Raw genomic sequence first — 72,089 nt, 5'->3', positions numbered from 1 at the left:
TAAACAGTCCCTGTCAACCTTTCTTTCATGGATAAGCTTCCTACCAGTGTACTTAGTTAAAACTGGATTCACTCGAACTGGAGGAGGTGCCAGAGCTTCAGATTGGGACTTACTATGCAATCCCTGTCTAGTGTGTTGACATGTAGGGGTCCTGCGTTTAGGAGCCCTTGCTCTTTCTTTTAAGGCAAGAACTTTTTGACGAGAGGCTCTAGAAGACTCTCCTGGACTAGACACCTTTCCTTTATCCTTCCCTATTTGAACAGATGGAGATTTGAAAGATTTGAGGAAAATCGGACAAAATTTCTTCTTGAAAACTTGAAAATACCCAAACCAAAAACAAGATGGAATCTTGAAAAGATGAATGATAGGGGTAATACCGGTTTTGAGGAATGTCGATGACTCCTTAATGGAGTTTCATGTGAACCAACGAAAGGAGACGAGCAAGAAGAAAAGAAAATGACTTTTTGATAAAAAGTGTGATTTTTCCCGCTCGATCACCTTATATTGGGTGGAAATCTTCGATATCATCGACCCATGTTTTGATTATATCGAGATACCCCACCCGATGTTATCAAAACTGTCTTCGATATCATTCTCAATCATATGACTCTTCCTATTCCAAAGAGGCGTCGATGATATCGACCTTTGATCGATTAATCGAGAATCCACATGACTTATCGACAGACATATCGAAGGTGAATGATTTTCAGTTTTCCACACTTCCACAAACTTCCATGTATAGCATAGAATATCTTTGAATCAACCGTATACACAGCAAAATTTTGTACAAGTATTATACAACAAAAAATTATAAACATCAAGATGTTTATATACCAAAGACAAGGTGAAAGACCTCAGATACAACATTAAGAGTTCAGTAAAATTACATCATTTTAGCAAATATCCAGATCTTGATGCATGATCTAGACTTATTTTTCTATGTTAAATATTTCTAGGCATAGGAATCATCCTTTCCTTTTCCTTTGATGACATAGCAGTGGTTATTTGTGTAAGAACCCTTCATCACTAATTTTCCTGAGAGGTCTAGGATTTCGCATTTTTCCTCATTGAATGTAACCACATGCTCATTGTCACATACTTGAGAAATGCTTAGAAGATTGTGTATTAATCCTTTTATGCAAAAGGCATTCTCATTTTTTAGTAAATTTATTATTTTAATAATTCCTTATCCAATTACTCTAGTGGTGCTACCATTCCATAAGTGACCATCCCTTTACTAAGATCTGAATAATTTGAAAGGAGGAATTTGTCACCTGTGACATGTCGTGGGCATCCTCTATCCAAGTACCACTTAGTTTCATTGCCTGGTATATGGTTTGAATGAGTAACCAGACAATTCTTTTTTTCTTTTGGAACCCATTTTGTGATAGGATTTTTTATTGTGGAAGATTCAGCCACTTGATTCAGCACTTCCTTCACTTGGTCATTCATTCTATATGATGATGGATGTGTATTTCTCATAAACTTATAATGACCCGAATCACCACATGAATGACAAACTGGAGTAGTTCTTGTGTTACTTCCTAAAGCGGCAGATTTTTTAGTCATTCGTGTTGCTTTTTTAGGTTTTGTTTTAGGTTTTTCATATCCTAAGCCGCTCTTATCCTTTCCAGGTCTTCACATACCTAAGAGTTTTTCTAACTTCTCACCACTCTGGGAAAACTTATAGTTTAGCTTAGCGATTTTTCTAGATTCTTCTAAATCAAAGAGGAGTATGATTTTCATTTTAAAGGAGCATGTTTTTTATCTTTTAATAGCTCAACCTGTTTGTTTAGTTTTTCAAACTAGGATTTAAGGAAGGTGTTGATTCTTTCAAGTTTATCATTATCTGAATGATATTGCTGTAAATCATTAATTAGATGCGTATTAATTTTCAGAGTTTTATCAAAATCTTTTTGTAGCAATTCCTTTTTGTTTTCAGATATTCCAAGCCTTCTAACAATGTTGATGATATGGATGTAAAGTTGATTGTAAGCATCTTATAGTATATTCTATTCTTCTTCTTCTTCCTTTTTAGTTTCCTCATTATCTGATGGAAATGATTCAGTGGCTTGCGGTTCTTCCTCATTCTCAGTTTTACTGGGAATGATTGGAGTAGTGGAGACCATTAGAATTTTCAAAGATTTCTGGTCTCCATCGCTTTCTGAGTCGCTAGATTCTGAGTTTGACTCTTCCATATCATCCCATGTGGCAGCCATTGCCTTACCCTTAGTTTTTCTATTTGGACATTCAGTACACAAGTGTCCAAACTTCTGACAGGCATAATATTGTGGTTCTTTGGTCTTTTACCAAATTTACCTACAGACTGTTTGTTGTCCACCCTTTTTTCCTTTAAATGGATGGCCACGATTTTTTTGAAAGAATTTTCTGAATCGTTGAGCCAACAAAGCCACTTCCTCATCTTCGTCTTCTCTTTCATTTTCAATGTCCTCATTTGTTGTTTTCTTTGAAGTTTTGAGGATAGTAGTTTTGGATTTTGGGGTTTGTTTGAAGTGTAGTTCAAATGTTTGTAAGGAACCTACTAGTTCTTCTACTTTCATTTCATCTATGTTTCTACATTCTTCAATGGTTGTTACTTTAGGATTGAGCTGTTCCGGTAGTAACCTTAGTATTTTCCTACAAATTTTGGGACTAGAACTTTCTCACCTAATCCACCCATGGAGTTGCAAATGATATTCAGTTTTGTGAAAAACTCCATGAAGGTCTCATGCTCTTCCATTCTGAGACTTTCAAACTGTGATGTTAGGAGTTGTAGTTTGGATCTATTCATAGTGCTTATTCCTTCATGGGTTGTTTCCAACAGATCCCATCACTACCAAAAAATTGGGCAAAGGCTACAGATAAAAGCCGTAGCCATAGACCTATGGCTACGGTTTTATTCTGTAGCACGACCGTAGTCATAGGTGCCGTAACAATAGGTTTTGAACCTATGGCTATGAATTTAATCCATAGCTATAGATTCCAATGCCTATAGATATAATCCGTAGCAATTATATCTGTAGCGAAAACCACAAACAGCTATGAATATTATTTGTAGCTAAAAGTCCGTAGCAATATGCCAAATTTAATAATTCCTACAGCTGTCAGATAACCGACTACGGTCAATATCCGTAGCTATTTTGTACATTAGAAAAAAAAAAATATATATATATATATATGTATATATATATATATATAATCATTTGTTTATTCAATTACCCCCTGCATAATCATTCATTCACTCAATTACAATCCTTCATTTAATCAATTATAATTACAATCAATTACAATCCTTCATTCAATCAATTACAATTACAATCATTCATTTAATCAATTACAATTACAATTACAATAATGCTGAAAATACAAATCTTTGGCTTCATTAGAGAAATTTGCTCTACTTCACCCTGAAATTTCAATGATAAAGAATTGAAAGAGAAGATATATTTTGACAGTATGATATTTTTTTTCACAAGTAAATAGGCCTTTTTCAGCCATCACCCACCTGAAGAATCAAAAACCGATTGTTTTCGAAGTCCACTCCTTTTCCTTTCAATTTCTTAGTGACCTCTGTAAAATTATTTCCACAGTCATTTATGTAGTACTTTGAAGAGTTGTCTCGAAATGCAACTCTAGTAATGACAAAGTCAATTCCTACAACAACTTCATATATTCCATCATCCTACAAATAGTCATAGCATTCATAAATCAGAATGACCATTGGGGGAAAGAAAAATAAAGTGAAAGAAGTGCATCATGTATAACCATTTTCTTTCTTAATGAATTAATAAAAAATCAAAGAGGAATGAAATTGACATAAAAAGAATGGTCGCACCATATGGTTTGTAGGGCCAAAATAAATATCTGGACGATTTCTGCAAGGATGACCATCGGTAGCCACAAGTACCCACTTCCCAATGAATGGTCTCACCATATGGTTTAGGTTATAAGTTTATGTTAATGTCATAGGTTATAGGTTTAGGTTTAGGTTTAGGTTTAGGGATTTGAGAATACATTTACGTTTTAAGTTTAGGTTTAGGTTTTACATTTAGGTTAAGGTTATAGGTTTAGGTTTAGGTTATAAGTATAGGTTATAGGTTTAGGTTTAGGTTAGGTTATATGTTAAGGTTTAGGGAATTGAGTTTAGGTTATAGGTTACAGGTTATAGGTTATAGGTTAAGGTTTAAGTTATAGGTTAAGGTTTAGGTTTAGGTTATAGGTTTAGGTTTAGGTTATAGGTTTGGGATTTGAGAATAGGTTTTGGTTATAAGTATAGGTTTAGGTTAATGTTATAGGTTATAGGTTTAGGTTATAAGTTTATGTTAATGTTGTAGGTTATACGTTTAGGTTATAGGTTTAAGTTTAGGTTTATGGATTTGAGAATACATTTAGGTTTTAGGTTTAGGTTTAGGTTTAGGTTTAGGTTTTAGGTTTAGGCTAAGGTCATATGTTTAGGTTATAGGTTTAGGTTTACGTTATAGGTTATAGCTTTAAGGAATTGAGAATAGGTTAAGGTTTAGGTTTAGGAAATCAGGTTCGGGTTTGGGATCGGGTTTAGGTTTAGGTTTTCAAGTTTAGGTTTAGGTTTGGGTTAGGGAGTTAAGATTAGTATTAGGTGTAGGTTTAGGTTTAGGGATTTGAGAATACATTTAGGTTTTAGGTTTAGGTTATAGGTTTAGGTTTAAGTTAAGGTTTGGTTATAGGTTATAAGTTTAGGTTATAGGTTATAGGTTATATGTTAAGGTTTAGGTTATAGGTTTTGGTTTAGGTTAAGGTTATAGGTTTAGGTTTAGGTTTAGGTTATAGGTTTAGGTTAGGTTTAGGTTTAGGTTATAGGTTATATGTTATAGGTTATAGTTTTTTAGGAATTGAGAATTGGTTAAGGTTTAGATTTAGGAAATCCGTTTCGGGTTCGGAATCGGGTTTAGATTTGGGTTTTCAAGTTTAGGTTTAGGATTAGGTTAGGGAGTTGGGATTAGGATTAGGTGTAGGTTTAGGTTTAGGGATTTGAGAATACATTTAGGTTTTAGGTTTAGGTTATAGATTTAGGTTATAGGTTTAGGTTTAGGTTAAGGTTTGGTTATAGGTTATAAGTTTAGGTTATAGGTTATAGGATATATGTTAAGGTTTAGGTTATTGGTTTTGGTTTATATTAAGGTTATATGTTTAGGTTTAGGTTATAGTTATAGGTTTAGGTTATGGTTATAGGTTTAGGTTAGGTTTAGGTTTAGGTTATAGGTTATAGTTTTTGGGAATTGAGAATTGGTTAAGGTTTAGGTTTAGGAAATCGGATTCAAGTTTGGGATCGGGTTTAAGTTTGGGTTTTCAAGTTTAGGTTTAGGTTTAGGTTAGGGAGTTGAGATTAGGATTAGGTGTAGCTTTAGGTTTAGGGATTTGAGAATACATTTAGGTTTTATGTTTAGGTTATAGGTTTAGGTTTAGGTTAAGGTTTGGTTATAGGTTATAAGTTTAGGTTATAGGTTACAGGTTATATGTTAAGGTTTAGGTTATAGGTTTAGGTTTAGGTTTAGGTTATAGGTTTAGGTTAGGTTTAGGTTTAGGTTATAGGTTATAGTTTTTGGGAATTGAGAATTGGTTAAGGTTTAGGTTTAGGAAATCGGGTTCGGGATCGGGTTTAGGTTTGGGTTTTCAAGTTTAGGTTTAGGTTTAGGTTAGGGAGTTGAGATTAGAATTAGGTGTAGGTTTAGGTTTAGGGATTTGAGAATACATTTAGGTTTTAGGTTTAGGTTTTGGGATTTAAGAATAGTTTTAGGTTATAAGTATAGGTTTAGGTTGGGTTATAGGTTAAGGTTTAGGGATTTGAGTTTAGGTTATATGTTTAGGTTATAGGTTATGGGTTATAGGGTTTAGGTTAGGGTTTAGTTTATAGGTTTAGGTTATAGGTTATAGGTTTAGGTTTAAGTTATAGGTTTAGGTTTAGGTTTAGGTTTTAGGTTTAGGTATAGGCATAGGTTATAGGTTATAGGTTATATGTTTAGGTTAAGGTTTAGGAATTCAGGTTTGGGTTCGGGTTTAGGTTATAGGTTTTAGTTTAGGTTATAGGTTATAGGTTTAGGTTAAGGTTTAGGTTTAGGTTATGGGTTTTGGGATTTAAGAATAGGTTTAGGTTATGAGTATAGGTTTAGGTTGGGTTATAGGTTAAGGTTTTGGTTTAGGTTTAGGTTATAGGTTATAAGTATAGATTTATGTTTAGGTTAAGGTCTAGGTTTAGGTTATAGGTATAGGTTTTAGGATTTGAGAATAAGTTTAGGTTAAGGTTATAAGTATAAGTTATAGGTTAAGGTTTAGGTTTGGGAAATCAAGTTCGGGTTCGGGATCGGGTTTAGGTTTGGGTTTAGGTTTTAGGTTATAGGTTATAGGTTTAGTTTATAGGTTAAGGTTTTGGTTATAGGTTAAGGTTTAGGTTATAGGTTATATGTTATAAGTTTAGGTTTAGGTCTAGGTTATAGATATAGGTTTTGGGATTTGAGAATAGGTTTAGGTTAAGGTTAGAAGTATAGGTTATAGGTTAAGGTTTAAGTTTAGGAAATCGGGTTCAGGTTCGGGATAGGGTTTAGGTTTGGATTTTCAAGTTTAGGTTTAGGTTTAGGTTAGGGAGTTGAGATTAGGATTAGGTGTAGGTTTAGGTTTAGGGATTTGAGAATACATTTAGGTTTTAGGTTTAGATTATAGGTTTAGGTTATAGGTTTAGGTTAAGGTTTGGTTATAGGTTAAGGTTTAGGTTATAGGTTATAAGTATAGGTTTATGTTTAGGTTAAGGTCTAGGTTTAGGTTATAGGTATAGGTTTTGGGATTTGAGAATAAGTTTAGGTTAAGGTTATAAGTATAGGTTATAAGTTAGGGTTTAGGTTTAGGAAATCGGATTTGGGTTCGGGATCGGGTTTAGGTTTGGGTTTAGGTTTTAGGTTATAGGTTATAGGTTTAGTTTATAGGTTAAGGTTTGGGTTTTAGGTTAAGGTTTAAGTTATAGGTTATAGGTTATAAGTATAGGTTTAGGTTTAGGTTAAGGTCTAGGTTTATGTTATAAGTATAGGTTTTGGGATCTGAGAATAGATTTAGGTTAAGGTTATAAGTTTAGGTTATAGGTTACGGTTTAGGTTTAGGAAATCGGGTTCGTGTTCAGGATCGGGTTAAGGTTTGGGTTTGCAAGTATAGTTTAGGTTTAGGGTAGGGAGCTGAGATTAGGATTAGGTGTAGGTTTAAGTTTAGGGATTCGAGAATACATTTAGGTTTTAGGTTTAAGTTTTGGGATTTGAGAATTGTTTTAGGTTATAAGTATAGGTTTAGGTTGGGTTATAGGTTAAGGTTTAGGGATTTGAGTTTAGGTTATAGGTTTAAGTTATAGGTTATGGGTTATATGGCTTAGGTTAGGGTTTAGGTTATAGGTTTAGGTTTAGGTTTCGGTTTAGCTTTAGTTTATAGGTTTAGGTTAGGTAAGGTTTAGGTTATGGGTTATATGTTTTGGGGAGTTGAGAATTGGTTAAGGTTTATGTTAAGGAAATCGGGTTCGGGTTCAGGATCGGGTTAAGGTTTGGGTTTGCAAGTATAGTTTAGGTTTAGGGTAGGGAGCTGAGATTAGGATTAGGTGTAGGTTTAAGTTTAGGGATTTGAGAATACATTTAGGTTTTAGGTTTAAGTTTTGGGATTTGAGAATTGTTTTAGGTTATAAGTATAAGTTTAGGTTGGGTTATAGGTTAAGGTTTAAAGATTTGAGTTTAGTTTATAGGTTTAGGTTATGGGTTATAGGGTTTAGGTTAGGGTTTAGGTTATAGGTTTAGGTTATAGGTTATAGGTTTAGGTTTAAGTTATAGGTTTAGGTTTAGGTTTAGGTTTTAGGTTTAGGTATAGGCTTAGGTTATAGGTTATAGGTTATATGTTTAGGTTAAGGTTTAGGGATTCGGGTTCGGGTTCGGGTTTAGGTTATAGGTTTTGGTTTAGGTTATAGGTTATAGGTTTAGGTTAAGGTTTAGGTTTAGGTTATGGGTTTTGGGATTTGAGAATAGGTTTAGGTTATAAGTATAGGTTTAGGTTGGGTTATAGGTTAAGGTTTAGGTTTAGGTTTAGGTTATAGGTTATAAGTATAGATTTATGTTTAGGTTAAGGTCTAGGTTTAGGTTATAGGTATAGGTTTTAGGATTTGAGAATAAGTTTAGGTTAAGGTTATAAGTATAAGTTATAGGTTAAGGTTTAGGTTTGGGAAATCAAGTTCGGGTTCGGGATCGGGTTTAGGTTTGGGTTTAGGTTTTAGGTTATAGGTTATAGGTTTAGTTTATAGGTTAAGGTTTTGGTTATAGGTTAAGGTTTAGGTTATAGGTTATATGTTATAAGTTTAGGTTTAGGTCTAGGTTATAGATATAGGTTTTGGGATTTGAGAATAGGTTTAGGTTAAGGTTAGAAGTATAGGTTATAGGTTAAGGTTTAAGTTTAGGAAATCGGGTTCGGGTTCGAGATCAAGTTTAGGTTTGGGTTTTCAAGTTTAGGTTTAGGTTTAGGTTAAGGAGTTGAGATTAGGATTAGGTGTAGGTTTAGGTTTAGGGATTTGAGAATACATTTAGGTTTTAGGTTTAAGTTTTGGTATTTGAGAATAGGTTTAGGTTATAAGTATAGGTTTAAGTTGGGTTATAGGTTAAGGTTTAGGTTTAGGTTTAGGTTATAGGTTATAAGTATAGGTTTATGTTTAGGTTAAGGTCTAGCTTTAGGTTATATGTATAGGTTTTAGGATTTGAGAATAGGTTTAGGTTAAGGTTATAAGTATAGGTTATAGGTTAAGGTTTAAGTTTAGGAAATCGGGTTTGGGTTCGGGATCGGGTTTAGGTTTGGGTTTAGGTTTTAGGTTATAGGTTATAGGTTTAGTTTATAGGTTAAGGTTTGGGTTATAGGTTAAGGTTTGGGTTATAGGTTATAGGTTATAAGTATAGGTTTATGTTTAGGTTAAGGTCTAGGTTTAGGTTATAGGTATAGGTTTTGGGATTTGAGAATGGGTTTAGGTTAAGGTTATAAGTATAGGTTATAGGTTACGGTTTAGGTTTAGGAAATTGGGTTCAGGTTCGGGATCGGGTTTAGGTTTGCATTTTTAAGTTTAAGTTTAGGTTTAGGTTAGGGAGTTGAGATTAGGATTAGGTGTAGGTTTAGGTTTAGAGATTTGAGAATACATTTAGGTTTTAGGTTTAGGTTTTGTGATTTGAGAATAGTTTTAGGTTATAAGTGTAGGTTTAGGTTGGGTTATAGGTTAAGGTTTAGGGATTTGAGTTTAGGTTATAGGTTTAGGTTATCGGTTATGGGTTATAGGGTTTAGGCTAGGGTTTAGGTTATAGGTTTAGGTTATAGGTTTAGGTTTAAGTTATAGGTTTTGGTTTAGGTTTAGGTTTTAGGTTTAGGTATAGGCTTAGGTTATAGGTTATAGGTTATATGTTTAGGTTAAGGTTTACGGATTCGGGTTCGGGTTCAGGTTTGGGTACGGGTTTAGGTTATAGGTTTTAGTTTAGGTCATAGGTTATAGGTTTAGGTTAAGGTTTAGGTTTAGGTTATGGGTTTTGGGATTTGAGAATAGGTTTAGGTTATAAGTATATGTTTAGGTTGGGTTATAGGTTATGGTTTAGGTTTAGGTTTAAGTTTAGGTTATAGGTTATAAGTATAGGTTTATGTTTAGGTTAAGGTCTAGGTTTAGGTTATAGGTATAGGTTTTGTTATTTGAGAATAGGTTTAGGTTAAGGTTATAAGTATAGGTTATAGGTTAAGGTTTAGGTTTAGGAAATCAGGTTCGGGTTCGGGGATCGGGTTTAGGTTTGGGTTTAGGTTATAGGTTATAGGTTATAGGTTTAGTTTATATGTTAAGGTTTAGGTTATAGGTTAAGGTTTAGGTTTTGGTTAAGGTCTAGGTTTAGGTTATAAGTATAGGTTTTGGGATCTGTGAATAGATTTAGGTTGAGGTTATAAGTTTAGGTTAAGGTTATAAGTATAGGTTATAGGTTAAGGTTATAGTTTAGGTTAAGGTTATAAGTATAGGTTTTGGGATCTGAGAAAAGATTTAGGTTAAGGTTATAAGTATAGGTTATAGGTTAAGGTTATAAGTATAGGTTTTGGGATATGAGAATAGATTTAGGTTAAGGTTATAAGTTTAGGTTAAGATTATAAGTATAGGTTATAGGTTAAGGTTATAGGTTTAGGTTAAGGGTGTGGTACCTGCAAATACAGATATAAACATGGTATATCCAAATGGCCAGGCCCCTCCAATATTGTCCATAGGAAATGGACAACTTCATCATGGTCATAACAGCAGTTCCCACCTTCCAGGGACCCCCGCTCATCCGGATAGCTCCGACGCACATTCGAGTCTGCTCTATTAATTTCGAGCAAATACATAAACACTGCCTGTCCAAATGGCTAGGCCACTCTAATGTTTTCCATAGAAAATTAACAGTTTCAACATGGTCACAACAACGGTTCTCACCTTCCAGGGACCCCCGCTCAACATCCAGATAGCTCCGACGCACATCCAGGTCTGCACCATCAATTTTTACGGAATTATCATGTCCTACTCATAAGCATGCCTAATATTGCCAATGCATGGGATTCAGTACAAATACCTTTTCATGATTCAAAGAAGGGAACTCGAGGATTTTCCTTACCTTCTATTGTATACTTTCAAGGTGCAGATGGCCCCTAAAACACACATACATCATGGGAATCGCTTCTCAAAACTACAGACTATTTTGTTTTGAAACTCGTTCATCTCACCTGAAAACCTGTCACATAATGAATACCTATAACCACAATGATAACTATTGTGAATGCACTATAATGAACAAATTATTATTATTATAGATAATTGTAATTACGACATAAATATCATGCACACGATATCACATAATGTATTGTTTGATGAACTACACATGTGCATTCTTGACAAGAGACGTACCAAATGCTTAAATCTGAAATATGCAGCTTCAATCCTCCCACATGCAACATCCACCTGAAAGAATGTGCATAATCGTCATGCTTGAGTAATTAATACAAGAATGTATAAGTAAAACTATAAAACCTGAGATACTCATTGCATTTTCAGGATCTCTTCCATAGTTAACGATCTCATTCTAAAGCCCTTCTACTCCTCCTTTACCCGGGCTTGGGACCGGCAATGCAAGGAGTTTCATTGGCAGAGTTAAAAAAGGGTTTAGGCTCCATTTGGTTTTCAAAAAAATTATTTTCATAAATACTAATGTGATGACCAAATGGAGCCTAAGACTATAAATACGTTCAAATATACAGTACAAAATTCATTCAATAATTTTAAAAAAAAAAAAAAACAAGTGCCAAATTAGTTCAAAATTAGTTCAAAATGCACACTAGACATTCAAAATTAGTTCAAAATGTAAACTACACATGTTCAATTATAAAGTACCAAATTTGTTCAAATTATTGAATTCTCAAAGCCTCTTTCCCCCATTACACAAATGATCCTAGACCGACCTCTTCAAGTATAGATGCGAACCCATCTTCTTTCCACAAAGGAGCGTAAGGTTGTATAACCTCAGTCAGGACAACAACAAAAGCTCCATCCTCCAATGGTTCGCAATGGACAGTTGCATTTGGATTAACTTCGTGTACTTTACTATGAGCAACTACACCACATTTTCCAAAACCAAGCAAGTCGTATCTCTTACCGATATATATAATATTCGGCTACATTTACACATAAAATGGCATTGGTATTATTAGCGTTTATAATATAATTGTAAGCTCGATACAGTAAAAAATTTATACTTGCATACCGACGATGCCTGAGTAGATTTAGCGACTGTTGGTGATGAAAGATTTTGAGTATACTGTCTCTCTTTCTGCATATCCACCAATATTTTCTTTATCTCAACTATATCTTAAGTCATACCATCTAATTTTTTCTTCACCTAAAATAACTCTTGAGTTACGCTCTCTTTTTCTTTTATCACATTCTCTACCTTTGAACGAGCAAGGGCTAACTTCTTTAGTCCTAGCTTTCTTATTAAGCAACTTAGACCCCGCATTCGCCCTCTATTATCAGAACCAACCAACTGTTAAACATTGTAAATCAAGTTATTAGGATATTCATAATTACCATAAAACTTAAGTAATTTTAAAATTTTATTAGTACCTCTGTAAGGGCATCATCCATGCCGGTCATCTTAGAAGCAGGATTGCTACTATAGAGCTCATCTAGTTTTTCCTATGAAAAAATACAAATGAATGCAATATAATTCAAAGTTATACATAGGCTTTTCATAAGGGTACTAGTTAGTGGTATGAGGGATGCACTTACAGTATAGTCAGGATACTGGACAACTTTGTCCTTTCTTATATGGGCTCTTAAGAAGACTTCACATCTACCTATCTCGGCATCAGAGGTAAGATTCTTCTCCATCGCCCTTGGCACATTACATATCATTTAAATACACATTATTAATAGATTTAGATGAATGATAATTCAAATTTAAATTCAATTTTAAACTAAAATATCTATTTTTAAATACATACCATCTTATGGCGAGTAACAACCATGTTGTGCCTCCCAAGACACATAGGTCCTTTTAGCTTGGCCCGATTGATTGTATTCCTTACGCTTGCCCTCTTGAATTCCTCAGTGGTATGTTGATCCACGAAGACCCTCCAATCCTCCATAGGGTACCTAGGGGGGGCAGGACCATCTCTCACAGCAATAGGATCCTTGTTTTTAATATATTTTACAGTCAATCTTCTCTTGTAATTCCTTCACGCTTCATTGGTGCCTTTTGTAACGTAATCAAGACTTGTATCCCAACTTTGACCCTCAAACTCATAAAACTGTGACAATCTTTCTGTGACCATATGAATTTGTTCATGAGGCACCTAGCGAAAGTCTAAGTATATGATTGGGATATGAGAATGGGTGAGGACACCGACATGCGATGTAAAGTCTCTATGATCGGAACAGTCCTCATTCAGTTGCCCGAATTCATTCGTCTTTAGGACTTTTTTCGTATCAGGTTACACAAGTGAAGAGACCTCCCTAGTAATGCCTCTCTTTCTAGATGAAGAAGAAGCTGACACAATTACATAAAAAGAATAACAGTTATATATAAACATCATTGATTACTACCAACATATAAGAAAAAATAAATTTACATATATAATTAAGGAGAAGTATCTTATTACCTTTGGTGTTGCTTGAATCTGTACTCCCAAGCACCTGCACACCCAATACCTTTGGTTGTGAATCCATGTGCGTAGTTCTTCCCTAATATGAAAAGAAAATTTTTTAAAAAAAGCTAATGGTTAAGAAATAATTTAGATCACAGATAAAGTACAAAAAATTCACTATATTATCCAAACCCTGATTAGATTTCCTCTAATAAATATCATTTTGTTATAAGCTTAGAAAATATAAACAAATCAGTAGATTTTGTTTGATCATTTTCTTTTATTTGTTTTCTCGACCACAACACTGATGTCTTCAGATTCATTGAATATCAACTCATCAACCATTGCTAATGAGGTGAGATCTGGTCATGCATTGGTATTACTTACAACCTTTAATCGTTCTAATAGAATGCACGTCTCTTCTTCCACAATTTTTTTTTTTGGAACCTCCAGGACCGCAAGCCAGTCAGGATTTTTGGATCTCTGGAGTAGAAAACTTGCGTGACATGCTCTGCAAGAATGAAGGGCTCGTCAACGACTTTGTCTGAACTGTAAAGACTAGACAAATTTACTAATTCCAAATTTGCTTCGACATCAAAAGAAACACCATGATGTGTCACTTTCACCCAATCACACTTAAATAAGATGGGCTTGTACCCTATTCGGTACTCCAATTGGATAATTCTACGAAGGACTCCATAGTAAGGTTGATTTTCATCCACTGTATTGATATCCTTAGCACTTGATCAGAAGGTTGTCATACCCTATTTCCTAACCCCACTGTTTTAGTTCGTTTTATTCTCCTCATAGTCCTTAGTGACAAAGAGGAAACCATTAATACAATACTTATTGTATTTTATAGAAAAAACTAGAGGTCCTCTCACTACATCTTTAAATTCATTATCGTCAGATTTAATGAACTCTGGTTGCCTCTTCAACCAAGATATGAATTCGTCCTCGCAAGGCACCCTGTTGGTCCTCTTATAGCATTGCTGTAAGAAATCTTTGTGCTTCCCGCGCGATATTCGATAACATTGTTATATTAAAATAGCATAAAGTAAGGAAGATATATATGTATGTGTGTCTATGAGCTTATTGTACATACCCTTCCCACTCATCGTATCTGGGATGACTCTTCAGTACCCATGTACGAGCTTGTTCATATTCGAAACCTGTTAGGATAACACTTTAACCCGAACCTGTTGGACCAATGTCGTCATTATTAGGGTCATCATCAACAATATCTTCCAACTTACGTAGTCCTGAAATGACTCTGTTAAACCGTTTTTTCCAGCTTTTCCAGTAGGCTTGTTTTCTGTTTTCATTTATATTGGTTACAGAATATAATTTTCTCCTCTTCGATGTACTGCTCTGCAATACAACCCTCAGGTCATGTCTTGTTATGGACAGAGGCCTTGAATGTCTTCATGTACCTAACAAAGTTAATGATACATTATATATACAGGCAAATGTAGATGTTAAGCCAATTTATTCTTATTAAGCCCACAACATACCTTTCGAATGGATACATCCATCAATAGTATACAGGACCACATATGTGAGCCTCATAAGTGTAACACCCTGAAATTCGGGAGTCGAGCATAACTCAGCTCCCGAGTTCCAAAACATCACTTATGCAACATATTTAATGATGGATGTATGTTAATTGTATTAGTGCATAAAACCATGGAATAGATTAAGCCAAAACACAGATATGATTCAGGGATAAGTGAATAAAGCAAGTGGAAGACTTATAGAAAAATATGTGTACAAGTGTAAATCCCCGAAGTACATATACAAGCCAGGTCGTATGAAAGTGTTATTTAACAAAATTATAAGTATCAAGTTACATCATTTAAATTTCCAAAAATAATCCCATAATCCCGCACATCAGACCAAGGCTCGCTAGAACCCGTCTGAAAACTGCATAGAAGAGAAGGCAGCCTCATCATCATCCATCTCCCGCTCTGCCTCAGAAGTCGTATCCACATCTGCAACATCAGAACCTAAGACAGAGTCTGGTGGGTGTTTAACACCGCCCCAAAAACGTGGGAGTGAGTGATCAACTCAGTGGAACAATAAGGCACTGGTTAACATGTTATCAGTTCAATCAAACAGTAATGATAAAGCAGAACAATTAAATAAATCCTAAGTACACTTATTAATGCAAGGATGTATGCAAAATGATGCGTGCCCTCACGCGTACACCCTCAGCGTCTTCATCTTACGTTACGCATGACATCGCCTCAAAGTGCGCCACATCTACAAAGCACATGCAAATGCGGTGCATGGATATGATTACCAAGTTGTTATTAGTCCATTTCACACAGCAGGATTGGGAAGCTAAGATACCTTCCTCATATCACCACCCAAACAGTGATCCATACTAGGGTCGTCAATCCTAGACATCTCATACGATCATATGTTTGAGGTCATAGCAAAGGGCTCGTCACCAATCAATGTACGCCTTTCATGCCCTTACTATCACAGTTCGGCTCGTCACCTCCTTACGGTATCCAGGTATGCTCGAGGTCACTACAAAGGGCTCGTCACCAATCAATGTAGGCCGACAGCACGAATATAGTGTCCCATACCACCATAATCGGCTCACGAGTTTAGTTGCTCACTGGTCACTACGGGGAGGCTCGTCACCCCAGCGTAGGCCGACAGCTCGACCACGGTGTCCCATACCACCATGTCCGGCTCATGAGTCTTAGCGGATCAAGGTACCATGGTTAATAGGATTTCACTGGTAAGTTCGGTACCCTAGATTCAAGCAGTAGCGTCCATACATGGTGAACATACATCGGACAATCGGGTTACTTGACGAACTCGACTAGCACGAGCGCACGTTGAATTGAACGACATAGAGTGCGCAAACACTCCGCGTGGCCAAACCACTGCCGACAACTCTAATACGACTCGGGTTCGTCTAATACGTCCTACGTGGTGAAAGCAACCTCAACCACGAACATAGGGTCGATTATCGATTTCCTGGACTAATGCATGGTCCCAAACACATTACACTACTACAGATGTTCATATTGAATGTAAAACAGTAATAGAACAACAACTTAAATCATGGTACATACGCATCTGAAGAATATCAACTTAACATAAATGTAAGCATATGAAATGCTTGAATTTAAATAACATGGAATCTAACTTGTATAAAGGAAATCATGCGCATCAATAGGAGTATTGAGAATCACTTCTCAACGCCCGCAATTAGTGTAATAAGTTACACTTTAGATCATTCATGCATTTCTACAAACACTTAGCATACATGGAACAACATACATGATGTATGTTGAAATACATGCACTTTGACAATTCCTTTTACCAAGGAGTTGTCATACATGCATCTAGCATACATACATGACAAATAATCATGGCAAATACAAGTGCATATTTTATACGTATACGGTACTTTATAAATACATATAGAATACACAAATCTCAATATAACGCATGCATAACAGGAAAGCAACGTAAACACAATATTTGGCATGTGAAATCTCATCCATAACAAGAATAAATCACTAACTGGCATTGAAAGCCTTGAAAACCATAACCTATACACTTAAAGTCCACACCTTAAGCAAAGAAAGAAACACCGAACTGATTTAGACGAGTTGTCTTCGTCAACGGCGATAGAATACCCTAAAACAAGGATAGAAATGAGGTACAACAACACCAAGACTAATCTAAGCTCTAACACAGGTTAGGGTTAGGTTAACTTACCCCAAGATGAACTCAGAACCGTCAGAAGAACGATTCAAAGTGAAGGTTCAAAGATGAAGAAGAACAAGGAAGAATCTAAGATGATTCACCAACTTATCTCTCTCACTTTCTCTCTCTTTTCCACTCTCTTTCCAAGCAAGGGTTAGAGAAAATTCGTATGGAAAAGAGAGCTAGGGTTTAAGGACTATAAATAGGCCTCAGAATGATGGAAATAACCCTAGGGACAAGGTATACTTAGGTTCTAACCAAAGCATGCCTTTCTCGATCCAACGAAGCACTTCTGGTGGGCCAAATACCACGAAAGGTCGGACTTAAGCTCACTGACCATGGATCTAGGTCAAGCTGAGTTTTCATACCGACCGGCTCTTCAGATCAGCCGTGGCGGACCACACTCAAATCAATGGTCACGGAATCTCGATCAGGTCCACAAGCACTAGGATATGCCTGGGTCACCTTCCCTGATTAGAGGGTGAAATTGGGTCAGAATCCAATGGTTAGATAGCTTAAAATCGTCGCGCAAGCGACACGACTCAGATTTCATAAAAACTTATTAAATTCCAACCGTTCTCACACTCTTCACACCAAGCTCAAACAAATCGACCCAGAACATCACATGGACTTGATTTTTGAGGTGATGGTCAAGCCTAACTTAGTGACCGCAACAGCCTAAGATCATCGCCATCGGACTTTCCAGCGCGGTCCAGGTCTGATCCAGATCTTCCAAAAATTCTCCAGAACAACTGGATTTAGCGATGGATCCCAGGTTTTAGAGTAACGTAGCGTTAACTAATCTACAAGTTTAGAGCCATGCAGATACAATTTAAAGTGATTGATGCGAATTTCACAAGCAATCGAGTATAGCGCTAATTACCCCAAAAACAACTACTTAAGGAAAGATTAGCACAAAATTTCCAAGGTCGTTACAATCTACCCCCCTTAAAGAAAATTTCATCCTCGAAATTCAAACCTTTAGAAATTCCTCAACGATCAGAGGGTAGGTCTTCCTGACCTCGGCTTCAGATTCCCAAGTAGCCTCTTCCACACCATGATGCGTCTATAGCACCTTCACAAGAGGGATAACCTTGCTATGCAATACCTGCTCCTTCCTGTCGAGAATACGTGTCAGTCGCAGTACATAAGTGGCATCCTCACTCAACTGCACTTGCTCCCAACTGATAATATGCGAAGAATCAGGAACGTACTTCTTCAGCATAGAAACATGAAATACGTTATGCACGCCCGCAAGAGGTGTGGGCAAAGCAAGGCGTTATGCTACCGCTCCCACTCAATCCAGAACTTGAAATGGACCAATAAATCTTAGCGTCAGCTTTCCCTTCTTACCGAACCGTAACTCCCTTCATAGGAGAGACCTTGAAAAACATGGTCTCCCACCTCAAACTCAAGCGGTCGACGCCTCGTATCGGCATAACTCTTCTCTGGGCTGTCCGAAGTCGACGTCGAATGATGTCAACCTTCTCTGAAGTCACCCGCACCAACTCGGGCCAAGCAAACTACGCTCACCAATTTCGCCAACAATGTGGTGCTCTGCACGGCGACCATACAACGCCTCATAGGGAGCCATGCCGATACTCGCCTGGAAACTATTATTATACGCGAACTCTGCATACCGAAGACAATCATCCCAACTGTCCTTGAAATCCAAAACACAAGCTCGCAACATATCTTCCAGAACCTGATTCACACGTTCCGTCTGCTCGTCTGTCTGCGGATGAAACGCGGTGCTGAACTTCAATTTCACACCCATCGCTTCCTGGATACGAGTCCGGAAGATAGATGTAAAACACGTGTCTCTATCAGACACAATCTCCAGGGGAACTCCATGCAGACGTACTATCTCCTTGATATACAACCTAGCCAACTCGTCTGCAGAGTTAGTGACTCTGATCGGTAAGAAATGCGCCGACTTCGTTAATCGGTCGATGATCACCCAGATAGAATCATATCCCTTCCTCGTCCTCAGCAACCCAGAAATAAAATCCATAGAGATGAAATCCCACTTCCATTCAGCTATGGGCATGGACTGCAGCAATCCAGGGGGTCGGCGATGCTCTGCCTTGACTGCTAGCACGTGAGACAACGAGAAACAAATTCAGCATATGGACCTTCATATTGTCCCACCAATAAGACCTCTTCATATCTGATACATCTTCGTGCTACTGGATGCATCGCAAGTTTAGAACTATGGGCTAACTCGAGAACCTCCCGTCTCAAGTCGGGATGTCGGGAACACATAACCGGCCACGAAAACGTAGGCCCCCATCGGAACTAACACTCCAGTTGGAGTTCTCATCTGTACCAACCCGCCTCATCTTCACCAAAAGCTCATCATCCGCTGAGCCGCAACGATCCTCTCGTCGATAAGGGTGTACACGAATGTGTGCGATAACCTCATACGGCTCAACCACCGTAAGCTTCGCTCAAAATCATGCACGAACTCCAACATATCCCACTCTGCTATCATCGGCGGAGCCGTAAACTCAATAGCCTTCTTACGACTCAACGCATACGCCACAAGGTTCGCCTTGCCGGGATGGTAAGAAACATCGAACTTGAAGTCCTTCAATGTTTCCATCCATCTGCGCGCCTCATATTCAAATCACGCTGCGTGAAAATATACTTAAGGCTCTTGTGGTCGTAAAAGAGCTCGAACTCCTCACCATAAAGGTAATGTCTCCAAAGCTTTAATGCGAAGATGACAACTGCTAATTCCAAGTCGTGCATAGGGTAATTCTCTTCGTGTTTCCTCAACTTGACGTGAAGCATAAGCAATCACCTTATCCTTCTGCATAAGGACAAACCAGACCAACGCGAGAGGCGTCGGTATATATAATATACTTAACCCCTTGCTCTGCAATACTAGCACAGGGGCGGACATCAACTTGTCCTTCGGCTCCTGAAAAGCTAACTCCGCCCGCTCATTCCAAGCAAACTTCAAATCTTTCCGTGTCACCGCGACAACGGTCTAGCAATCTTCGAGAAGTCCCGAATAAAGCGTCGATAATAGCCTGCAAGACCCGGAAAGCTCCTTACCTCAGTAACCACGCTGCTTCCAGTCCTGCACTGCACCTACCTTGGCAAGATCGACGGCTATTCCTTCCTTGGACACCACATGTCCCAGAACTTGACTTCCTCTTTCCGGAAATCACACTTCTTGACTGTGCGAAAAGCTGATACGTCCAAAGAGTATCCAAAACCGCTATTAAGTGATCCTCGTGCTCTTCCCGGCTCGCCGAATAAATCAAGATGTCATCGATAAAGACAATGACGAATCGAACAGAATGGCCGAAACACCTGTTCATCGAGATCCATGAACACGGCCGGTTCGTTCGTCGAAACGACATCACAAGGAACTCATAGTGACCGAAGCTAGTCCTGAAAGCGGTCTTCTGCACATCCCCATCCTTGATGCGCAACTGATGATACCCTGACTGCAGATCAACCTTCGAAAAGTACTGTGCCCCCTTTAATTGATCAAACAGATCATCAATCCTAGGCAAAGGGTACTTATTCTTCATCGTTACCAAATTCAACCTGCAATAATCAACACACAATCGCAAGGAACCATCCTTCTTCTTCACAAACAAAACAGGTGCTCCCCAAGGAGACACACTAGGCCGAATAAAACCCAAATCCAGCAAGCCATCTATCTGCTTCCTCAACTCCTCCATTTCACTCGGAGGCATACGATAGGTGGGTAAAGAAATGGGCGCCGCACCAGGCATAAGATCGATAGCAAAATCAATCTCACGCTGAGGAGGTAATCCAGGAATCGACTCAAACACATCTTCAAACTCCTGAACTACCGGCGTACTAACCAACGCCGATTCGGCCGAACTCTTCAACAGAGAAGGATAAAAATCAATACGAAGAGGGTAATTGACCTGAACTGGGAAAGTAACAGTCTCGCCCTCAGGTCCATGGATCGTCACTGATCTAGCTTCACAATCAATCTCAGCTCGCATCCTCGTGAGCCAATCCATACCCATAATAACATCGTAGTGATAAAGCGGTGCGACTAACAAATCAACAAGGATCGATCCACTTCCCAGATCGACCAAACAATCCATACAACGCTTGCCCAAAGCAGAGGAAATCCCCGTAGCGGTAGTAAGCATCACTCCTTGCATAGGAACAGATCTCAAACCCAAACGCCTAACTGCCGCATAAGATATAAGAGAAGTAGTGGACCCTGTATCCACTAACACAGAAACGGGAATACCTTCAATGTGCGCTGTCACCTCGAAGGACCTCGGCACTAAGTCAGACATAGCGCTTCAGGTGAAAGCGCATGAACTCGAGCCTGCTGCGACGATTCGGCGGAGGAACCATGGGCGGCTGAGGTGGCCTGAAGCTAGAAACTGCAGGTCTGGGATGGATGAGCTGGCGCCGATCGAAGAGGTGGAGGAGAAATAACCCGAGGCATCGGACGGCTAACCCTCGTGGTGGAGTAAAACCACCGCTCGCATACGGAGAAGCAAAACGGTCCAAGTGCCCCACCTTCCCACAATAGGAACATCTCAGATCAGCTCTCATCTGCTGAGCGGGCGGTGCTGAACGCCTCGGAGGAGAATCTACTCGCAGCCTCTTGCCGAGGAAAGGTGCACCCTGAAAGTCCGGTCGCGGCCTAGGAACCATCGGTGCTCGCATGCGGGATGCTCTATCCCCGTCCTGCTCTGCTCGCAAGGACATGCTCACCAGCTCTGCATAAGAAGAAATGCTAGCACAGCAAATCTTCGATTGGATCTCAGGTCTCAATCGCTCAGAGAAACGCAGCATCTTTTTCGGCTGATCACCCAGGATCAAAGGAACATACTGCCCCAACTCAGTAAACCGGTTCTCATACTCTGTCACCGACAACCCTCCCTGGCGGAGGCGAAGGAACTCACTCTCCTTCTCATGTCAGTACGTAACCGAGAATACTTCTCGTGGAAGCGTGCCTCAAACGCCTGCCACGACCACACAAAACTTTTCTCGACAATGCGAAGAACACTGTCCCACCACAGACAGGCCTCCTTCTCAAACATGAAGGAGGTAAGCTCAACCTGCTCGACCTCAGAGAAGTGCAGCGGTCTCAGCATCTTAGAGATGCGGTTGATCCAATACTCAGCCTCATCGGGTCTATGAGAACCCGCAAAAGTAGGAGGTCGCAAGAGCTGAAATCGCTCGAAAGTGCTGCTGGCACTGGCGCTCCCAGATGTAGGCATAGGTGAAACAGGTGGAGTCACCCCCACTGACTGAGCAAAGATGCCGGCCATGGAAGAGAGGAACTCCTCCTGCTGCTGCTGCTGTTGTTGTTGTTGCATCAAGAGCATCATCTGCTCAAACCTATCGGGAGAGCCGACGAAGGTGCACGGCTCGGCTCAAGAACCGAGGGTGTGGGGAGGAGCCATAGGTGTCGACCCAACACCGGCACGAGACGGACCCGCCTGCGGATCTGACTAGCTATCGGAACCCCAGCAAGCGACTCAATCAAAGAGAGACGGACCGAAGACTTCGAACCCTTAGGAGGCATCCCTACATTCAACAGAGGATGCAACTTGTTAGATTCTACGTCACATAATCCATCCACACAACAACACAGCACAACTCCAAAGGCAAACAACATGCATTCCATTAATCAAAATCGTCGCAATACAAGTAGTGCAGCAATACATGAATCACGACTAGGAAAGCATGAAAACAACAATATCTAACACTTTAAACAATCACAGTAACTACAACAACCACAACACTCCAACTACAAGCCAACAACGGCTACACATAGAAAGAAAACAACAAACAAAGCAAAAGATGGCCACGACGACAGCTACTCATCCGAATCAGGAGATGGAGGCGGAGCACCCTTATCCTACAAGCAACACAGGATAGACTTCAGAGTCCGAGTCACCTTCTTAAACTTATGTTTAACAAGGCCTCGAAAATCAACAATATCTTGGCGTAAAATAGCCTGCCCTTCTTCAAGCCGTGTAAGACGGGCATCTCTGACAGTCTGCTCTGCGCCCAGCTCCGGCGCCACAGGAGGAGAGCTATCACTCGAATCCTGTGCCTCATCTCCTTCCTCGTCCTGCTCTGTTTCTTCCTCGATCTCCGCACCACCTTCAGCATAACTCTCCTCATCACCGCTCTCAGACTCAGCCTCACCTTCTAAGGCAAGCCGACCAGAACCAACCTCCATCAGCTTAAGAGTCCTCAGATTGATATGACGAACAGGAACCGGCTTCTCGGCTCTAAGCCTATAGCCAAACTCATGTGCAATCTTACAAATGAGGCGGCCAAATGGAAGTGACTCGGTCCTCCTACTCGAACGAGCGATGAGAATAATCTGGCGCAGGACGTACATCGGCACACACAACTTCGCTTCCTGCCCCACCTGATAAAGGAAATCCACCATCAGGCACGTACACTCGCTGTGGTTGCTCCACCTTGGGTATACATTGAACGTAAAGATGTGGTGAAGCAAACGGAAGTCATCCGTCATGTAGGAAGCCAGAAGACTCCTATTCGGCTGCCATTCGACCAGACGACCACACAAGGGTCAGGTGCGACGATCCCTCTCGCGCACACTGTTCACATTCTTCTCGCTGGCATGCACTTCACCAAGTGGCACATTCAGGAGTCGGGATATCAAAGCAACATTGACAATACCCACTCGACCGCTACCACAAGGAATCTTGAACTGCAGAGGCTCCAGCGAAGGCTCCAGAATGTTGGCATAAAAGGCCCGAACAGTGCTAGCATTCGCGCGATACTCGCCTTCGAACAAGGGACCCCAACCAGCCCCTTCTAGGCGCTCCAACAAGAAAAACTCACCAAAGAGCCACGGATCAACATGAGCCTCAAAAAGGACTCTACGGCCTTCATAGACTCCATGCGACAACTCCGCCAACAAGGTCCTACTAACGGGAGCTCGAGGATCAAGGTCCCGCTTCGTCTGAAATTCACAAGTGGCAGACGTGCTCGCGGCGGCACCTCTCGGCCTCCATGCACGGGTTGGGCGGCTCGGCCCAACTTCATCCACGGGCGCTCTCTTCTTCCCCATCAAGGAAAGAAGGGAAGAAATGGAAAAGATGGCCATCACAATCTCAAAGAGGGCCATGAGAAATGAGAGAAAGAGAGAATAGGAAGATGGTGAAGCTTCCACACAACTAGTAGCCAAAAAGGGAAAGCAAGAGCTCAAATGAGAATGAAAGAAAGAGAAATCAGCAATGGGAGGGAGGATTTGGAGATGGGGTGATGGGTTTGCACGAAAAATGGAAGAAGAAGAAGATTAGGGAGAGATTTGAGAGGATTTGGAGAGGGTTTTCAAGAAAAGGGAAGCTTGGGAGAGGGATTTGTGAAGGAAATAGATAAAAGAAATGGGTTTTAAGGGAAAACCGTGGAGGGATGAGCCACATTAGGCCTAGGAGTGATCGGCCCGCGTCGGCCCGCCCGGCCTGGCCCGTTGGGCGGCAAGCCCTCGCCGGTCTCTGGACAGTCCAGCGATGCCTCGCTGTTTTGGCGAGGCCCTCCTGGTCCCCCATGGTCCAAGACATGTGGTTCCCCCCTGGGCCCCACAGGAAATGCCCCGATTGGCCTCTTGCATGATTTGACGTCTATCGGGCCATTCTGCCAGAAATCTGATTAAAATAGAGATTCTTGAAGGTTTAAGGGTTAAAAAGGGAAGATAGACCATCTAAACTCATTAGTGGATGGTCTAGGAAAGGTTTCGGGTCGCTGTGTGTGATCAGGTAAGAGTACAGACTCGATCTCGGTGAAGGTTTTCAGGAAACTTTCGCCGATAGAAACTACGGAGCACAAACACCAAATCTACGATAGACCCACACCCAAATACACTAAAGTGGTGACAACGTGCGGTGTGTGACCATAATCCAGGTCCGGTTTAATCTAGATCATGCTCTAATACCAACTTGTAACGCCCTGAAATTCTGGGGTCGAGCATAACTCAGCTCCCGAGTTCCAAAACATCACTTATGCAACATATTTAATGATGGATGTATGTTGACTGTATTAGTGCATAAAACCATGGAATAGATTAAGCCAAAACACAGATATGATTCAGGGATAAGTGAATAAAGCAAGCGGAAGACTTATAGAAAAATATGTGTACAAGTGTAAATCCCCGAAGTACATATACAAGCCAGGTCGTATGAAAGTGTTATTTAACAAAATTATAAGTATCAAGTTACATCATTTAAATTCCCAAAAATAATCCCATAATCCCGCACATTAGACCAAGGCTCGCTAGAACCCGTCTGAAAACTGCATATAAGAGAAGGCAGCCTCATCATCATCCATCTCTCGCTCTGCCTCAGAAGTCGCATCCACATCTGCAACATCAGAACCTAAGACAGAGTCTGGTGGGTGTTTAACACCACCCCAAAAACGTGGGAGTGAGTGATCAACTCAGTGGAACAATAAGGCACTGGTTAACATGTTATCAGTTCAATCAAACAGTAATGATAAAGCAGAACAATTAAATAAATCCTAAGTACACTTATTAATGCAAGGATGTATGCAAAATGATGTGTGCCCTCACGCGTACACCCTCAGCGTCTTCATCTTATGTTACGCATGACATCACCTCAAAGTGCGCCACATCTACAAAGCACATGCAAATGCGGTGCATGGATATGATTACCAAGTTGTTATTAGTCCATTTCACACAACAGGATTGGGAAGCTAAGATACCTTCCTCATATCACCATCCAAACAGTGATCCATACTAGGGTCGTCAATCCTAGACATCTCATACGATCATATGTTTGAGGTCGTAGCAAAGGGCTCGTCACCAATCAATGCACGCCTTTCATGCCCTTACTACCACAGATCGGCTCGTCACCTCCTTGCGGTATCCAGGTATGCTCGAGGTCACTACAAAGGGCTCGTCACCAATCAATGTAGGCCGACAGCACGAATATAGTATCCCATACCACCATAATCGGCTCACGAGTTTAGTTGCTCACTGGTCACTACGGGGAGGCTCGTCACCCCAGCGTAGGCCGACAGCTCGGCCACGGTGTCCCATACCACCATATCCGGCTCATGAGTCTTAGCGGATCAGGTACCATGGTTATTAGGATTTCACTGGTAAGTTCGGTACCATAGATTCAAGCAGTAGCGTCCATACATGGTTAACATACATCGGACAATCGGGTTACTTGACGAACTCGACTAGCACGAGCGCACGTTGAGTCTTATACCTAGAAGTTTTACAATTTGGACAAATGGTTTTCATCTCGTTCTCTCTCCAGTATAACATGCAGTCATTGGACAAGCATGGATTTTCATATAATCAAGACCCAACTTTGTAATGATCTTCTTAGCTTGGTAGGTATTAGTTGAGACCTTGTTACCGGAAGGTAACACCTTCTTTAATAGTTGAAGGAGCTCTGTAAAGATTTTTTTCACTCCATCCATGATTCACCTTTAATTTAAAAAGTTGTACAATGAAAGTCAGCACGGCGAAATCTTGTGCCCTAGGGTATAGTTCAATCATTGCGTCTAGTAGATTTGCTTCAAAGTCATTGGTTTTATTTTCTCCAAAGATGTCTTCAACTCCAGGGGTCACATTCAGCTCATCATGTACAACTTCATCTAGGTTATTACCACCAAGTTCTTGAACGATCACGTTGTGAACCTCATTTAAGTTCAGGACACTATGGTATTGTTAAGAACTTGATTCACGTACAGTACACTTAGGTGATACATGCTCCCCATGCATGTTACAAACCCTATAGCTTGGATTGAATACATTTTTCAATAGATGTATTTCCATATCATCATAAGAAATCGAAAAACGTGCACATTTGCAAGTGGTGCATGGGCAAGGAACGGATTCTCTACCAGGAAGGTTTTCTTGTGCAAACTTTGAAAAACTTCTTATTCCAGAAATAAAACGTGGGTCTGGAAAACTTAGTGTTATCCACTTCCTATTCATTATAGTCGAATCTCGATTAACCAAGGGGACCATTTTCAACCTGCTCACCAAAAATTAAAGTTGAAAATTAGCCTAATGCACCATCCTCCTCAAAGTTGGAAATGAAGGAAGTGCTATCAGATGATTGGACCCAGATAGATATTATCTACCAAATACAGTGTATTAAGGAGTTTGCAATCATTGTATTTTTACAATAAATTAATAATGCAATTTATAAGTAAAATCTTAAACCACTTGCATAGATGAAAAGTCTCACATGCAATTCTAATATATTAAGTACTTATAAAATCTTTATTGAATAAACATGAGTATTCACACCCATAAATATATATATATTTTTTAAATACCTAGTATGTCAAAGATTATTGTTTTTTCATGTGTACTCATACTCTTCACATGATCTTTAGCAACTTCACAAGTGGATACCACATTTAGTAGTATCTCAAGCAAATTGGGTGAGTGTAGTATCTGTCAATGGGAGCAGACATGTTACTCTACAAACATTGGAATTGTGTGCTTAGGGATTTAATAATCGTTTGCTTTATTCCAATGTATAGAGCATGATGATCCTAAAGCTGCAATCTTTCAATCTTCCAAAGATACCCATTAGAAAAGTAATATAGTGAAGAGTAGAATCCTTCTTATTCTTCTTTTCTCTCTCTCTCTTTTTATTGAATCTAAAAGGGAAATTGATCAAATGTTACATGTGGTACATGGTTACATTTGAACCTGTTAGCATTCGCATCAACATGGCTACATTTGAACCTATTAGCATTTGCATCAACAGTCAATCCATTTTTCCAGCTAATTGTCAAAAAATGAGGTACATTCAAATCTCAAGTAGACTACACCAAAGGAAAGATGGTAATTGAACACCCACCGTTAAAAACTTATTAGGGCAATAAAGTTTTGGATTAAGATGATATTTATGTTTCCCTTCATCTAAATATGTCTAAGATAAATCAACATGTTGGATAGCAAATAAACATTGCACTGGACCTTTTTTTAAAAAATCCAAAACTTATATAACATGCCATAATGGAAATTATTTTAATTCATGCATAATGAAAATGTAAATAATTACTACTCATTTATACTCATTTACAGTCAACTACACTTGCAACCAATCAAACAAGTTTTCATGGTTAGCATGGCTTATTTCACCACATTTTAAGGGTGCAGACCACACCATAAACAATAGAACTCGCTACAGATGGAAGCACCTCCCAAGGTTGACTTTAATCCCGCAATGCAAACGACTAGAGACATACACAAACATTATCGTGTATATGAGAACAGATCCAAAAACACACCTTAAAAAAATTTCAAAAATAACAAAACGAGGGATTCTTATGACCTTAGGAAGTATTTAAGGGCCTGTTTGGCTAGGCGGCTTGGATGGGATTGGAAGGAATTAGAAGGGATTGGAAGATAGATCCCAGATTGACCAGGCGTGCCAAATAGACATGGGATCTTGACCCCGGGATGTTGCAATCCCATGGATCTTAAGACAATCCACTGACATCACCATCATTACCTTTAAATCCCATCCAATCCACCCTAATCCCTTCAAAATTGCTTGGGACGTGTTTGGTTCAAGGGATTGAAAGAGATTGGAAGGTTTAATCCTGGGATTGGCCAGGTGTCCCAAATAAACCAGAAATAGCAATCCCGGGATATAGCAATCCCATAGATCTTGCACCAATCTACTGACGCAACTATCATTATCTTGAAATCTTTACAATCCACTCTAATACCATCTAATTCCATCCAATCTGCCCGGTCAAACAGGCCCTAGTGATGGGCGTTCAATCACCACAGTTTCCTATGGTGTGGTCCACCTGAGATTTGGCCCTAAAATGAGCTAGAAAAAATGAATGGCCCGCATACATATATTATGGTGGAGCCCACAAAGCATTTTTAGATTTCAGAAACAAAGAGAGGGGAATGCGGATTGAAGGATTGAAAGATTGAGCATAGGGATTGAAGGATTGAGCATCCAAACGCAACAAATTTGAGAAACAGATAAAGAGAGAGAAAGAGATAAACTAACCATCCTCCTTCTTCTCCTTCTCCTTCTTCTTCTCCTTCTTGTAGCGAAAGGGGTTTTTAAAACCAAAGAGAGGGGAATGCGGCCAAGAGATAGGGAGAGAGGGTGAGGGAGAGAGGGAGATCGAGAGAGGGCAAGGGAAAGAGAGAGACTGAGTGCGAGAGAGAGAGAGAGAGAGATGTAGAGAGAGATCGAGAGCTAGTTTTCATCTGTGCGCGAGGAAATGGCGGATGGGAAGGGTTTTCTTTTTGGGAGGGGGTTTGGATTTTGGAGGGGCGCGTGATGGACGAGTCCTTGGGGACGTTGGATTTTAGGACTATGGCACCCACTGTGATGTATTTCATATATCCATTCCATCCATTAATTTTAATTTATTATTTTAAGTGTTGATACAAAAAATGAGTTAGATCAAATCTGTAAGGAGACCACACAACATATTAATAGTAGAAATTTAATTTTTATTAATTCTTATGGTGTGGTCCACTTAGACATTTAATCTACATAAATTTTGGGCTCATGCACTAAAATTATATATCAAAATTGTTGGACGGCTTAGATTAAACACATATATTCCAATGGACCCCATGGAACCCCTTAAGCACCATTTATGTTTAATATGGTTTAAGTGAGGAGGTATGCTTTGGCTACAGATCACTTAGGCTTTAGCTACAGATTAAATTCGTAGCTATATTGCTACAGATTTAATCTGTAGATAAAAGCTTTCAAAGTCCATAGCCTTTGCTCGATTTTTTGGTAGTGCATGCTTCTTTGGTTGTTTCACACATACTGATTTGATTGAAAATATCTTGGGACACAGCACAGTAGATATCATTCATAGCTTTAGCATTAGTAGTTTGGTTTTCTTTATCGAATGTTGTCCACTTCTCTTTAGATTTCGATTTGGTGATAGTTGTGTCGTTTTCAAGTACTATTTGTTCAGATGGTGACACATATCCTCTTTCAACTATATCTCAAACATCATGATCCAAGGATCTCAAAGAGTAGTGCATTCTAGCCTTCCAGTGTACATAATTTGATCCATCAAATACTAGAGATCTAGAGACTGATGAGCCCTCTCCTTTGGTCATATTCCCAACTTCAGTCAAAATCGCTCTCTAGGCGGTGATGCCCTTTAAGAGAGACCCACTCTGATACCAATTGAAATTGTGGTAATGACCACTTTAGTTGAAGTAGGAATATATTAATATATCCTAGAGGGGGGTGAATAGGACTTTTATAAAATTTTATAACAATTTAAAATCCTATCATTTTATAACAACAAGCATACATTAGGATTACTCAAAAGTAACTCTACTGGCTTCCAAGCTCGATAGAGGATCCAATCACAAACTATTTGAGAAATGAACAATGTGTAAATTAGTTTATGATGGATATGACTGTGTGTGTATGAGGTGTGATCTCAAATAATCAATTATGGAAATACTTAAGGAAAACACATAAGTAATGTAAGACAATAGCAATTTCAAGCACAGTCATTTTTATAGTGGTTCGACTACTTGTCTACTCCACTCTTAGCAACCGCACTCAATCCTTGAGTGTACCAGAGTTCACTAAGGTGGTTTCACATGGTTCACCTCAAACCTGAGGTTTTAAATCAGGTTCACCTCTAACCAGTACAACCTACACCTAGGCTGACAGTTTATGCTCCCACTAGCAAGGGTCAACACATAGCACCCGATTTTAGGCACACTGGCCAAGGATCCACTCAAGGAACCTCACTTGTTTATGGTCCTACGAGCAAGGGTCAATACAACGCACCCGATTTTAGGCACACTGGCCAAGGATCCACTCAAGGAACCTAGCGTTTATGCCCTCCACAGAGCAAGGGTCAACACATAGCACCCATCATGTACACTCTTGCCGGAGGCCTCCTAGAGGACTTACAAGGGATGAGAAGCACCTTAGACCCAATCCTACAAAGGAATGATCACAAAGGTCCTCTGGACTCTATTGACTTACAGATAAGTAGATGAGCCCCATTCAGCATGTTGTCGAAGGTCACCTCCTTTGTTGATGAAGAATCTTCTACTTCCTTGAACCACAACGCAGAAGATGTACCAATACATGGCGACGGGTTGGGTCAAAGTTGTAATGGAATCCTACTCTATTGAAAGTTTTTCTATAAGGGAATTAGAGTGATTCGAATCATTTATGCATTCAATGCATCCCAGCTTAATGATTTACCATTAAAATGGTAGCTGGAGGATCCTTGAATGTGGAAGTTCATTCCCCAATCCACTTTATTGAATATCAATGATGAGGGTGGATTAGAGGATGAACTTCCATGAGAGAAAGGGATTTGGGTATATGATATAAGGTTAAACACTCAAAAACACTCTCTTCTTTCTCTACCAGCAACTAAGGACAAGCTCTCTATAAATAGGCAAAAGGTTCCAATGGATATAAAACGGTCACATTTATGATAGAGTTCGATATCATCGAGCAGGGTTGATATCATCGAGCATATACTCTCGATTGCATTGATTGGCTGCTCGTTGACACAAACTCAAATATCATACGCTTTTGAAACCTTTTGCCAGTTGGTCGAGGAAATCGAAACGCGCGTCGATGTCATCAGATTTCAAACTCTGATATCATCGACACGAGGTTCAATTCCTCGACACTTTGAAAAATGAGAGAGACATACCTTTGAAATATTTCAAATCTAAGATATGATTGAGGCACACTCGATATCATCAGAATTTGAATGTCGATGATATCGGTAGTCGCGTCAATGCATTGATAAATCCCAAGGATTTTCCAGTTAAGTTTGTTAGACAGTTTATGTCCATTCTTGATTCAATCGATCCAGACTTGATATCATCGATATTTGAATATCGATTCTATCAAGTGACCCTCGATCTAAGATAAAAACCACCTAAAAATATTGTTGGTTAACTGAGTGTCCAAGACCGATATCATCGACATTTAGATTCTGAGGATATCGAGGAGAACTTCAATATATCGAGGATTTTATAATTTTCCTTAGAAAAATAGGGACACAAAAACTCTGCTGTCGATTTTATCGAGTCAACTTCAATAGACTAAGATTCAACTTTCGATGATATCGATACATTGATAATTCCATCTAGAAGTATATGCGGTTACTGGACAACTAATGTCCTCATTCGATATCATCGAGTAAGCTTTGAGGGCATCAACAACACTTATCGATTACATAGATCATTTTATCGATAAATCGATAGAGGTAGAAAACTTAGAGATTTTCTGTAATTTTGAAAAAGTTTTCTAACCCACAAACCCTATGATATTCTAATCAATTTTAAGGGTTTTAATTACCTAGTGTTTTGGGACATGGGATGTGAGACTTAGATTTATCTATGGCTAGTTTGAGCACACATTCGGTTGAGGCAGACGATTGATTGATCTTCCTATGGAGCTTCTCTGTCTAGTGGACTTAACACTTACGCTAATTGACAAACCAGGGCACTTTCAATGTTACACGGCACGACTATGGTATTTCGATCATCATGTATGTCATGATTATATATGAATTCAAGCAATTATGATAAGGCACATGTTCAAGTGCATGTGGTATGCATATAATACCATGAGTTTAGGGTCTACTTAACATTTAAGGCAAAAATGACATAATTATTATATGCCACTATCAACTATATCAATCCATGGTTATGTAACTAAACTGAAGAGGATATATCTTACACATGAACAAATGTATTGAAGTACACTTGTATATACCATCATTCCATGGCGCATGGGTATGATCAATATCAACATGATTAAGTAGATGAATTTAGTATGCTAGGAAGTAGAACAACATTAATTAAGATATTAAATCACATACTTCTATTAACCATAATCACTAACATCATTAATATCATCCATAACTATCATAATCACTAGCATTAATTGTATTCAGAATTACACCATATCCTTCGTAAGATAGATATTCCATTAGGTTGTTAGTAGGTTGGATATGCATATAATTATCATAGCAGTTATACAATGGTTTAGAAGGCACAGGTAAACCTCATAAGATACGGTGAGCCCTAAGTTGAACGACTTGGGTATATAATATACACATAAGAGTTAGTCACAGTTGGATGATGTGAGTTTGTCTTATACAATGTAGTGGGTTCTACTTCCAAGTGGTACTGCAAGCAGATGGGTCCACACATAAACATTATGGTGGATCCCAACAAGTAGATAAAATAGGTAACTCACATACATTAAGGTAGTACAAGGAAGAACACTTCAGATGCACAAGGCACACGTCAATGGGCTTCATGATCGAACTGTTTGGTTGGTAAAACAATTAAACAGTGTGGATAAAATATGTACATTGAGTGGGTTCACAAGTGTTCAGAAGTTATACATTCAATTAACACTATTTCATATCGTCTGACTTATTTAGGAATTGGATCTAGGTCATTTTGGAATCATGTTCTAGAATTATCTAGCTTAATGGATAAATGGTGAAATATGCAATACTTACATCAAGGTAGGGTCCATAATCAATCTAATACACGTCCTAAGTTCACATACCCAAGAGGTTACACCATCAGCATAGTCCATGAATTTGAGTAATCACATAATTCTCATATGCCCACATAGTCTTATGGCCACTCCATTATCAGAAGTCCATATAGTTGAGTGGCCACATAAATATCACTCTACTTGCCATAATAAAGGATTTAAGGTCACATGGTTACTTATTTTTTACTACATTATAACTCATACATCTATAGGCAACCACTTTATTAAGCTCCTACATGGTCAGGTTGTCAATGTCATAATTTCACTTGGTTGAGTGGACATATAATTAGTATCATGGTCTAGTGATTGCATCTCAAAGCATCCAAGGCACAATCACAAACATACCCACCATACTCGGTTACACTAACTCTTAAACTATAACCGCCAAATACTTCTTATGAAGAATGACTCAGATTCGGTGTCACATGATCAAGAAGCCAAGAGCTAACTTCGATCATGTCTGATATAGTTTAGCGGTCCCCGCATCTGCCTCACTATGAGTATAATGTAAGGGTTATATTTATGTCGCATGACACTGAATTGAGGGTCACTCCATTATTAAGTTGTATAATTCATCATATATCATAATTCTCATGACTAAGAAAATCTACACATACAACCCGATTGTTCAATGTTTAGGTGACTATGGCTATACCCATAAGTATGTGGTCATGTCATTGGGTGGTCACTAATGCCACCTAATTTCATGCAGTTGGTTGGCCTTGTGTGCATTTCTCAATCATACGGTTAGAAGACCAGATATACTCCACAATTGCATTTGATTAGGTGGCCATACATGCGTCACATACCCATATGATTAAGGGGCCAAATACATACATCGCACCCTTACACTGGATTAAGCGGTCATTCACACCTCTTGCAAACATGAGATTAAAAGCAAAAAATCACCATTTTTGTACAGGCGAGCGGGCCATACAAGATCAGAAGGTCGCATACAAAATCACTAGTTCATTGGTTTAAGTGGGCTAGGAAATTTCTGCTCAAACAATATCTTCATGTTTTCAGTTTATCTAATAGGGATGACTTTGTATAGTTTGGATGGAATATAAACATAACAATGGGGCACACAACAGCCCCCAACAAACTTTGATGGCAAATAAACTTTATAGTAGGTCCCATATGGTGGGCCCACTTAGTTTTGGGTGACAAATAAACATTAAAGTGACCCTAAGGAGGTTGGCCACGTTGGAGGGTCACAATCTGTTCAACATAAATGGACAGGTTGGATCTCTCCTAAACATCAAAGTGGACCGTCGAAGGTTTTAACTATGGGCAAATTGGGTTCATCCAAGTGGGTGGATCATATTGATGTGGCAAGGCCATATTTATAAGGTCTACAAAAGCCGATAGATGGTGTGGATCTAACACACATATTATGGTGAAATTCTAGGAGGTTTTAATGGTGGACATTATAACAACACTGTTTCTTATGCCGCTAAAATAGATAGATGGTTTGGATGTATCCAATACATCATAGTGGGCCCATGTCTGGTGGGTCCTACATGGGTTTCAAAAGAAGCACCTGCTTATCCCCCTTTAAACATTCATAATCATTTGTTGGGTCATCGAGGCGTGGGTCACAAATCCAACCCATCCATTATGAGTGTACCACTTGGTTAAGGGTTCAAACCAAGTTTTAGATGCAACAAAATTTCAAGTGGACCCCAGCAAGTGTTTTTATATGCTCGAGCTCTGAGTCATATGAAAGGTTCAAGGAGATCAAAGTTACATGGGTCCCAAAGTGATGTATTTATTATATCTACACTATTTATCTATATTTAGAGATCATTTTATAGCAAAAAAGGAATCATATTCAAAGATTATCTGGACCTCACTACAAATAGCAGTGAAGATAATGATTTCATCGTTAAACAATTCATAGGCCCCATCATAATGTTTATTTTCCATTCAATCTATTCATAAGGTCACAATGACCTGAATTAAGAGGAAGAACAAATTTCATATTTGTCTAAAACATTTGTGACCCAAAAAGGGTTCCAATGGTAGACGTTCAATCCCCTGCTGCTTTTGTAGTGTGGACCACTTGATAGTTAGATCTGTCTTATTTTTCTTCTCAAGCCTTAAGACAAGCTCACCAAATGGATGGACAGTTTGGATATAATACATACCTCATGATCAGACCCACAAATATTGTTAATTTATCTCGCTTCCTATTTTATTTTTTTATTTCTTTACCGTGTGGGCAACCTGAGTTCTGTGTATGGCTGATTTTTGGGGTATCCCATTTTCAAAAGGAGACCCATCAAATGCATGGTGTAGATGTCCAACATACATCATGGTGGGACCAGTGGTAAGACCCACCATCCCCTGCTTATTGGAGCGCTAGGAGGCTGGTAGCAACGGCGTCACCCCCCTTGCTTTTTTTTTTGTTTTCTTATGGTATTTCATAGGTGGGGCCCACATCATGACGATCCACTCCATCTATTGGATTGTATGTCCCGGGACGGATCTAACAAGCCCTATATTTGGCATTTTTTAACGCACAGAAACATCACAGTGGGCCCTAACAATTTATCACTATTAAAATAGTCTTTTTGGTGGTGTGGCCTACCAGAGATTTAGATTGGTTTCATTTTTCGGCTTAATGACTAAAATGAGCTGGGAAATTGGATGGATGGCACAGATTAAATACATACATTGTGGGTGGGGCCCCACGCTGCTTGCAATAGTGTCCTTTGGACGCTGGCAGCAATCAGCATCCACTCTCTTTTATTTATTTATTTAAATGTGGTGTGTGTGCACGTGTGTGTATGTGTGAGTGTGTGGCCAGCCCAATGGCCACACTTTGAATGGTTTGAATGGCCTACAAAATTCTGGTGGGGCCCACTATCAATGGGTCGCACATAAAGTCTATAATAAATTATTTTTAGTATTATTCTTTTTATATGTATTCTCCCATGAATCCACACCATTAATCACATCATTATCATCATATCATCACCACTATTAATCATCATTTTATATGTATTCTCCTATGCATCCACACCATTGATCATGTCATTATCATCAAATCATCACCACTATTAATCATCTAAATAATCAAAAAGAAAACAAACCATAAGAGTGGAGGGGTGTACTCACCTTGATGGATTAGATGGATGGTTGAGATGGATGTGATTAATAGAGTTGATGGCCCACCAAGATCACTCCTCTCTCTCTCTTGTGTAGAAAAATGGTGATATTCTAAGGGATGGAGGGGTATTTGTAAAGAAATAGATAAAAATTTGGTTAGGTTAGGCTAATGTGATTAATGTTAGCTTAGGCTAGGATTATGACAATTAATTCATGATTAGTAATTGTGTGATGATGTCATGCATACGGTATGGTATGTAGAGAAGTTGACTTTGGGGAGCACATGAGAGAGGGATGGCATGGGAGGGTGACATCACACACATGGGTAGAGATTCTCTCACCCATGTGTGGCATGTGCATGTGTGCATGGCATGTGTTGTGTACATGTGTGGAATGGAGTATATGGTGCTATGCGCACATGATACACTAATGATTCTTTATGGCTTATCTCAATAATGGAGCTCATACAGACTCACGGGTGGTACCTACAGGATCGTGGCGATGGGCCGGTTGATATGAAATAGGTTTTGAAGTCTTGAGGTTCTAGTCAGCTCGGTGTACACTATGCACAACTAGTCTAGGTTTGGCTAAGGGTGTCGATCATTGTGTACATAAGCACGAAAAATGGTACAGAATGGATGGAGTCTTACATATCCACACCGTCCATCCGTTATTTTAGGCATGAGCCCAAAAATGAGGTAGATCTAAAGCTCAATTCGACCACACCACGAAAAGCAGTGGGGATAAGGATGCCTACTGTTGCAACATTCCTAGGGCCCACCATGATGTTTATTTGTCATAAAACCTATTCTTAAGGTCACACCAACCTAGATGCAAGGAAAACACAAATATCTGCTTGATCCCTAACTTCTTGGGGATCCGCAAAAGATTTCGATGGTAGGTGAACAATCATCCATATATGAAACTCAGGTGGGCCATACCATCTAAAACTATGTGCAGACATCCTAAGAAATATAAAAGCACTTGGTGGGGTCCACATGAGTTTTGAATGCGACTAAACCTTGTTCTGACCCCTCATCCAAGTGGGACACACATAATGAGTGGGTTGGATATGTGAATCACATCTTGGTAGGCACAATATATGATTATGAATGTTTTAAAGAAACTCATCTTCACTACATTTAGGTGAGTTACTCATTACCCTTAGCATACTGAGTAAATTTTGTGGGGTCCACCGTTATTTATTTATTTTATCCACTCCGTTCATCCATGTTAATAGATAATTTGAGGTCTAAAGAACAAGAGGGAAGCATATCCAAAGCTCAAGTGGACCACACCACAAGAAATAGTGTGATTGAACCTCTACCATTGAAAATTTCTTGGAGGCCATAAAAGTTTTGGATTAAGCTGATGTTTGTGTTTTCTCTTCATTCATATCTTTTTGATATTATGAATAGGTTGGATGGCAAATAAACATTACTGTGGGCCCAAGGAAGGTATCAACGGTGGAAATAGGTTTTTATATATTTTAAAATATTATATATATATTAATATATATATATACACGTATGTATATGGAAATTGTTGTATACGGTTGAGTTCATGGGAACTCCCCATGAGGTCGAGCTGTGTGGGCCCCACCATGACGTGTGTCAAACATCAACCCCATGCATTTGATGGGTCCCCTTTAAATTATGGGATATCCCAAAAATCAACTGTATAAGGAACTCCGGTAGGCCATACCATCTAAAATCATGTGAAGACATGCTTAAAACATATAAAAGCCCTTGGTGGGGCCACACCTAAAATTTGGATGCATCTAAAACTTGGTATGACCCCTCATCTAAGTGGCATACACATAATGGATGGGCTGGATTTGTGAACCACATCTCGGTGGGCCCAAAAAATAATTATAAATGTTTTAATGGAGGGTAACCCCTCTCAACTATTGTATGTGGTGTGGCCCACACAAGTCAAAGATTGACTTGATTTTTAATCCCTATGTCCACCATGGAATGGTGCATCTGACTAATGGGGTAGATGATTAACACGCATCATGGTGGGGCCCACACAACTCGACCTCATGGGGAGTTCCCATGTGCTCGACTATATAAAACCTTTTCCCTCATATATATATATATATATATATATATATATATATATATATATATATATATATATATATATATATATATATATCTTCAAACCCTACCCCACCCCACCCGCACGACTGCCTAGCTCCCTTTTCCCTCTCTCCCTTTTCTTCCCTTTCTCTATCTCTACACCACGGTCCCCACCTAGCCCGCTGCCCTTGCTCGCCGCACGCCCGCCCGATTGCCCAACTACCCAAGGCCCCGTACGCTGCTCGAACGTCCACCCGATCTCGCCCGATAAGGTGAGTACTTCTTCTTCTTCAGTTTTTGCACATGGGTTTAAGATTGGGAGTAGAATAGTCTATGCAGCGGGAAATATGAAGAAAAAAAAAAGATAAAGGAGGTAGAGGGGATAGATTTTTGGAGGTGGAGGGGATAGATTATATGGATATAAATGTATGTGAATAAACCCGAAATGGGTATTTACGCAATGGGTTGTTTGGCAGCTTCGATTGGATTTTATTTATTTATTTATTTTCTCAAGTATACAAATCTAGGATTTGGAATCCTAGAGATTTTCATTATGTCTGATTATGTAAGTTGTCTAGCAAATTGGATTTTCAATCTGTGGAATCGAAAATTGTGTTAGGCAGTTTGGGTTTTCAGCTTTTGCTTATATATATATATATATATAAAGCAATGGAGTCATTTGAAATATGATTGTTGGAAAGTGTATTGAAAATGCTTCAATTTTGCCTCTCTCTTTGAGGATTTCAAATCTACCAAATTTCAGTGGTGCCAAACAGAAGATTTTAGCATTAGATTTGGATTCCAAATCTTAAAAGCTTTAAAAATTCAAGGTGTCAAATCACCTCTTATTGGAGTGTGGGATTTTGATGGTTTTTCAGGAAAAATACATATATTTGATTTTATTTTATTTTTTAATAACGAGATTATGTAAATCTGAGGAAATGTGGGTATTTGGGCATGGAAATGAAATGTGGATATGAGGGTTTAATGGCATACAATGTGGGATATGTGCCATGTTCTTAATTTTGTTGTCTTGTAGATGTTGATGTACATGCATGATCTTGAAGTGGGCATGTTGGTATTATTGGAATGTGGATGTTGATGTTAATTTTGTTATGTCTTGTAGATAAAGTACAAGGTAATGAAAATCTCATGGATGGCTAGGATCTGGAAACAATAGCTTGGCCATCTATTGAACGGTCATGATACTTGATATTTTTTTTTTTTTTTTTAAATGTAATCAGAAAATGGTAAAGGAAATAATGAAATGAAATGTACATACCCTTCTCCATTTCCTTGTTGGCAATGCTCCTTAAATAGCGTACACTCGTTCTTCACCCTCAGAGCTCCAATGCTATCCCAAACACTCCATAATGTTAAACCAACCGTTCATATATGTAGTGGGTCCACTATGAACGGTTCACGTCCCAAAAATATCCAACCATCTGACCTATATTTACCATTTGTGTGGATGGATGGCAAGATGGTGAATATTAGCAATGGTTCACATGCAACTAGGAAATGCCCACCAATGGGATAGCTAGGGTTGTCTGATCTGCACATTTTTTGGTCAGGGATGTCCATCATACGACCAAGCCACACTACAAAAAATATCTATATTAGGGGTGTTTTTATCATAGGCGGCCACAACAAACTGCCACTTTATATGGAAATCAGGGGCATTTTTGTGTGGCCGCCCGTGTAAAATGAAGCCACCACCGCCCGTTTTAAATGAAAAAAAAAAAAACCTAAAATTGATTTTTACCCCCAAATCGCGCGCCCTCCCCAAATCGCACCTCTTCTCTCCCACGCGTCTTCTCTCCTAAAAACCCTTCCCTCTTCTCTCCCGCGTGCCTTTTCTCTCCAAAAAACCCTTCCCTCCTCTTCTGTCCCGCTTCTTCTCTCCCAAAACCCTTCTCCCCTCTTCTCTCATCCCTTCAATAACTGACCCAAACTCTCTCTCTCTCTCTCTCTCTCTCTCTCTCTCTCTCTCTCTCTCTCCTGTGAAGCACTGCGGGATACGATTTCTGCCTGCTGCAACCGAGATCCGGCGATAGAACAGCCATCGACATAGATCCATCGATACGAAGCCACCCCGTCAATCATCTTCTCTAACAAAGGTATGCAGCACCCATCGGTACTAAACCCAACAAGGGTTTGATGGCAGATTTGGTGGAGTTAATGTTTGTTTGTTCATGTTGTGTTGATTTCGAGGGTTTTGATGACTGATTTGAAGGGTTTGATGTTCATTTGTTCATGTTTTCTTGATTTTCAGGGTTTTAATGGCCAATTTGCAGGTTTTGGTGTTTACTTCTTTAAATTTTTTGGATTTCTTGATTTTTTTGGACCGATTTGGAGGTTTTGATGTTCTTCTTCTTCTTCCTTTTTTTTCTTCTGGGGTTAATGGTCGTGATACACTGTGGTGGTGGGGCCACTTTTGTATTCGTGAACTGCTGTGTAGTTTTCTTGCATTTGGCTGTGTTGGGCACACATGAATGTATGAATGCTTTCGGCTTTTAAAAAAATCACTGGTTGGGGAGAGACTTCAGTAAGTTCGGTTCATCTAGAAATGGTTGTTTTTAGTTTTTTTGGGAATATGATACTTTTCATTTCACAGGAATTCTGTTTTGCGGCATTGTCTTTTTCTTATGATGCATTTCATAGGTTCTTTCAATCTCCATTTTTTTTATTCCTGCATTATTCATTGGCTCTGATTCTATTTCTCAGGTTCTCTTGAGCCTCCTGGATCACTTATTTCAAGCAGCATTGTTGAGATAACTCAGGGATGGCCTGCTGCACGAATGGCATTAAATATGTTAAGGGCTGATATGCATTGCTTTTACTACCTGCTGGCCTTTTCAATGGTTGGCAATTGTTTTACATAGCCACTGGCCTTGTGCTGATATAGCTGTAGCTTAAAAATCTTATCTTATGCAGTGTGTCTAGAGATGGGCATTGGATTTTTTTCAAGAACTCACAACAACAAAATTTCCATTGTTGGGAGACTTAAAAAAGATGTTTTATTTGTAGCACATCAGATGATCTTGATATGTGATTAAGCAGAGATTTTTTTATTATGAGGAATCTCTCTATCCAGCTGTTAGTGATACCCTGGAGAAGTATACTTTATTTGCTTCTTGTTTTACTTGTTGGTTTGTCATAGTGAATAAAGTAGATACCATTTAATTAGTTGGGCTTCTTTTGTTTTATGTTTGGATGAGCTTATAAACTCTAAAGGAAATAGGTTTTATGTTTATACAATTAAGAAATAGACAACTATTGGGACATCGGGACAAGGAAGTAATGCTGCATATGATGTGTTTGATTGATTGCCTGTATGAATTTAGTAGGTTGTTGGCACAATATTTCTATATTTGTTACAAGATTATGAGATCGTTAAGGATAGAAGCTTCTTCAATGATCTGATTTGCATGATTTTTGGTTCTTATATTTACAATAATGATGCCAACTGTGGTAGCATTGATGATGCTTTGAGGTTGTTTGGTAAAATGTTTGAGAGAAGGTGTTTATAGCTTTTCCACAGCTTCTGAAGTACTCAAGCTCATGGGCTAATGTTTGTTTCTTTTGACTTTAAATATTGGACAGGTAAATGACATTAAGTTCAGGCAGGAGTATAAGAAAGTGTCATTCCTTCCCCATTTGTGGTAAGCTCCAATACGAACATGCAGGGTCAGATTTACTTTTCAGGTTACTATACAAACCTAATTAGTATATCAAATATAAATGGTTCAAGAAGCTTCATTGCATGACTAACAAACCTAAAGTTTGCTTATGTTAGAATTCTAAGCTTCCCTGGTAAAATGAGAATGCCTATGCTTTCTTCCTATAAATAATCTAGTTAATAACTGAACTTTACTTTTTTAACAAGAAAAATGGATTAAGGAAGCTCAGGCTATTCAGCTATGAATGTTTTATTCCTTGCTCAATCTTAGATGTGATGGTTGACTAATTAGTGTTCTAACATTTGCAAGGTGAGTTGTTGTTCATGGATATTACTATGTTAATGTGTGGTTTATTAGTATTCATGTGTAATTCTTATGGGCCATGCCTGATATCTGATGTTTTGGGGCCATCTATCTTACCCAAGGCCATGGTTTATTGTTGAGTTTAGAAGTTGGGAACTCAATAAAAGGTGCAGGAAGGCAATTATTTATGATTCCATAGAAATGGAGAAATAAAAAAGTTTTCCTTAGTCTTCCTTCCCCTGTTGTTGCAGGAATTGGTCAAATGAGATCTAGGCATTGCTTATGGTTTTATTTTGAAATATAAAATATCTTAGAAAATGATATTTTTGGACATTTTTAGGTTCCCTCTCTTAAATTATAGAATAAATGGCTTGAATTATTCAGGATGTTTTCTGAATTAGGAATAGTCCACAATTTAAAAATTGATGAATCTGGCATCATTGTTTGTTGTGGAGCCAATTTCCAAATGCTTTCTACAGGTGAAGTATAGGTTGTTCAGGTGTGGAGCGTAATAAATACATAAGGTTTAAATATGTGATTACTTTGATGACATAAGTTAACTTTAATGCTATTGGCAAGAGTAAATACATATGCTTTATTACATATTCCTAAAGGGGCTTGGGAGAGTCACCTTTGTTTTGAAATTTCAGGCACTGTTGTTGTTCATAAACTATTCTTTCTTTTTCTTGCAGAATCTATGAGTCGTGCATGTGTTTTCACGCGTCTCCACTACAAAAAAAGTGGACTTTACCGGCGGTCAAAACCGCCGGCAAAGACCAAGAAAACCGCCGGTAAATCCTTTGCCTGCGGTTAGCAAACAGCCGGTAAAGCCTCAGTCGGTAAAGGCTTTACCGACGGCCAGGACCTTTACTGACAGTTGTGCTGGACGCCGCTAAATCTTCAGCTTTTGCTACACGACCAGAAAAGTGGTCAAAAGCTACGGTTAAAATCCGTAGAAAAAGATGAGTACCCAGAGTAAATCTTTCTCATTAAAAAAAAAAAAAAGAAGAGTGAAATTGAAGACAAATTTCTAGCAGAAATGTACAAGAAACACAAATTGCAAAACAAATTTAATGATTCACTTACCGAAGGAGTAAAGCCATTAAATGGATTTTTCCCTGCTTTTGAATCTGCTAATAGATTCCTAGCATTTCAAATATATGATGCCAAACCACCTAGATAGGTTGAATTAAGCCGAGTTACCTGTAGAAAAGAGCTACTTGACATCAATAAGCAGATATGTGAAGAGTATTAACAATCTTGCTGACAGGTGCAAAGCAATGTAGGTTTTCAGAAACCCATCAAAATCAGTTTGGTCTTCTACCAGAATTTGTGGTCAGCAAGGCTTCCAAAGATAAATTTCAAAATAATCATAATAACAAGAAAAATAAATGTTTGAGTGAGGAAAATGGAAGGTTAAAAGTTAAAACCGATGTTAAACTTTTGCTGCTTGGACTTGGAAATCAAACAGAGACCATTTAATATTTCAAAGTTTCAATGCTAAAATCTCCCAACAGAATAATACAAATTGCATGAAAAACATTTCAGAATGACAGCTAATGAATGGAGGATGAATCATCCATAGTGATAGATAGTCACAAGCAAGGAATCCCAAAGGTCGGGATACACATTAAGAATGCACAGGTTCCTAAAAATTAGAAAGGTAAATATATAAAGAAATTAGCAAACACAATCCCAAGGGTCAACTTTAAGAAGGCATCCATGAATCTTGCTAATATGATTTGGCAAATCCAACATATCAAATCCAATATTTCCAACAGTGGGACATAATAAACATGGCATCTTGCAGTGCAATAGGACAGAGACTCATCTATGGTGAACTTGTGGAAACGCAGCATGTCCATCACGCTAACACTTGCAAGAGCACATGTAGCAGACAAGCTGCACCTTCAAAAAAAGAACTTACAAGTGCATTGGGTTTAAGTGTCAGGATACACATTACAACTTACAAGTGGGGCCAACAGTTGTGAGATACAAACTTTACTTTCATAAGCTCTGCCATAGATGGAAGATGTGTGAAAAGCCTTACAGAACGAAGCTTTTAACCTGCCTGTCAATGTCCTACAAAAGACAGATAAGAAAAGAATATAAATATCAATTGTCTAGGAAAAAGATGGCCAAAGATTGGATGGCAAGGAACTTTCAATTAGATTTGGTTGGGTCATATATAACAAAATGAGAACTAGTAAAGTTATAGAAATATTACTAACGCAATCCAAATTTAAGCTTGGGATGTGAAATTACTATTCTCAGTTGATATGGGTTTCAAAGCATGGATTGGCTGCAAACAAATCCAGACGTACTGGATCCTTGAAGAGTTCCTTACTGACATAAATTACACTACTGTAGTTAAGAGTTACACATGTTGTAGAGGCAAATATCATATACAAGGACCAAACAAATCAATACCATATTAAGTAAACCTGAAACAGATGTTTACTAAGCCTGCACGTGTGTGGAGCTCTGCCCATCCACATGTAGCCACACATGCCAATATGGAAGATGTGTATGAGATTGCAACTTTTCATAATTTCATTAGATGAACCAGATTGATTGGATGTTCTTGTGCAAAAATCAGGCAGTGTAACTTCTCATGTCAGGGACAAAATACAAAAGAAATCTTTAGGCAACTTACTGCAAGGCCAACAATCCCAAGGCCAAAAACAGCAACAATAGAACTTGGTTCTACCTTTATTGTGTTCCACACTGCTCCAAATCTGAAAAAAAGTGGGCCCCACATGTACAGTTTATTAGGCCAAGCAAATGCTTATCCTCCTTATATATAACACCCACGAGCCAGCTAATTCCATCTCATATATAACACAGCAATAGTAATATCATAATACTCATAACCAGCTGCCTACCAGACATCAATCCTCCATTACCTGGTCTGTCTACTGGCTGGTGCATTTCCTCAAGTTCATTACACGTAGAAGAATCTCTCTTCTAATTTTTCCAGTTTATGAGATAAACATATGAAACTGAAGGCAACACATTTATGTCTGCAATTCAGTTAAAAAAATTGCTAACCCAACTGTGGACGAAGCATAACGGAAAAAAAATGCAATGAGAAAATAACATTCGATTTTCACTTTTGATGTTGGACCACTTATTATCTTACTTCTAGCCAGTTGCTAGGTAGCCATAATTAGATAGTTAGGATTGTTTGATTCATGTGATTATATGCTCTGTCCACAACTGACGTGCCAAGACTATATTACCTTCCTTTTGTCATTGGCTTGAAAATAGAAAACTTTATAATCAACATTCCACATTTAATCTGTTTTACCAGATAGAATCATCCACCATGGGGCCCACTGCATGATTGATTTTAGCAGGATCTTCCATCCATTCATCTAGTGTCCCACCATGAAGCATGCCTACAGCTCAAAAGTCACAGTTTCTGAATTGCTGCACTGCATCCATTCATGTGGCATAATGCATGCCCATCAACCTACTTCATTTCATGGGTTAAATCACTTACAAGAACACGTTAAATAAAAACTCAACCTATCTGAATAATGAATTATCCAAAATAATAAGCAGCAAAAAAGAAAAACCCACAATCAGTAAATACATACCTGGGCAACCTTGATTGAATTCAGAGTAGCCCAATTAAGTAATTAAGAATTCTAAAATCAGATCGTTGAAACAATTCTACTATCTGATTTTGTAAGTAAATGCAAAAGAGAGAAGTGGACATGTTGTTTCCAGGCATGCCCTTGAATCATTTCTACCAAAGAGAGAAGTGGACTCTCCAGCACTGAACTATACCTGTACATTACACATTAATACGTTGCTAAGAAAGCACCAAACTTATTCCATCACGAATCTCTTTTCTCATTAATACATATGATTAGTACATGATTTATTACTAGCCTTGACTAATATGTTTATTAGAATAGAAAGGCCTAATCACAATAGCCTTTCATCTCAAAATCAATACACTACTAAAACTTAAGAGCAGTTAAAATCAGAACTTTGTACTTAGTGTTGAAGAATAGACAATCCATACAAAGTAAGACACTTAGTTCAAGGCATACAGGTATGATAGAGGGAGACCAGCCAGGAAGTTAACTGATCCAGTAAATTGGTTGCTCTGCAGGTCACTGACAGAATTAACCATGGATCGTTAATGGTATCAACTCACATTGCAATAAAAAAAATAGATAGATTGAAGAAACTTAGCCCATTAGCATACTTACATTTGTTTTAGATTTGTTTTAGATTCTTCAGACCAGTAAATATGTCCCCAATGGAACCGGAGAGGGAATTGTGACTCAAATTCCTGCACTTGGAAAAAAGATTGGTTGGCAAATATGAACTGGCTACTCATAAACCAGAGACTTTAAAATGCTCACAGATTACAAGAACTTACAAAATAATAGAGAGATTTCAAGGAAGCTAAGGAGAATGGAATATTCTGACTCAGCCGATTGAATGCCAGGTTTCTGCATTGCAAGAAGAAAACAAAAATATATCTTGGAACTGAGATTCAGATTAAAAAAATAAAATAAATAAAAATAAAATAAATCCTATATAGGAGATGGATTTCACAGTAAAGCTTCTCTAGATCTTCAGGGCTCTGTAAGAAGTCATACAGCTTCACCTGGTTCCATGCCACCTCAATCCCTTCATATTCATCAAAGCTATGTACCTGCATCAAAACCCACCAACATCAGAGAAAATTGAAAAGGACCCAAATGAGAAAAAGAAAGAAAAATGAAAAAGGTAGGCCCACTGACTTTCACTGATGATCAGACAGATCAATTTCAAGTATGTTTAAATCATTCATTCCTTTTGTATAACCATGACCCACTTGATGATTGGAGCATGCCAATGGGTCCTTGAGCCAAGTTTAAGAGCCCAAGCCGTGACCAATGTATCGCCATCCCTAGCTTATGTCACTAGCTATTATGCACTACCAAATAAATACATTATACCTTCCCAAGTCTAAAATCTTCAATTTCTTCAATATCATCATCAGGAAAGCGGCCCACAACTGCAAATCCAAATAACTACTAGGAAACTAGCAACCACAGTAATCAGAAAGAAATCTGAAATGATTGATTATTTCGTAAAATTTTTGTTTACTTTCATCTAAAGCTAAACCCGTCATGCCACATTAAATGGCAGTGACTCATTGCATGCTTGTATGTTGATCCAGACCAGTTAGATCATTGGGCTTATTGCATATGGAGCCACCTTGAAATCAGAATGATCTAAAGATTCTGAGCGTCCACATTAGATCCATGGATTATAAGTAATACCAACTTAATAATAATATCTTTGGATAATATTGTAGTATTAAATAGTGGATTGTAGCCTTTAAAAAGAATATTTATTTAAATAGTGGATTGTAATTTACAGAATTATGTGTATGTGTGTAAAGGAAAACAACAAGGAGAATATATAATCCAAGAAAAAGCTATAGGATAAGTGGCAAGTGGTTTCACCTACTGATTTTTTTAAGTAACGCATTCATGATTGCTTATTAGACTATGTTTAACAGCTTTGATATCAGATCTGTTCGGGACCAGCTAGGAATATTGTTTGATTCATGTGATTATATGCTCCGTCCACAATTGGGACCTACAATTGGGATGGTCTAGATAGCTTGACATCACTGTCAGATCTTGTGGGTTTGGTGGTATCTTAAGACACCAATATGAAGCTAAGGGACAGTGTCATGAGGCGAAAAAAGAACAATACCATTGTTCCACCCAGCTGCAATCACGATCGACGCACTCAGCTCCAGCAGAAGTTGGTGAAGAGAACTTTATAACCTGATGCAAACATGTGCTTAGACATTTATGATACATTCAACTCAAAGCTATTTTTTTCAAATAGATGTTTCCTCTACTCACAGCATGTTCAGTGCACTTATCAGATACCCCAACACTAATAAGGTTTATTTAGAGCTTTTAAATTGGGATAAGATTGCATGGACTTGAATTTTCATATCCGAAAGTATAAGAAAGTTGTTAGAATATGGGCAAGAAAAACCACTAGGGCTCAACCCCATGTAAATAGCTTACTAAGAGATTAGAGGTCTTAGAATCCACGTACCTTGGAGTCTTGGATGCTGATAAGTGTATAGTTACTGGAGACACAGTTACACAGTGCCAAACATGATGGCTTTTAGTCGGATTCACGACATCCATACATTCTTTTCTAATTGGCCTGCCTTATATACTTATACATTACATTCATATATATATATATATATATAAGAACATGAAGGTGTTCAGAGAAAGGGGAATATATATTATGGAAAAAAAAATCTATACTTCTTCCATTACCAATATACTCAATTGGCCTGCCTTATATTATACATATCCCCAATCAGAATCACAACAAAAGCTGATAGTTGTGATCATTAGAACCATCAACTATTTTATAGTACATAAAGGAATAATGGTTGTAAATGATTCCAAGATGGAGAAATGGAAACATGAAAGGAAACAGGATGCAAAGAGACTCACCAAATCCATAGCCAAATACCAACCAAAGAAAGTAACCATTTAATATACCCTTCTTATTTGATCTGTCGAATCTGCAGTAACAGCATAAGCCCATCATAAATACAAACGGTTATTTGATTTTATCATGGTGATCACCTGGCGCAAAAATCATGGTGATCCACTCGCCAAATGGACCACACCATTTCATGATTTTTGCACCAGGTGATCGTCATGATTATTCCTGCCTTCTGCATAACAATGACAGAGTTACAATAGTACCTGTATGAAAATGAAGCCAGCAAACCTAGAACCCCAGTTAGGTAAAATTTCAAAATTTCCTGAACCCTCGACACCTAATAATCTTGATTTCTCCAATTTTCCCAAAACCCTAAAAACCAAAATTTGCAAAGTTCCCGAATTTTCCACCTACCCTAACATCTAATTTCTCAAAATCCCCAAATTCCCCTTTCAAGGACAGCCAACAGTTCAGAGAACCCACTGAATTTATACTATGAATGCAACCGCTTTTCATGTGCCAAAAATACAGTGGAGCCATAGAAATCCCAAGGAACCCCAACAGTATTCTCATTCAAAGAAAAGGGAGGTTTACATAGTAGAGCTAGTCAAACCTGAATATGGCAGAGCTAACTCACCAGAGTAAACATGGCAGGGTGATTGGATGATTTCAAACTACACTTAGATTGGATACCCATCTGCATTCATAGATGAAGATGAAGCAGTAGAAAGCGGAATTTCTTAAATAGTAATATGTAGAATTCTAGCATATGTTTATTACTGTAAAATGAAAAAAAAAAAAAATAAATAAATAAATTGCCAATAGAATAAGACTAACAATTTTGTTTATTGAGTTACCTTGAAGAAGGATGAAAAAGAGAAGCACAAAACCATCCTTGTGTACATCCAAGCGTAGCATGGGTACTCTGATTCAAGAAAATAGTTATTGTTCTTTTCATTGTGGATTGCTGAAACGTGGGCCATGCAGCAAGAAACAGTCGTGTACTGCTGTGCAGGATATAATTCCTCTATTCTGCATTGGGGGCATGAGCAAGGATCGAACGCACAAGGGGATATAACAAAGAAGAGGCATACCTAGTTGATCTTTTCATTCGAAGGACCATGAATCCAATGTTCCCTCCAAACAATCAAAGATGATAGAAGACGTTCCATCTTCCATCCTGATTACTGCAGCTGCAAAGAAGCAAAACCATTCAAACACATATAGATTAGAAACAGCATAAGCAACCTCAACAGTCTATACATAAATGACATTTCTATTGGGCATCTAGACACATTCAAATGTAGAAACAATGCATTCTTGCATCCACCATCAACAGTCACCACAAACCAGATGCTGCCCATATTCCAACATAGCACATTGTAAGAGATCCGGGCTGTCCATCAGACATTTTCTTTGTTCTTTGGGATTTCAGACGTTTCATCATCTTCCCTAAAGGCAATTCAGCCCCCTCTGAGATTTCAATTAGATCATAGGATCTGAATAGAAAACTGTAGGATTTAAACAACATTGAGCGAAACATTCGGCTCATAAGTTAATTTACATATCCAAATAGTGCTAAATTAATCTACTAGGAAATCTCACACATCTGTAGGTTATGGTATCAACATTTGAATCTCGCTGGCAGATGGTTTCTATAGACACAGCTAATGAAAGAGCCAAAGACCAACTAAAATGGAAATCATATCAGATTACCATTAAAAAGAGTAGACTAACAGATGCACACAAAATAAAGCCAACAGAACCCAGGGCATTGGACCGGAAGATATTGATGATAAACGGCAAATGGCGCTGAATTCAAAAGAAGTGGTAGAAGCTCTTGAACTATGCCCCAAGTAATATTAACAACTTGCTAACATTCAGCCAATTAGTACATCCTTTTGTATATTTACCTAGTAAAACCATTTTCTTTCCACATCTTTGCGGCTTCTGGTGATGCCCTTATTCCAGGTTTTGTTGATTTGCAAATCTTGTGTAAGTGTTGTCATCATGTATGCCATCTAAGTGGTTACTAGAACAAGGAGACATATCCATAGGATCCAAAGCTCCATTGCCAGAAGAAAGAGTTGTATCATTGGTGCTAACTGATGGCTGAGATGAGTTAAAGAGCAGAATTGAGACACAAGTACCAGAACATTAGATGAGACACATTCAGTTGACAAAGAGATGGATACCGAACTTGAATCTGCTCTGGGAACCTCAGTTGGAGATCCAGGCCATTCACCAGCACTCTTCACTTTATGTTGTCTCATCCACCATACACATAGCACACATTCATGTGAAAACAGACCAATCAAATTATATAGCCCATTTTATAGCCCTCAGTTTGACTTTTGACCATAGTTCAAAAGTCAAACTGACATAATCATCCTGGCCAATTGATCGAACAGATGATTGAAAACATTGAAAACAAAAATGGTCAACGAGGGAAAATTCCCCAGTCATTATGAATTTATGTGTTGGTCCACCAAAGAAGGGTCAACTAGATGGATGATACAATGGGTTCATCCAACCATATAGTGATTTGTGCCCCATTTACAGAGAGTTGAAACGCAGGACCTCTAGCATGATTAACACAAGAACATTCTTGGTTGAGGCATTTCCTCAAACAATTAGCATGCAGATTTTCATATAAAAATAATGAAATGCTTTAGTGAAATAAAAATAGAAATTCATATTATTTTTTTACTTTCTTGATCAATTACAAAACTTTCATATGATTACATTAACTTCATGTAACTATCAACAGTGAAATGAAAATGATAAGGGGAAAGAAGTCTCACCAAATTAATTCACAAGAAGAGGAAATGCAAGTTACGAATTCAATGCCACCACATCTTAATAATCGCCTCCATCACTGAAGAACATATGTCGAATCTCATCCAAAAGCCCTAAACCTAGGGGGGAGAAAGAGAGGGAAGGGAAGGGAATAGAATGCAAAAGCCCTAAACCACAGAGGGGTTTAGATCTGTACCGGTTTGCAGTGAGGAAAAGGACCAAATCTGGCCAGAGGATGAGAGAGAGAGAGAGAGAGAGAGAGAGAGAGAGAGAGAGAGAGAGAGAGAGACGGAGAGGTGCGGAGAGAGAGAGGAAAGGCGCAAAGAGAGAGTCGGCGACGGGGAGAGGAAAAGTGCCGAAAATGAGATCAGGGCATTCGCATTTTGATTTAATAGAGACCCTTTTACGGCAGCTGAATTTGGTTCCAGCCGGCAAAGGGTTCCACCAACTGTTGGTTTTGCCCTATTTTCTTGTAGTGCTCCCTTCTTGGGAATGGAGCAGTTGCCACAGTTTCCACATTTACAGCAATGGCTTGGCCTTGCAATTACTGGTACTATAGAACTTGGTCACATTGTAGACCTCCCTGTCATCAGAACAACAACATCCATTGTTCCTCTTGCATGGAGTGGTGTTCCTCTTCATGTTAATCATTGACATTTTGGCCTACTTCTCCAAAAATAAAAAAAGAAAAATCCATGGAAAACGTAAACTTCATATACCTCCAGAGTTAGCATATGGGCCTGAACCAGAAGGATGCTTTTCAGGTAAAGCTCGAAACTGACATGATCTTGTCTTTTTGTTGAACATTTCAAAATTGAATTGACATCCTAAACTTAATTTCTCATCACTTAGGCATACACTTCACCTAAAGTGCAGATGGGGACTAGAGAGTCCTGAGCCTAAACAAACGTATAGCTTGTCGAGGCACAAAATTCTACACACATGGGGTCATTGTTCAAAAATATTGACACGATTGAGCTGATGGATCCTAAAGCGAATATGTGACTCCTCAAATATCTCCCACATAAGAATATCACCATCCAATGTGGGGAAATTTTTCTTAATTGTTAACAACTATAAAACTCATTTTATAAGTAACTTTTATAAAGGTTGCTTTTTGTAGGCAAAAGCAAATTTGAAACCTATGTTTGGTAGTGAAAAAGAGAGTTGCAAATTGCTAGTGTTGAGAAAAGCTGATGGAGGTATAGGCTAGAGAAAGAATGGGAAAATACTAATATATAAACTCTTTTTGAGACCCAATATGTAAATAATAATATATATATTATATAATAATAAGGGTATAGCATATTCAACGCACTAGAGAGAGGGAGTGGCATGCATAACGTGCGAGAAAAGGGTCATCAGAACAACAACATCCATTGTTCCTCTTGCATGGAGTGGTGTTCCTCTTCATGTTAATCATTGACATTTTGGCCTACTTCTCCAAAAATAAAAAAAGAAAAATCCATGGAACTTTTAAGGCACCTCATTGGAAGGTCCTAAAACATAGGGGCATAAATCATAATATTTATTATCATCAAACTCTCTATTAATGTCTCACAGGCGCATTCAAGGCACCTCATTGGAAGGTCATATTCCTTCTGGGATTTCTTCCTTGAAAAACTTTTCTGACCTGTTAGTGCTTCTACTTCACTCTTTTGCCTGTCTTTTTCTTTCTAAAATTTATCTTTGGGTTTCAATCAATGTTCATCGTATTATCATTCTTAGGAGGATCAGCGACTTATCTGGAATGGGGTCGGTTAAGCTCAACTACAACTGGTTGTAGGTTTAGCTCGCTTATACAACTGCCGCTTCCAAGCTCTCACACCCAATTCATGTTCCACTTCTTCCAAGCAGACACATGGGGGGATTTCTTTTTTTCTTTCTTTCTTTTTATTTTTATTTTTAATCCTTCTTTTCTTTTATTTTCTTTTTTGAAATGAAACTACGATGTTATATCAAACATACAGTTGTTGACTTCAGTGATGTATTTAAAGTGAACAGAGGGAGAATACATGAAGAGAGTTTTGAATTTACTGGTAATGAAATTGTTGTTCATATTTGGGCTTCACTCAAGCGGGACAGTTTGAACACAATGTTTCCTACTCAAACATATGTAGACTAATCTTTCTTTGGCACTCGAAATGTTTTTTTTTTCTTGTATTTTTGTACCAAGGTCTGTTATGGTCATGCAATTTTGGATTGCAGTGATCTTTCATACAATGATTTCACACTAGAAAAGTCGATAACATCTCAGTGTCAACTAGGGAATGTGTAAGTGCACGCATTTCATGGCTTTTTCGAGCTTGGGTTTTCAGGAGGTTTAGTGCCTTACTAATAATTGAATTTACATTTTTGTCATGCCAGCAATCTGTTTGCAAGCCACTCTTTGATGGCGAATAGCACGTAAGCTTCAATATCATTAAATCCATCTGTTGTTGTTAACTTTAAAAACAATATCATTATAAATTATCTGTTTAAGATCCTTCTGAACTCCTAACCATGTTTTGATGAAAATAGATATACAAGTTGCTTGGAGGACAACTCACGCATTGATGAGCTCAAGCCTTGGAGTGAACCTTGTGTTTAGGTTTTGATAAGGGTTCGACCTATCAGTAGTACAGAAAGGGCTTTGCAAGGGTCTGGTAGATGCTTGAGGCAGGAGAGTGCACAGACTTTAACGTGGCTAGGGCATCCGGATACCAGATTTACCCTTGATCATGTAGCATGCGAGACTATATCACAGGTGTGGCTTGATAAAAATATCAGATTGTAGGATTTTGTACATTGTCTTCTAACAATATATACTTTGAATGGACTAGTATCTGATGGATGGTTTGAATTTTGTAAGGGAAAAGCTTTTTGAGGTTGTAGGCTTGCCAGTTGTGGAGAATTGCATGTCTGGGTATAGTAGTTGCATGTTTGTATATGACCAGGTAGGTCCCACTAAAGCTTTTGGTGGTTGTAAAGGTATTGTAGGAGAGCTGATGAGTTTTTGGATGTCTTCATGCAGACTGGGAGTGGGAAGACATATACCATGATGGGTGACATATGTGAGATGGACAATGAACTTAGTGAAGATTGTGGGATGACACCTCATATTTTTGAATATCTATTTATGCGAATTAGAGAGGTAAGATACTCATCAACTTAGTGGTTGCCTCTAGAAGAGCATTCTAAGCTTTTCTCTCTCTCTCACACACTCAGTCACTCACTCACATACATACACACAACTTCATTCGGGTACAGGAAGAGGAGAACCGGAGAGATGAAAGATTGAAGTATAGTTGCAATTGTTCCTTTCTTGAGATATAAAAATGAGCAGATAACAGATCTCCTTGAGCCAGCATCAACCAATCTGCAAGTAATTTGATATCTTCGAATTGTTTCAATTCTGTTCCATGTTTTCATTTCCACATATTGGATTAAAGCCTTTTCCTGATGTTGTAGCTGAGAGAAGACATGAAGAAAGGTGTAATGTTGAAAACCGTAAGGAATATGAGGTGATAACTGTCAGGGACGTTCTAAAACTTCACTTACAGGTGTTTATTAGTGGAATGTTTTGTACTTTATAGCATATTACAAAAGCCTCAATCTGATGACGTGATATTACTTGTGCATTAATGTCTTTCCAGGGTGCTGCAACTAGGAAAATTGCAGCAACCCACATGAACAGCGAGAGCAGTCGTTCCCAGTGTCTTGTGTCATTGAGAGCCGATGGGAGAAAGATTCCATGGCACACATTCGCTTTGGAAGGTTGATTTTTATCTTAGTTTTTGAATTTTGTGTTTTCCCTGTATAATCTCAGGAACTTTCTGTGACACGTTGTCTATTCTCTGAGGTGACTAATCCCTATGTGTTGTCACTACAATCACCTCAACAAGCCCATAATCTCTCGTTTATTGCCATTGATATGTATTCAAAGCTTTTCTTTCATCATTATGTGTTTCTACACCTTATAGATTTGATGAACTTTAACCATTTTTGCTTTTAGCCCGGTTTGAGGGATACCATTCTGATGATAAAAATGCAATTGCCAAAGTAATTTTCAGTTTGTCCAGATACATAAGGATCCATCAGAGGGACGTTTCAAATCATCAAAATATACAATCATGTGTGCTTGGCTTGTCCATAATTGCTTGAGCCAAGAAATGGAACTCAACCACTAATTATCCTTATATCAAATGCTTACACAGATGCATTGAGGTTGGAAAGCCTCGAGCTTGTGCAACCTAGCTCTCTTACAATCCAACACACACCTGGATAGAAGATGTGCAATATCCAAGCTTTCCATCAGGTGGTTCCCCACTTCTTGATGCCACAGTCCAAAAATCAGGCAAGTCCACTCCATGTAAGGATCACCAAAAGCAAGGGCCCCACACCCTTGGATTTTTATTATTTTTTTATCTTTCTTACCAATCTTCATTCCTTCAATATAACGAAGGGTTTCCATAATGTTTAACTTGTATTATATATTTATCTTTGGTTGTAAGATGCTTATTCAAAGTGGAAGTAACTATATAGAGTGTAGGCTCAGGGGTCCACAATGCTTACATGGATGCATGATCAAAGCTGCTCATCAGGTACAAGCCACTATATGGCTTTCCTTGTGCTAAATTCATGTCCATCCACTCATCTGAAGGGCCAAGCATTTATATTAAATGTCGATTGTCCATTTCTTCTGCATATGTTTAGCTCACCAGATCTAAGATTGACTTGATTCTTGGATCCAATGCATAAGTTTTGTGTGAGGTTAACTTTTAAAAAATAAAATAAAATAAAATTAGGTGAGGTTCGTAAAGATCACACATTTGTGGAGCCTTGCAAACCACATGCACCAAAATAGTATACAGGTGTGAGGTAAGAGCCTTCCATCAAATTAACCATTGTGTATAAAACAAATGGATGTCTAGAATAAACCTGCATCTGTTTTTTTTTCCTTGTTAGCTTGTTAGCACACCCCACTGTCAGATCACACATCGCTAAAAAAGGTATTTATTGGTTACTTTTATTTTATATCAAATTTGTTTTTGGTTATTTTATTTTATTTTGTAAACTTTTGTCTCTGCATTGGTAACTGAAGGTGGAGCATTTGGGGTGAAATGTGGTAGCCCAGAGGGGGGCTTTGCTGCTTTATATGGGGATGGATATGAACTTCATTCGGTATGGTTGTTTTTGCATGAAATATTTATGACTGAAAATTTAATTTTAGATAGTGTAACTTAGATTATGAGTGTACATACTGTTTTATTAGCTCACCTCTATGCATGGCAGGGTGTTGCTGACAAAGGTCCTCTATATGGCATGAGTTCTGGTTCTTGGGGTGCATTTGAGAAGTCTCGCATCGAGTGTTGCTGAAATTCGTTGCTTTTTTTTTTTCCTCCTGCTTTTCCTTGTGTCTCAATCTATAAAATTTTCTGTCCATTATGTAACCTTTCATTCTCAGGCTCTCTATAAATGAGGCTAGTTGTAAATGATGTATATGTTGTGTTTGAACGCTAATTTAAGCCCGTAAAGGCATTTTGATTTAGAAGATTCAGCTTCAGCCTAGCAGAATTTTTAACTGTTTATTTTTTTTTTATTTTTTACAAAGAAAATGATTTAACGGCATTTTTTACAGCTTTTGGCGGCGTTTTAAATCTCTAATTAAGACTTGTTAAAGCTTTTGCGGCGTTTCTCAAATGTTACGCAGCGTTTTTAGAGTTCTTAGCGGCAGTCGACAGAAGAGCCGGCAATACTCGAGTTTTAGCGGCGGCCATCAAAATGCCGCTAAATAGGGAGACCGCCGGTAAAAGATAAAGCGACGCCCCCTTTAGTGGCACGCGACCAACCGCCGGTAATTCTTATACTGGCAGTTTTTAGGACTTTTAGGGGCGGTTTTGGCCGCCGGTAATGCCTATGTTTCTTGTAGTGCCAGAATGGTTATAGTTTGGGACACGTGTTACTCTTAAGTGCTCCACAAAAATAATATTCTACTGCCAGTAGTTGTTCTAGTTACCTTGAACTGCTACTCTTGAAATTGTGCATGTATGTATCCAGCTTCTTGAAATCCAGAGGAGTCTTCTCCCTACAAAGGAAATTGCAAAATTCAAATTACTTAAGAGCCTTGGCCTAACAAATTCAAAATATTAAGTAGGCCTAGCCCAAACATTTCAAAATTTGGTCCAAAGCTAGAGTTGGGCCCATCCCCTTATAGCCATTAAAATATAGGTTGGCAATGGGCAAGCAATCCACCCTGCCAGATGAACCCGACCCAGATTTAGGCCTGGTTTGGACACATCAGCTAGGCCCATGGGCTAGTTCAGGCTCAAATTATTGTATTCAGGACTAGTCCAACCTCATATGTACATGACTTCATCCTAATACATCGTTCTAATCCTAGGAAAGACGTCCAACTTGAATGTAGATAACTGATTTGGCTCATGTGTATACCACAAATTTAACTAATAGGTTATGAATTCAAGTGGGAAAGAGGGTTTTTCATGTAGCTGAGGCTTGGGCTTACTGTGATAGACTCATGTCAGGCTTAGCTTGGGCTTGATCCTTGGACATTATGTGTCGAGCTGGGGCCCCATACCCAGCTCATTTTCACCCCTTAGAAACAATTTCCAAGAATTCCATTCTAATAATACTTACATTGCTGCCTCAATGTTAGTTATGATTCTAGCTGAATCCTTGAAGAACAAGGTTACAACTTCCTCCACAAAATTAGGATTTGTATCATCTTGCAACTCCTCCAGCTGAAGAAACTACTCATCTAGATAACCCTGCAACAATGCCAGATTTGATACATGTCAGTGTCAGAGTACATGAACAAAGGGCCATGTCATCATTCACCCATGTTCTTCCACAAGGTTGTCAATGATGTGTGACCTGTCGAGCTTTGGGGTCCACCATCATAGGCTGGACCTGGGCTCAAATCAGGCTTAGGAGCATGACTTGGGATTACTTTAAAGGTTTTACATATAAGTATTAGATGGAGTCCTTTAGCATAGCCCATTTGATTTGGCTACCCTCAAAAAAAATAATGTAATTTTTTCTTTAAAAAACATTGATAGGGAATGAGCTATGGGAGGCATTATTTTAGTAAAATTTGAATCCTATCAACATGTCATGGTAAAAATCCCTAACACGATTAGGTAATATATGGAAATGTTGATATTAAGATGGCATACATAAGCATGTGGGATTTCTTAGGCATGTTTGGTTCATGGATTAAATGGTATGGAATTGTATTAGATGGAATTAACACCATTATTTTACAATGATTGCATGTTTGGAAATACATAGCATTTAACATTTGAACCGTGCAATCTAACGTGTGGGATCAAATTCTTACTTTAGGAGAAATACTGTATTCAGTGAAACTGTATTTAGTGGACCACAGAATTATAATCAACAGATCAAATTTACAACTTACACATTTTGTTATTGGAAACTGTGTATTTCTTTCACCAATATTATGTTGATGTAGATGTACATGTATGGATTTGAAATGGGCATGTGGGGACTATTGAAATGTGGGCCCAATGGGTTTTTTTAATGATTTTTTTAAGGGCAGCTACGTGTATGAAATGAAACCAGATGTGCATTTTTTTGTGATAAAAAAGTAAAATTAAAAGAAATAAAATGTGATTATTTTAGAAAAAAAAAACATACTTTCTCTAACTTTCAAGGTATTTGTAGGCCTACTATGATGACGAACTTTTTCATCTCTTAGTGATGGGCATCCTTGTCTTCGTTTTACATTTATCATTTGCAAATGAATTAAATCTCTTATTTTAAGTAGCTAACGGTAGCATTATACATGAGGACTTTCTCATCTTCCAGTACTATGGACAAGGCCTGTGTAAGGCTTGCTTCAACAAAAGTTGTCCAGCGCCCATCAAAGTACTAGGATAAAAAAATATCAATTAAAGTCTTTTATTTGACTTTAAGATATTATATTCTAAAGCTTTTCTTTCATGTAAAAGTTTGTTAGAAATGTTTATTTACTTAGCATTGTATTTCTGTTCTCAGTATGAAGATAAAATGTGTATATTGTTATATTGCCTTCTGTTGCCTAAAATTGCCCTTGCAAACCTTAATGAGCTTGTATATTACTTTTTTTGTCTTAAATTATTATTGTGAATAGTTAGTTTATAGCTGTGACTTGTAATTGTGATTTGTAAGTTAGATAATTAGTTACCCGTTTGAGGATTTCTATGGGGCTATATATAGATATGGTGTATTTTTGGTGGCATAGAAATCACTCAAATTGTCCCATTTTGGATAGTTCAAGGTTAGATGGACAGTATGCTTTCATATAATCTATTTAAATGTTCATGCCTGATCCACAGTCCATCTCCTCGTTTCTCTCTGGATATGTTTCTTCCGTTCTGTATCCAATGCCAAATATCTTTACATTGCTTTAGATATTTGGCATCGGAATGTAATGTAAGATCAACTTATCTAGAGAGGCATGGGGAGATGCTACTGGATTTACAGCATGAACGTTTAAATGAGAATATAAAAGTATTACAATCTACCCAATCTTGGATATGTAACTAATTTAAGATTTAATTGTATTAGCTTAGAATTGATGGAGCAGATCCGGATGTGCGTTGGAGCTATCCGGATGTTGGGCGGGGGTCCCTAGAAGGTTGGAACAACTATTATAACTAGATGAAGTTGTTTATTTTCTATGAATAGCATTGGAGTGGCCTGGCCATTTGCACAGGCCTATGTTTATGTATTAACTCGGAATTGATGGAGCAGACCCGAATGTGCGTCGGAGTTATCTAGATGTTGAGCGAGGGTCCCTGAAAGGTGAGAACCACTATTGTGACCATGATGAAGCTGTCCATTTTCTATGGACAACATTAGAGTGGCCTGACCATTTGGACAGGCCCGTGATAATGTATTAGCTCAGAATTGATGGAGTAGACCCGGATGTGCATCGGAGCTATCTGGATGTTGAACAGGGGTCCCTGGAAGGTGTGAACCACTATTATGACCATGATGAAGCTGTATTTCTTATACAACATTAGAGTGGCCTAGCCATTTGGACAGACCCATGTTTATATATTACCTCGAAATTGATGGAGCAAACCCTAGTATAACCGTAAACCTAAACCTACACCTAAAACTAAAACCTAAAACTAAACATCAAGGTGGGGACAGTGCCCTCGACCGTTGATTCCTTCCTGAGACCCACCATAATGGTTATTTGAGATCCAACCGGTTGGTAAGTTCAAACAGACCTAGACCGGAAGAAGGGATAACACAAATATCAACTTAATTGAAAACTTTTGTGGCCCCAATTAGTTTCAAGGTCCACTTGAGCTTTGGATCTACCTCATTCTTCAGCTCATGCCGTAAAATGATCTCTCCAAATGGAATGACATGATGATCCAGGGATAAGTTTATTCAGGTTGGATGCATCTTATGAATGGATTCGATGGCATATAAAAAGCTTTGATATAACCTATAACCTTAACCTAAACCTAAACCTAAACCTATAACCAAAACCTAAAAGTAAACCTTAACCTAAACCTATAACCTTAACCTAAACCTAAACCTATAACCTATAACCTAAACTTAAACCTAAACCTATAACCTATAACCTAAACCTATAACCTAAACATAAACATATAACCTAAACCTATAGCTTATAACATTAACCTAAACCTAAACATAAACCTATTCTCAAATCCCTAAACCTATAACCTAAACCTAAACCTATAACCTATAACCTAAACCTAAACTTAAACCTATAACCTTAACCTAAACCTAAACCTATAACCAATAACCTATAACCTAAACCTATAACCTATAACTTAAACCTAAACCTAAACCTATAACCTTAACCTAAACCTAAACTCATAACCTTAACCTAAACCTACACCTAAACCTATAATCTAAACTTAATTCACTTAACTTAAACCTACACCTAAACCCAAATATAAACTTATAGCCTAAACCTTAACCTAAACCTATAACCTATAACCTATAACCTAAACCTTAACCTAACCTATAACCTATAACCTATAACCTATAACCTATAACTTAAACCTAAACCTAAACCTATAACCTTAACCTAAACCTAAACCTATAACCTAAACCTATAACCTATAACCTAAACCTAAACCTAAACCTAAACCTATAACCTTAACCTAAACCTAAATCTATAACCTTAACCTATAACATATAACCTATAACCTATAACCTAAACCTAAATCTAAATCTAAACCTATAACCTATAACCTAAACCTAAACCTATAACCTATAACATTAATCTAAATTTAAACCTATAACCTAAGCCCATAACCTTAACCTAAACTTATAACCTATAACCTATAACATTAACCTAAACCTAAAACCTAAACGTATTCTCAAATCCCTAAACCTAAACATACACCTAATCCTAATCTCAACTCCCTAACCTAAACTTGAAAACCTAAACCTAAACCTGATCCTGAACCCGAACCCAAATGTGAATCCCTAAATCTAAACCTAAACCTAAAACCCAAACCTAAACCGATAATGTAAACTCAATTCACTTAACTTAAACCTACACCTAAACCCAAACATAAACTTATAGCCTAAACCTTAACCTAAACCTATAACCTATAACCTTAACCTATAACCTATAACCTAAACCTTAACCTATAACCTAAACCTAAACTTAAACCTATAACTTATACCCTATAACCTAAACCTATAACCTATAAACTATAGCCTAAACCTAAACCTATAACCTAAACCTAAACCTAAACCTATAAAATTAACCTATAATCTAAACCTAAACATTAACCTAAACCTATAACCTAAACCTAAACCTATAACATTAACCTAAACCTAAACCTAAACCTATAACCTATAGCCTAAACCTAAAACCTAAAACCTAACCTAAACCTAAACATAAACCTAAACTTATATCCTAAACCTATAACCTATAACCTAAAAGCTAAACCTAAACCTAAAACCTAAAGGTATTCCAAAACCCCTAGACTTAAAACTACACCTAATCCTAATCTCAGCTCCCTAAGCTAAACCTAAACCTAAACTTGAAAACCCAAACCTAAACCCGATCCTGAACCCGAACCTGAATCTGAATCCCTAAACCTAAACTTAAACCTAAACCTAAACCTATAACCTAAACCTATACCTATAAGCTAAACTTAATTCACTTAACTTAAACCTACACCTAAACCCAAACATAAACTTATAACCTAAACCTTAACCTAAACCAATAACCTATAACCTATAACCTTAACCTAAACTTAAACATATAACCTATAACATTAACCATAAACCTAAACCTATAACCTTAATCTAAACCTATAGCCTATAATGCCTAAACATATAACCTATAACCTAACCTAAATCTAAACCTAAACCTATAACCTATAACCTAAAACCTAAACCTAAACATAAAACCAAAACGTATTCTCAAATCCCTAAACCTAAACCTACATCTAATCCTAAACCTATAACCCTAGCCTAGTCTTAAACCTATTTTCGTAAACTGACTCTAGTCTTTTCATTGTAAAAATGGATAAGAGTTGAATGCGAGCTAAGAACAGGTTTGGACCAGAGTATAAACAAGGGGTTCAAGAATTCATGGAATTTGCACGAATCAAGCAGATTCAGGCAATAAGATTAGGTGTCAATGTCAAAAATGCAAGAACATGGTTTATAAGACTTTAGACAAAGTAGGAGATGATTTGTTCATAGTTGGGATTAATCAGGTGTCAGACCCGTATCCTAGCCCATACCATTCCGTAGGCCTCCACGGTCCTCTCGGTAGAATTTCGATGACCCGCGATTTATTATCAGCGTTTGCGCACGATCCTGAGTCATTTTTCATATATCAGAGTCGGCTCAACTCGAAACTTGTACCCTTGCGACCGCACAGTCGCCGCATCTTGCTCGCCGAGGCGATACCTGAGCCAGGAGACGTGGGCCCACATTCAGTTCGAGGAAAATGCCGTGCGTTGTAATCCCAAGAGAATGTCCCATCAATCACATTAAATGTCAAGTACTCCATCCCATCATGTCAAGTACAACACCATCCCCAAGAAACCCCTAAAGTCAACTCTCTCTCTCTTTCTCCACCCATCAAGTACACCCATCCATCACTCACCATCCCTCTCTCCCATCATTTCTCTCCCATCCCCTCTTTCTCTCACTCTCATTCTCTCTTTCCATTTTCAAGAAACACCCATGAGAGCAATCGTCCAAGCTTCCATGAGAGAAGCTAGTGTGACCCACCTTCCTACCTCCCATCTCCACCATTCAAAGTCCATCTCGACCATTGAATCGCACCCCTTGGAGCTCTAGGTCGCATTGGTGGAAGAAGGAAGAGAAGATCAAAGGTGGGTGTTTCTAGAGTACATCTTAACCTTTAGATCCTAGTGGGACCCGTTTTGATGGATGTGTTGTAAATCCTTGAGTGGCCCATAGTGGCGAGGTCCCTCCACCATCCGATTTCTCTCTTCTTCTTCTCTCTCTCTCTCTCTCTCTCCCTTTTTCTCTTTTTTTTTATATTGATGATGCTTGTGGCCTATCTGATGTCGTTTTGGGGGCCAGGCCATCCAAGACATGGACATGGCCCACCTTAATGTGAGATCCTCACCGTCCAGTAAATCTAGATGGTGACACCCACCCTATGTATGTGTTATATCTAGGTCATCCCTCCTAGACTGGAACTAGATGAAGGGAAATACAAAGATCAGCTAAATCCCGAGCTAGGTGGGGCACCTACGTGAGACCCACCTCGGAGTATGTATTATATATCCACTCCATCCATCTATCTAGTTGGGACGTGGATGCCCCACAGTGATGTATGGGTTGTATCCCACCACTAAAGGCAGGGACGGTGGGCAACTGTGATGTATGTGTTTTATTCATGCTGCATTGTAGCTGTGGGACCCATGCACATGTGGACTCCACATGATGCATGTGTTATATCCCAGCCATCCATCATGAGGGATGTTTAGATCCAGACCGTCCACCAGCAATTGTCCAGGGTCTAGACGATTCATATATATATATATATATGTGTGTGTGTGTGTGTGTGTAAATATAATATAATATAATATAATATAATATAATATAATATAATATATATGCAATAGCATATCTATACGGCTGGTGGGTTCCACGTGGGACCCGCCAGATGTAGTATTTATCCCTCCCACCCACCGTCCAGTAGATTGGACGGTGGATAATCCACCATGATTTATATAATTTATCTAAACCGTCCATCTGGAGTATACAGCTGTTGTGTAGACATGACCAAGCTCTGAGGGTCCCACCATGGTATGTATTTCATTCCACCGTCCAGGGACCATCCTAATATATGTGTTATATAATGGACGGTTGGGATTAAACAGCCTCAGCTGCTGTTGTACGTCTGCAGTTTCGTGGACCCCACCCCTAATGTATGTTTTGAATTCCAGCCATCCATCAGGTGGGACGTACGGACCCCACCTTGATTAATGCATTGCATCCGCACCTTCCAACCCATGGACGGTGGATGCAGTTTGGTTGGGAATCTCACGTCAATAAGTTCTGTGGGTCCCACCTGTTTTAACATCAGCAGGTTCTGTGGGACCCCACCATGATGTATTTATTCCATCCATACCATCCAGATGGTGCTAAAAGGTACTGGACAATGTTTAGACGATGCTGTCCAAGGTTTGGATGGTGCTGATTTACATAGGTAATGTTTGGATGGTGCTGATTTACATAAGCAATGTTTGGTTGGTGCTGATTTATCTGGACAATGCTTGGACAGTGCTGATCATCATTAGTAGCCATGTGCCCCATAGAATGATAATGTATAGCGATACACATGTTACACCTGCAACTAGTGAAATGATTTTTGGTGTGGTCCAAGCCCATTTGAGGCCCATGTTACGACCCATCCATGAGGCCCATCATGATGTATTTTTTGCCCATGTGCAGGGCCCACCTTCTTGTATTTGAAGCCCATGTGATGGGCCCCACCTATTTTGTATTTAAAGCCCATATGATGAGGCCCGACTTGATGTACACGAGGCCCATTGTGATATGTTGGAGGCCCATGGGATGAGGCCCATTGTGATGTATCTGAGTACCATGGGCGTAGCCCATTGTGATGTATTTCCGGCCTATTAGTGTGGCCCATTGATGTAGCCCTCTTAATGTGTATGAGGCCCATTAGTGCAGCCCATTGATGCGGCCCACTTGATGTATATGAGGCCCATGGGTGCGACCCATGTGATGTGACCCACTTGATGTATATTGAGGCCTATGGGTTATGACCCATTATGATGTATATTGAGGCCCATGGGTCGTAACCCATTATGATGTATTTGAGGACCATAGGTCGTGGCCCATGATGATGTATATTAGGCCCGTGTGCTCAGCCCATCATGATGTGTATTAGGCCCTAAGTGAGACCCATCATGATGTACATTAGGTCCTTGTGTGAGGCCATGGGCCCACTATACGTTTGGCTCTATGTAGGCCATCCCTTGGGAGCAATGATGGTTAAATGTCCACATTGATGGGCGATGATGGTTAGAAGTCCACATTGTGACCTTCCCCTAGGCCCTTTCTTAAGCCGATTACCGATTCTGATTATCAAGGCTGATTTCGATTATCGAGGCCGATTCTAATTGTCGAGGTCGATTGTCGAGGCTAATTCTGATTGTCGAGACCGATAATCGAGGTTGATTATATAGGCAAATTATCAAGGCCGATTATCGATATCGATTATCGGTGCCGGTTATCGATTCCGATTATGAGTATGTGATAGCATAGCATCATGATACAGACCCATACACATCATCTACATGTTTGTTATAACATGTGGTTGACCATTGCATATGTCATTGGGTAGATTGTTATAAGACTCCCTGATAGGTGGAGATCGTCTCACATGAGCGCACAGTATGCGCGGGATTGATGCATGACTGGATTGTATGACTCATACATCTTACATTGTGTGTTGTGATTACTGTACGCCCTAGCAACATCAAGGCCGTAGCATCCATAGGCATGTCTTAGATGACTAGATGGGACACCAAAAATATTTGATTCGAGCATCTGGGCACTTTGGATGTCCGTGGGTGAAAGTGTCTAAACCTCTAAGGCCAGGATACGCTCCAACAACAAGTGGATTACATGAGCACCCGAGTGCAGAATACCAGTGGGTCGCGTCTCCCACTGTGTAGTGGTCGGTTGGAAGGGGATGTGGCCTTATCCACCCAATTCATAGTGGAAAAAACTAGGCTGAGTTTGACCGACTCATAAATGTTTTCGCTATCGACGTGTCGAGTAGGTATTGGCTGACTACTTGCCAAGCGAATAATGAGGTCTCTTCCACTCACCTAGTTGCGTGCGATGGGGCGGCAATCTAGTTTGGAGTGTACTAGACCCTGGTGATGATCCCAGAGATGTACAGTACTGATACGCAGACTTATTGAGCAGGAGGTGTATAATAATTTATTCATTCACTATCCACTCGGGTTGATGGTGTGTAACTAATTGTTGTGTACCTTCATAATGACAAGGATTTCGGTTGGGGTGCCCGACTAACATGAGATTAGGAGTCTACTGCATTGAGTATGGCTCTCCGAATTTAGGTATGGGACTGGTTTGGATAGAAGTCCCTTATGATGGACCCCATAGCCTATGATACTATGTACTATCATCCCAACTTCACTCTACGTTGGTCATTTCATTCGCACCACATATTGCATTGCATCCATAGCATTTAACATTTTGGGTTGCCATGTTTCTGCATTGATATGGCCGTTAGCATTCATGTCATACATCATATAGCCTTGGCACGGCTAATAGCACTCATGGACTTACTAATGTATTTTCGCTTACTTTGATATCGTATGATTCATGATATTTTCAGTATTTCCGCTTATTTCGATATTGTATGATTTATGGCATTGTATTGCATACTTGACATTCACCTTGTGCACACACTTTCACCACCCTCTAAGCTTTCTATAAGCTTTTGCATGATAGATGCATGCAGGTGGCATTAGGTCGCAACAGCGTTGAGCTTAGAGCATGCAGCGAACTTTTGGAGCTTTGATTTTTAACGTATGTATTTCCCTTTCAACATTATATTCAACTGTTTATATTAGTGGATATGTGATGATGATGTTGCCTTTGTGATTTGGGTAAACTCGTGGTTGTACTTATTACGAGTTAAATGTACATTGAAAAATCCTCCTTTCAGGATCTCAGGATCGGAATCTGGCGTATATACATTGGAAGCCGAGAATGAGGTACTACGGAGGTTGTTGGCACTAGATTCGGCGATCAGAAATTTTGTGAGCCCGGTTTCTGAGTTTGGGGTGTGACAAAAGATGGTATCAGAGCATAACTTGGGAATACATGAAGATAACCTCACATATCTGCTAATAGATACCCTACACTATATAATTGTTGAGAACTTAGAATGATTAGGTCCCCGAGTTCGAATAACTTAGAGATTTTCTGATATAGCTCCATACCGTTGAGATTGTGAGGCTGCTTAGTGTTCCAGTCTCGACCGTTTCTGACCAGGATCTAAGGTACAGTAGGATCACCATATTGTTGTGGATACGTCTTGGGAGGGCAAGGTTGAGATTAAAGAGTGCAATCTTCATCCTTTTGTAGATTGATTGAGCCTTGACATATATACTTGATGATGTTTCCTCTTCCCTTATCTGTTCTGTAAATTTTGAGGACATGATTTTTATTAAGTGGGTAGAGCTGTAAGACTCGTATCCTAGCCCGTACCATTCCTTAGGCCTCCATGGTCCTTTCTGTCGAATTTCAGTGACCCACGATCAGTTATCGTCGTTTGTGCATGATCCTAAGTCGTGTCTCGTATATCAGAGTCAGTTCGACTCGAAACTTATACCATTGCGACCGTGCCATTACTGTGGTTCCGACGTCACGTCTTATGCGCCGATGCGATACCCGGGCTAGGAGATGTGGGCCTGCGTTTAGTTCAAGGAAAACTCCACACTTTGCAATCCTAAGAGAATGTCTCATCAATCACATCAAATGTCAAGTACTCGATCCCATCATGTCAAGTACAACACCCATCGCCAAGCAACCCCTAAAGTCAACTCTCTCTCTCTCTTTCTCCACCCATCAAGTACACCTATCCATCACTCACCATCCCTCTCTCCCATCATTTCTCTCCCATCACCTCTCTCTCTCTCTCTCTCTCTCTCCCATTCTCTCTTTCCATTTTTAAGTACCACCTGTGAGAGCAATCGTCTAAGCTTCCATGAGAGAAGCTAGTGTGGCCCACCTTCCTACCTCCCATCTCCACCATCCAAAGTCCATCTCGACCATTGAATCACACCCCTTGGAGCTTTAGGTCGCATTGGCGGACCCGTTTCTAAAGTAGATCTTGACCTTTACATCCTAGTAGGACCCGTTTTAATGAATGTGTTGTAAATCCTTCAGGGGCCCATAGTGGCGGGGTCCCTCCACCATCCAATTTCTCTCTTCTTCTCTCTCTCTCTCTCTCTCTCTCTCTCTCTCCCTTTTTCTCTTTTTTTATATTGATGATGCTTGTGGCCTATATGATGACGTGCTGGGGGCCAGGCCGTCTAAGGCATGGATGGGGCCCACCTTGATGTGAGATCCTCACTGTCCAGTAAATCTAGACGGTGAGACCCACCCATGTACGTGTTGTATCCAGGTTGTCCCTCCTAGATAGGAACTGGATGAAGGGAAATACAAAGGTCAGCTAAATCTCGAGCTGGGTGGGGCACCTACATGGGATCCACCTTGGAGTATGTATTGTATATCCACTCCGTCCATCGATCCAGTTGGGACGTGGACGCCCCACAATGATGTATGGGTTGTATCCCGCCGTCTAAAGGTAGGGATAATGGGCAGTTGTGATGTATGTGTTTCATTCATGCTGCTTTGCAGCTATGGGACCCATGCACGTGTGGACTCCACATGATACACGTGTTATATCCCAGCCATCCATCATGAGGGATGGTTAGATCTAGGCCGTCCACCAGCAATTGTCCAGGGTTTGGACAATTCATATATATATATATATAATATCATATAATATAATATATATGCAATAACATATCCGTACGACTAGTGGGCCCCACGTGGGACCCACCAGATGTAGTGTTTATCCCTCCCACCCACCGTCCAGTGGATTGGACAGTGGATAATCCACAATGATTTATATATTTTATCTAAATTGTCCATCTGCAGCATACAGCTACTGTGTAGACGTCACTAAGCTCTGAGGGTCCCACTATGGTATGTATTTCATCCCGCCGTCCATCTGGATGGTGGGGACCATCCTGATATATGTGTTATATAAAAGAAGGTTGGGATTAAACAGCCTCAGCAGCTGTTGTATGTTTATAGTTCCGTGGACCTCACCCCTGATGTATGTTTTGAATTCCAGTCATCCATCAGGTGGGACATGCGGCCCCCTCCTTAATTAATGCATTGCATTCGCACCGTCCAACCCATGGATGGTGGATGTGGTTTGGATAGAAACCTCACACTAGCTATATAGCTAGTCAGTTGGCGTCAGCAAGTTCTGTGTGTCCCACCTATTTTGACATCAACAGGTTCTGTGGGACCCCACCATGATGTATTTATTCCATCCATACCGTCCAGATGGTGCTGGACGGTAGTAGACAGTGTTTGGATGGTGCTGATTTACATGGGCAATGTTTGGATGGTGCTGATTTACATAGGCAATGTTTGGTTGGTGCAGATTTACCTGGACAGTGCTGATCATCATTTGTGGCCATGTGCCCCATAGAATGATAGTGTACAACGATACATATGTTACACCTGCAACTAGTGAAATGATTTTTGGTGTGGACCAAGCCCATTTGAGGCCCATTGGTGCGGCCCATCCATGAGGCCCATCATGATTTATTTTTAGCCCATGTGTGGGGCCCACCTATTTGTATTTTTGGCCCATATGATAGGGCCCACCTGTTTTGTATTTGAAGCCCATATGATGAGGCCCAACTTGATGTACACGAGGCCCATTGTGATATGTTGGAGGCCCATGGGATGAGGCCCATTGTGATGTATCTGAGGCCCATGGGCGTGGCCCATTATGATGTATTTTCAGCCTATTAGTATGGCCCATTGATGCAGCCCTCTTGATTTGTATGAGGCCCATTAGTGCGGCCCGTTGATGTGGCCCATTTGATGTATATAAGGCCCATTGGTGCGACCCATGTGATGCGACCCACTTGATGTATATTGAGTCCTATGGGTTACGACCCATTATGATGTATATTGAGGCCCATGGGTTGTAGCCCATTATCATGTATTTGAGGACCATGGGTCGTGGCCCATGACGATGTATATTAGGCCTGTGTATTCGGCCCATCGTGATGTGTATTAGGCCCTGAGTAAGGCCCATCGTGATGTACATTAGGTCCTTGTGTGAGGCTATGGGCCCACTATACGTTTAGCTCTATGTGGGCCATCTCTTGGGAGCAATGATGGTTAAATGTCCACATTGATGGGTGATGATGGTTAGATGTCCACATTGTGACCTTCCCCTAGGCCCTTTGTTTGGCCGATTACCGATTCCGATTATCGAGGTCGATTCTGACTATGGAGACCAATTCCGATTATCGAGGCCGATTGTTGAGGCTGATTTCGATTGCCAAGACTGATTGTCGAGGCTAATTGTTGAGGCCAATTGTATAGGGAGATTATCGAGGCCGTTTATTGATGCCTATTATCGGTGCCAGTTGTCGATACCGATTATGAGTATGTGATAGCATAGCATCATGATATATACCCATATGCATCATCTGTATGTTTGTTATGAGATGTGGTTGACCATTGCATATGTCATTGGGCAGATTGTTATGAGACTCCCTGATAGGCGGAGATCGTCTCACATAAGCACATAGTATACGCGGGATTGATGCATGACTGGATTGTATGACTCATGCATCTTGCATTGTGTGTTGTGACTATTGTACGCCCTAGCAACATCAGGATTATAACATCCACAGGCATGTCATGGATGACCAGATGGACACCGAAAATATTTTGTTCGAGCATTTGGGTACTTTAGATGTCCGTGGGTGAAAGTCCCTAAACCTCCAAAGCTAGGAGATGCTTCAACGTCT

The 72,089-nt window shown here is 39.1% G+C and overlaps 4 long non-coding RNA genes and 1 pseudogene across 4 annotated transcripts; 3 read left to right on the top strand and 2 right to left on the bottom strand.

The window, feature by feature from the left end:
- Positions 1 to 3,242: 3,242 nt before the first annotated feature.
- LOC131251454 (uncharacterized) lies at positions 3,243 to 3,767 on the bottom strand. The gene is made up of 2 exons (XR_009173887.1): positions 3,506 to 3,767; positions 3,243 to 3,407 (listed from the first exon to the last, which is right to left on the bottom strand). It is a non-coding gene; the product is annotated as an uncharacterized LOC131251454 (long non-coding RNA).
- Positions 3,768 to 39,878: 36,111 nt separating this feature from the next.
- On the bottom strand, positions 39,879 to 58,733 carry LOC131251521 (histidine-containing phosphotransfer protein 4-like; annotated as a pseudogene).
- LOC131251535 (uncharacterized) lies at positions 40,504 to 52,639 on the top strand. Its single transcript, XR_009173944.1, has 4 exons — positions 40,504 to 40,782; positions 42,269 to 42,327; positions 43,341 to 43,370; positions 52,425 to 52,639. It is a non-coding gene; the product is annotated as an uncharacterized LOC131251535 (long non-coding RNA).
- LOC131251529 (uncharacterized) lies at positions 53,600 to 57,420 on the top strand. The gene is made up of 5 exons (XR_009173936.1): positions 53,600 to 54,222; positions 56,145 to 56,299; positions 56,442 to 56,531; positions 57,032 to 57,111; positions 57,223 to 57,420. It is a non-coding gene; the product is annotated as an uncharacterized LOC131251529 (long non-coding RNA).
- On the top strand, positions 54,309 to 55,330 carry LOC131251543 (uncharacterized). Its single transcript, XR_009173945.1, has 4 exons — positions 54,309 to 54,354; positions 54,469 to 54,694; positions 54,807 to 55,081; positions 55,198 to 55,330. It is a non-coding gene; the product is annotated as an uncharacterized LOC131251543 (long non-coding RNA).
- Positions 58,734 to 72,089: the final 13,356 nt, after the last annotated feature.

Source organism: Magnolia sinica, chromosome 1 (genome assembly GCF_029962835.1).
Source record: "Magnolia sinica isolate HGM2019 chromosome 1, MsV1, whole genome shotgun sequence".
Lineage (NCBI taxonomy): Eukaryota > Viridiplantae > Streptophyta > Magnoliopsida > Magnoliales > Magnoliaceae > Magnolia > Magnolia sinica.
Note: the sequence above shows the minus strand (reverse complement) of the source record. Positions and strands in the feature narration are given on the sequence as shown.